Below are 60,948 nucleotides of genomic sequence, written 5' to 3' on the forward strand. Positions count from 1 at the left end.
TCTGCGAGCGCTTTCGACAGCTGGTCGTGCTGTCATCTTCTAGGCACTCTAGACTGTTGAATTTATGGATGTTCACGTTTTCCCAAATGTCCATGCGGTAACCTGATTTTTACCTAACTTTGTAATTAATTAAATAACTTGAGCTTATGCCCCAGTATCCACATTTGAAAAAACTATTCAGTAACGGAGGGTTGTTGAATTCTAATTGATCATTCAGTAAATTACCTGAATTCCTAAATCTATTGATGTCTAAATATTCTATAAGATTGAGTTTCAAAGTCTTCTCTTCTAAATGTTACACGTCGCATTCATGATTGCACTCATGTCCTTCTGCTGAAAGGTGGTTTGCAAATGTGGTTTCTGTTTGCAAATGTGGTTTCTATTTGCAAAACTACTTCTATGGTCTTTAATTCTTTGGAAACATGTTCTCCATGCTTTGCCAATATACAGTTTTCGGCAAGAGACACAAGTCAGCTTATACACTTCTGATGTATCCGATACCGAAGATACGCGAATTCTATGAAGAGAATGGTATGTATCGCATTGTTATTTGATTTTTCACCCACTTTCTGCCTAGAGTGGATTGGAAAAATATCTGCGTACTGTAAATGATTGGAATTTCTACTGAGATTATTCGACTATAATTGTGGCAACATAAGGCAACATGTAAAATTGGTTTAAGACAATTGAGACGCAAGTACCTAGCAGAGGTATCTATGGTATGAATAAGGACAATACTGTATCTAATTTAGTTCAATCTTCATTTTGATAATGTAACTAGATAATCGATAAAGGTATTAACCTGTTTCTGAAACTGAGTCTTTACAATAATCGGTATCAGACATTCTGCGTTGAAGTAATGATACGTTCAAAATTCACAGAAAAATAAACCTCTTCCTACAGGATACCCACAAATACAACTTCATTCAAGGACGCCACTATTCATGAGCAGCTGCATAGATACATACTTCCTATGAGCGATTAATTCAGCCTTTCAAATTCTGATATTTTGCATATCCCTTCGGACGAAATCATCGTGCAATACGAATGTTACTAACAGGTTCATTATTTTGAGACAAAAGTATTCCAGACAAAAGTGTAACTCGATACAAAAGGTTTTATTTTCACTAACAACTTCTTTCGAATAATTGGTACAACTGTGGAAGACAAATACACCATAATGGGAAACAGTTGATGAACTCAATGCTGCGAATAATGGGAAAGAACTTATTCTGAAACCGTCGTTAGCGGTAACAAAAATGGAAATTTTTCAGAATGGCTTTAAAGTAAGGATCAGTAATTACCATTGTCTTCGAAGCCGAATTTTATATCAAAGGATAAATATTATTATACGATGAATTATTTAAAGTTATATTCTGGAATATCAAGCTTTGTTATGCTTTCTCTAAGGAGCTGAAGCTCCCTTTGAAAACTTCCCTTCATTTAAAACTTATTTTATAGAATATTCATTATTCTGTTCGGTCTGTATCTACAGTATCTTTCAGAATTTTTGACGTGATTGTCCTTCAAAAAGTGTTTGTATTCAATTTTCATCTCAGCATTACTGTTATACAAGGGTGGTCTAAAAAGTTTTCGACCTAAACATGAAGATGGCAGCACTAGTAAATAAAAGCTGGTGACATTCGTTGTTCATCATTCAATATTTTGCGGAGCAAAACCTGGGATCTATTTGGACGGGTAATAGAGATGGAAGCATCGCTGGGAGGAGTGTGTAGAGTTAAAGGGGACTATATTGAAAAAAAATCGAAAAAATGTCGTGGATCTCTGTTAGTTCGGAAACTTTTCAGTCCTTCCTCGTATTTCTTTCAAAAACAATTGAACAATAGACATTTTCCAAGAAAAGATTCATAGTAGTGGGCGGGGGCAGTGCAGTTTGAATGAGTTGGACCTTCAAAATGAAACAATGTAACTTGCGGTCTGCATCTAGTTAGCATCATCAGGAGATGACTAATGTGAGTTTTTGTAATGTGAGTTCTGCTAACTTAGGGAGACAATATTTTCGTTCTGGTGTTTGGAAAGGCTTTTAATATAGAATGAGCCTTTTTTCTGAGAGTACTACAGCGAACGTGTCACGAGAGGCAGCACTAGAAGTAGGGACAAACATAAACTATTCACATGTAAAACAGTGTTATTTACGTAATAATAATTTATTATTCAAAAATATTATTCTGATTATTTTGTGCTAGTATAATGCCAATAAATCATTGCTGTTTTGCGAATTGTACGTCAGATAATCGATAACCGGAAGAGAACGTATTTTTTATACCATTTATAAAACCTCATATTGATGAGGATAGATGTAAGAAAGAAATGGATACATGCTTCGAGGAGAGTGGATTTTACAGTGCAAAAAATAAATAAATATTCATATGTATTACACAGCTCTACAAAAAAAAATGTGTTGCCCTGGATATTTTCACAAATTTTTATGTTTTCGAGTGCCAAAATCACGAATATATTTATGAAAGTAATGAATGTGCTCTATTTTTTATGATTTTTACGTATCTTGTATTTTTAATAATAATCGGCTTGTTAGTGAAAAAAAATTATTTTCTCAGTCATGATTAGGCTTCTGCGCAACTTCTTTGCGCGTACAAACATCACGTGATCCCCACTTCTCGGGCTCCTTGCTCTGCAAAACAGCTGAGAACTCAGTTATTTGATAATATTGAAGTACTACCACGGAAATCTGGATAAGTTGTTATATGTCAATATTTTGTTTCAACTGTTGAGTGTCCGTTCTAATATATTTATCTTTTTTTTTTTAAACATGAGTTTGTCACGAAGGAAGTGCAAATATAGTAGTGATTTATTCTGTTATATTTGTGGTATTTATATATCAAAAAAACAAAAAAGAAATATCACAGACTTTGTTAAGGACACTTGTGCTGAATATTTCGGTTTTCAAAATGGACAAATTAGATAAATCATGGGTTCCTAATAAAGTTTGTAAGTCTTGCGTTGAGTCTTTGCGGTTGTGGAAAAAAGGAGAACGTTCTGGATTAGACTTTGGTATTCCTATGATCTGGATGGAGCCTAAGAATCATACTTTTGCGTAGTAGATGCTGAAGGTTTTAATCGAAATCAAACGTGGAGATATCCAGACTTACATTCTACAAAATGTCCTGTTTTACACAGTGAAAATCTCCCTCGGCCTATTTATGTTTCAAAAGTGATTCGCATGCCCTCAGAAACAATGATGTTGCCAAATTCACAGAAATCGAATCAGTCTACCAGTGGAAGTGAATGGGAGGGTGAAACATCTACGCCAAAGTTGTTTTCTCAAAATGAACTCAGTGATTTAATACGTGATCTAAATTTATTAAAACAAGGATCAGAACTGTTAGTTTCAAGATTGAAAGAAAAATATTTATCGGCACCGACAGTTACAATTACAACGTACAGAATGCGAGAAAGTGAGCTATTACAATTTTTTGATGAAAATGAAGGATTGGTATACTGTAATAATATTCCGAAGCTGCTTCTAGACATGGGTTTGAAAGAATACAAACCTACTGAGTGATGTCTTTTTATTGATAGCTGTAAAACAAGTTTAAAATGCGTCTTACTGCATAATGGAAATAAATTTGCATCAATTCCAATTGTCCATTCTACAAAACTCAAAGAAGAATATGAAAATGTCGAATTAGTTTTAGAAAAAATCAATTACTCGGAGCATCAATGGTCGATCTGTGTGGTTTTAAAAATGGTTAATGTTTTACTTGGTCAACAAAGTGGATACACGAAATACCCTTGCTTCATTTGTATGTGGGACAGTAAAGCAAAGCAACGTCATTGGGAACAAGATGTTTGGCCTGAAAGAAATTGTCGGTAAAGCTAATGTAATAAGAGAGCCGTTGGTGAGCAGAGACAAAATTATACTTCCACCATTGCATATTAAGTTAGAAATGAAAAGCAATTCGTAAAAGCTTTGGACAAGGAAGGAGATTGTTTTAAATATATTTGTAGAAAATTTCCAAAACTCAGTATGGAAAAGTTGAAAGGTGGAATATTTGATGGAAATACGGCAATTGATGAAAGACACTGATTTTATTGAAGTTATGACTGTTCCGGAAAGTAAAGCTTGGAAAAGTTTTGTGTTGGTAGTCGAAATTTCCTAGGTAACTATAAAGCACCAAATTATGAAGAAATTGTACAAAATATGCTGACAAACTTTCAGATTCTAGGAGCAAATATGAGTATCAAGTTAGACTATCTTCGCAACCATTTGGATAAATTTCCAGATAATTTAGGGAGCAGGGAGAGCGGTTCCACCAGGATCTAAAAGTAATGGAAGAAAGATATCAGGGTCGATGGGATTGTCACATGATGGCCGATTACTGCTGGTCTTTAAAAAGAGATTGTCCTCTGAAAAATCATAAAAGAAAAGCTCTTAAAAGGCGTTTCATGGAAATATAACATGTTTTCGAAATTTCCCTCTCTAGTTACTTCAAAGTATCATATTTTTTTCCATATAAAACTGATATTATAAATATATCTGTTATTTTGTTTCTTGTTTTCGAATTTTTGTAATGTAAAATGAAAATAAATATTTAAAAGAAAACAAGAGCAAATCTTACAGAACCATTGATAATTTCATGAATTGTGAGTATAAATACACCCAAAATCAATCTTTTATCTAGGGCAACAAAACCACTGTAGACCAGTGTTATGTATGCTCTAAACATGAAATGAATAGTAAATTTTTCATAGTTAATTACTATTGATTAAAATGAGATATAACCTCAATGGTTTATTGAATTATATTCATTTATTATATTTAATTAAATTACCATCTATATTCAATTCATAATTGTTTTGAATTTCTTTTATTACAGTTTGAATCTACCGCTACTCTTTTACTAGAGTCTGCAGGTATACTAACCTGTTTATTAATTCACTTTTTTTTTCCAGTCTCTTTCAAATTACGGCATGCAAGCCAACGTTTTAATGTCACAACATTGTTATCCTTTACATTTGCAAATTTTAGTTTTGGTTCAGGAACATCTTCTTCTGTTAAAAACATTGTTTTCTAATTGTACTTTACCATATGTTTATATGAGGATTATACAGTGTTTGTCCCTACCGAACTACTAGCGCTGCTAGTGAGTGATTTTTCGTACTTCAGGAAAAAGGATCATTGGGTGTGATATTTTTTGTGATTGATTAATTTTTTTGTCTTCAGTAAGTTTCCTAGCATTTTTTTGACACAAAAGATTGGCATATTTATATAAATAAAGATTTTTCTTCCTGAGTAAGAATTCAGTCTAGCTTATGATTCAATGATAGAAAAAAAAGGAGAATTATCTCAGAATTCGTCTTCTATTTGGAATTGATCCTCCTTGTATATACAGCAGATGAACGTCAGTAATCAATTTCAATTAAAAAATCTCTATTGCAGATAATCCCCAGATGGATAATCAAACTTCACACAGAAAAATTAATAGATTCAATCTGAATTCAGGAGCAAGTTTAATTTCCTTTTCATAATTGGATTTTCCTCCAACGGATTATTATACTTTTTTCAAACCTTTCATGATTATTCTGGAATATGATGGATGACCAACCCATAAAGATAATGTACTCCACAAAAAAATTAGATTGGTGAATGATAAGTGTGGTAGAACTACGTCAAAATATTAAACTCGAAGGAGAATCTAACCGGAAATTATGCTTATCGCGCCCTACTTGGAATGACGAGGTGGAAAAATTAATTTTGTTGGTTTCGCGGCGCCAGCTCATAATTGATCATAGTTGTATGGTCTATACGAAGTCAGTCAGAACAGCTGAATGAAAGAGTAATGCACCGAGTCTGATAAATTCACTTGTTAATACCATATAAAACCTCCCACATAAAAATTATGATTAGAAAAAATTCATACCACGCTGCCCATGTTATACAAAGAAACTGCCGACGTTCGGTAACTATTTAGTTTTCATGACTTCTGATGTAATAAACGGAAAATCGTTTCGAATTTTTTGTGGGTTTTTAGAATCCCTCTGGATATCGTCAAGTGGGAAATGCCAGACAATTTGAACATTAAATTCAACAGTTTTCGACTGCGTTCACAGCTTCACTATACTATGACAATTTTTAATTGAAGGTTACTCATATACAAATTGAACTGAGAGTTAACGGCAACAATGTTGAATGTTAGAACTAAATTCTTACCGGGGTCATTTTTATTGTCTATGCATCGCCATTGTAAATAATTGAAAAGTAAGATGATTCCATAAAATTTGCCCCCCGTAACAAGATAGCTTCTGCATATCGATAGGATGTACGAGTGAATAGGTGAACCAGTTCGTTGGATACAATGAAACATCGGTAAACTGATCAACACTTCGCAGGTCTATTATATTTGCGTCCTTAAAATGCCACCATAACTAGTCATTCGGTTTCTTCATTATCAAGCGTCCTCATCTGCATAGGCGTAGTGTGTTCTGTTGAAGGTGACTTTGTTTTATATTTATTAAATATATTTTATTATATTTATTGAATAGACTGTTATATTTATTAACTTCAAAATATAAGATACAGTTGGCCGATACTTGTTTTTCAAAATACATTATCATAGATTTTCATCACATTTACACTCAATTGCAGAAAATTAGTTGACCTAGTCATTGAACTCAGGTATGAATGTTCGTTAAACTCAGGTATAACTGTCCGTAATTAATTCCTAGAATATTATTAGTTTCTAGGTAGATAGTAATATTTCAAAACGTATATATAAATCACAATGTATGTAGAATTCAGTTTGTTAGTGAAAAAAATACTGTGCAGCGAAACACGTGTTGCGGATTTGTTAATCTGTTCTAGTGTTTTTCAAAATATATCAACTCCAATGTAGTTTTTGAGATAAATAAACAACTGACAAATAGCTGAATAATTTTGAATTTTATTATTTTTATAGTATTAAGATGGATGCAATAGCAGTAATGTACAAAGAAAGCGGAAGTTATTGTCGTCAGAAGAAAAACAGATTGACTGAAGAGTGTACGAAAATTTAAAAAATACACTCCGTACAGTGGAAGCTGTAGCCCAGTGTTCATTTTCAAGGGGAATATCCGTGTCAACAATTGAACGCATTGTACGTGAAAAAAAGGTGACTGGGATTGTGCAAGCTCCAAAAGTACATTGTCGTGGTAGAAAAAAAATTGAATTGGACGAGTAACAGAAAAATTTTGTACCCTATACCATTCATTCTTTCTTTTTTGAGAATGAAGCGCCAACCCTCGAATCCATTAGGACAAAGGTAATGGATAATGATCTTATTCCAAAAATGAGCAAAGAGAAGTTAAGGAAAATAATAAAAGAAGATTTGAAATTTATATATGTCAAACGATCCCGTAAATCTGTCTTAATAGAAAGAGAAGATATAGTCTCATGGCAACGGAGATATCTTCGCTCTATTAGAGAAATGCGTCTGCTCACAAAAATATTTATTATTTGGACGAAACATGGGTGAATGCTGGTCACACAGTATCAGAGATCTGGCAAGATACTTCTGTAACTAGTTATTGTCAAGCATTTGTGGACGGTTCATTAACAGGGTTACGCGGACCAACGGGTAAAGGGCAACGACTAATTGTTGCCCATATAGGTAGCGAGAGTGGCTTTTTAGACGATAGTTCACTAATTTTTTTATCCAAAAAAAACGGGGGATTATCACGAAGACATGGACGCCCAACGCTTTGAAGGATGGTTGAGGCCGAGCTTATGAGTGTCATTAAACAGCATCGTGACAGATATCGTCAGCATGTGGTGGATACAATAGCTCGTGCTGAAGGCATCTCCATTTTGAGACTTCCTCCTTACCATTGCGAGTTAAACCCGATAGAATCAATCTGGGATCAAATTAAGGGTTACATTGCTCGTGAAAACGTGACATATAAAATTTCTGATGTCCAAACTTTACTAGAACTCGCAATGGAACGGATACGGAAAGAAGATTGGGCTAATGCTGTAGCCCATGTGATCAAGGAAGAAGAGAAAATGTGAAGAATGGACGGGATGGTAGACACTGTTTTCGACCAAATAATAATAGATTTATGTGTGACTGGGGATTCCTCTTCGGAAGAGTCAATGGATTCTGAAACTTCATAAGCATAACATAAGTAATTATTTCTTGCTTTGTACTTGTCTTTCTATATAAAAGGAACATAATGATTATTTTGTGAATTTTTCTGTTTTTTTGAAGTACTACTGTATGAGGCATAATAAGAAAATGTGATCAGTTTTACCATTGACACCAGGTAGCGCCACCTACTATAAGAATTTTTACGTAATTACCTATGTGTTTGAATAAATAAAAATATTATTTTGGTACGCCTCTGCAGAGTTGGTAAAAGGATTATCCGTTGGTCACTTCAAGTGCGACGTTGCTAATGAATCACCTTCAATTGAAAATTGTTATAGTATAGGAATGAAGTATTACCCAATGTCACCTAAAGCTATCTCAACGATACTGAGAGTAATATTCAAATTCCTCATTCCCTTTGTTTTTCAAATAATAATAATAATGTTTATTCACCCAATTCAAAAAACCTTAAGAAAAAAGATATATACAAAATTACAGAACTACAATATAGATAAAACTTTCAATACATTATTAAGGTAGGAAGACTTTGGTGAAATGAACGTAGGAAACCTCAAAAAAGCTCGAGAAAGCTTATTTTTGAAGAGTTTTAGCTCACTGTTTGCGATGACTTCGAAAGGAGACATCAAAAAAAGCTCGAGAAAGCTTGTCTTTGAGAAGTTTTAGGTTTTTATTCAGAATAATTTCTAGCTTTCTGTGACTGGGTAAAAGGTCAATGACCAAGCACCAACGAAGTGAAGAATAGGGTGTGTATTACATCGTTAGTTCTTGTCCGTATTTACACATACAGTGTGTCTCACTTCTCATGCAAACACCCCCGTATCTTCCGTAATATTCGAGGTAGAACGATGAAACTCTCAGGACTGATGGAAATGCTCCTACCACCTGAATGGGGTTGGCCAAAGTGATATATACTGTCCGCCACTTGCGATGGAACACCCCATTTTTACGGTAAAACATATTAGGGGGCAAAATAGGCCCAAAATTTCTTCAGATTCGTGATCAAGGACTATCAACTTACTACAGATACACTTTTTTCCTGAAAAAATTTCAGTCCTGAAAAATCCGAATTTGTCTCACTTCTTATGGAAACACCCCCGTATCTTCCGTAATATTCGAGGTGAAACGATGAAACTCTCAGGACTGATGAAAATGCTCAAATTGCACCTACCACCTGAATGGGGTTGGCCAAACTGATATACACTGTCCGCAACTCGCGATGGAACACCCCATTTTTACTGTGGACGGACAGTGTATATCACTTTGGCCAAGCCCATTAAGGTGTTAGGTGCATTTTGAGAAGTGAGACACAATGTATATTCACACGCATACACATATATATTCACAAAACCAATCTTGAATTCATACACATATATACTCTAATATTTACCCATTGATTTTAGATAATTTCTGGAAAAATAATGGCATAAATTGTGTGTCTCTCAGAAGAAATCAACCATTCCGTTGAATATCTTTTTTATGATGCCTAGTCCGATTATGATACCTACCTTCGTATTACAGAGCACAGACTACTAGAGTCTTGGTAATTCTTCTTTAGGTGCTTGGAATCGTGATTCAGATACTGTCCTGTGTGAGTTGGTTTCGGTATACATATGTTTCTCACTCAGTGTCGGTCCTTTTTACCAATACGTCTGAGAATGACAATTCGTTGTGGACTCTCTTCTCCATTGTGAAGGTGATGGAAGGTCTTACGCTGTTGATGTGCTTCAGAAATGTGTCTAGTTCTGTATTTCCATGGTTTCATATTATGGATGTGTCATCAATATATCGTCAACGTGTCGTCAGATCTGGGTCTTCTCGTGGGCTTCTTCAATGACCAGAGTTTCAAATGAAAAACCCGAATTCATGCATCAGTATGTGATATTGTGATACGCTTCCACCGTATTTTCCATATCTGACCCCCAGCGACTTTTTCGTGTTCTCAGACCTCAAGAGAATGCTTGCTGGAAAGAGGTAGTCGTTGGGACTAGGGCCTATTTTGAGGCTGAAGACAAATCCTACTATGAAAATGGTATCGAAAAATTTCATCAATTTTTTTTCTATGTAAGACTACGAACTTTCGAGCCCAAAGATAGTGTTATACAAGTTTCTTGCTTACCGCCTATCCCAAAAATTTTTCAAAATTCGTATCCCAACTGTCCTGTATACAGAAAATATTCATATAATATATTTTGTAAGAAATCAGTTTATACCAACCTTCACGTGAGCAGCTTATATCAGTTTCTACCAGTTTTATTGTTCCGTATCGTTCGAATTTAGTAAATACAGGTACAAATTATACAGTTTGGCAATCGCACATTTTCAAAAGGAAAACGAACTGTATTGGTACGTGAAAGGAGTATGTTTCTTGAGTTAATGAAAGACGAAGCTCATGATATGTTATTATTATTCATTTCATCGGTTCGTGATACTTGGAAATTTAGTTATTTGTTTGTTTCGGAACAATTTTCGGAAGATCTTTCGATTAGAGTACATATTTCCTTTATTTTCCTACGTTACCTTCCTATTTTCCCTAAATGCCAACGTATTGGGTGGAATAAAGGAACTAGCGACATTTTTTGAAGTAAGTTTTGAATTTTTCAGGTCATATTTACAACATTTATTATTGGTTATTAATATTGGCTTTCCCTACACCCCCTTCCACAAGTTAGTAGTGGATTTTGCTCACTAATTTCTTGAGGACAATTTCTGGAGACTATGATATATCGGAAATTGATAATAATCATCAACTTCGATATTGAAGATCGTGAAAGTTGCGAGTCTAAGAAACTCCCTGAACTCCTGATGGCCATCAAACTTAAATGATGGATCCGCAGCTCAGGTCTCGGTGAGTTTGATGGAAAATTATTTCAGTCGTTCATCAATTAATTACGGTTCTCAATAATATTTAGGGAGAATGTCTTTATACCTGTAGCGAAAGTAATATATCAATACGAAGTGGGAATTTCTGTTTGAGGAAAAGATGCTTTCGAAATTTATTTTTAGGACTGGAGAGCAACCGATCGCCGGTTAGAGTGATCCTGTAGGTTTTATTGTTTGTTATTTTACATGAAGTGAAATATTCTGCATATTAACTCATTTAAATGTTTTTCTAAAAAGCCTCTTGGCTTTTTGGTGACAGTTTGAAACCAAATTTGTTGATGGACAGTTTATTTGTGGAACACTACAAACTCTTCTGTCGTTTTGACCCTGTTCTTGTGAATGCTTCCGCTATTGAACATAGCGGAAGTAAAAAAGTATCTGAGGGGAAACAAAAATTTCAACCACGGGGGCAATTTTTTTGAAATTATTCAGAAAGTATCGAAATTTTGGAGAAACGTTGAACACCAGTTTTGTGTTTGTCCAAGAATTACTATAATATAATAATGTTCATTCATGAAAGCTCGAAATTTGAAGTATATATATATATATATATATATATATATATATAATTTTCCTTTATTTTCAGTATTTTAATATTAAATTTCACAAAAAGAATATGAAGCTTTATATCTTCTATTAATTATCTGCGAGCGCAGGGCATACTACGATATTTTTTCTTTATTAGCGATTTTTTTATTGAAAAAATCACTACGCCACTGGATTCAGAGTGCCTCTAAATAGGTGTGACCAAAATTTCATGAAAAAATATTCATTATTAACAAAGTTATGACAACTCAAAAACTCGAAAATTCACATAGCCAACAGTCACAATATATCATTTTTTTTATGATTTCAACAATAAAGTGCCGTCAGATGAAAAAAAAAAACAAATAGCGTAAATATTTTTAATGAAAATAATGGAATTACATTCACACAATTCAACTAACAATGAAGCAAAAAATTTTAATGAACGTAACTAATAACTAATTATTGAAATGTTTCGATGCAGTGCAACAATTAATTCTAACTCATATTCTAGTAGCCTCTACTAATCCACCAAGTATTTTGATACATGTGTCGTAGCGCTTACGAATGTTTCTGATTACGTTCCTTAGTTCTGGACGGCTAAAATCTGCACATACCTGTCGAATTCTCGCACAAAGTTCATTTCTATCTCTTGAGCGGTTTTTGTAAACCTTTTGTGTGAGAAGTCCCCCAGAGAAAAATGTCCAAAACTGTGAGGTCTGGAGATCTGGGTGGCCACTCTATAAACGGACTACCACGGCCTTTCCATCGGTTTGAAAAATGTTCGTTAAGCCATTGCCTCACAGCTCTGGCAAAATGAACTGAACACCCATCTAACTGGACAATTAAATTTGATCGTTCATTGATTGGCAGCTCGTGAATAACATTCCAAAACGCTGTGTTTAAAAATTATAGAAACCTCTGCGCATTAATGTTTTCCTCAAAAAAGGAAGGACCAATAATGCGTTCGTTCAATATCCCACACCAAACGTTGATTTTTTGGGAATACTGGCTTTTACAGTTTATTACCCAGTTAGGATTATCCGCTGCCCAATAGCGACAATTTTGTGACGACACTACTCCATTTGTAGTGAAAGTGGCTTCGTCGGTATATAAAATATTTTTTAGGAAATTTCTATTGTTAAAATATTCCCCGTGGGCCCATAAACAATATTCCAGGCGTCTTGCTTCGTCGCCTTCTTGAAGTGTGTGTGAACATTTTGGCTTGAAAGGTTTAATATTCTTCGCTTTGAGACATCTCCGAATAGTTTCTCGTGGAATATTCAAATCTAAAGTGGCATTCCTTATACTGGCATTAGAATTATTTCCGAAATAATCTAAAATGATTTGATCATTCACATTTTTGATACTTGTAACTGTTAGCTGTGTGACTTTTCGAGTTTTTGAGTTGTCATAACTTTGTTAATAATGAATATTTTTTCATGAAATTTTGGTCACACCTGTTTAGAGGCACTCTGAATGCAGATTTTTTCAATGATAAAAATGAAAAATTTCGATTTTCGACTAAGAAAAAATATCGTAGTATGCCCTGAAACTCCAATAAACATTCCAAATTTTGTCCCAAGGTAGACCTTTCAGTACTTGACATTTGAAAAAAATTATCAAAATCGGTTTACAACTACAAATTTTAGGGGAGTGTTTCCATTGAAAATGAGTCACACTGTATATATTTATATATATATATATATATATATATATATATATATATATATATATATATATATATAATAAGTGAATAAACATGAAAAAATCACGAAGCTTCAGTATAAAACTAACGCTTGTATGTGATATTAAACTTAAAACTAAAAAACCACCCATTGTGAAGAGCTGTGCCATTTATTGATAGAAGATAATGAATTAATGGATAAATTATCGATTGTTGAAATTACAAATACAAAAACGAAAATAAGTCGTTCTTTTTGTTGGAAAACATTAACTATTTTAATAAATATGTTGCATTACGTCTTTCTGTTATCAATCATCTACGTTTTTTATGAAATACTCAAATTATAAATGCAGTGCCAACCCAGTTGGTATGAACACGTTTGGGAAATTGCCCTCTACCATTGCTGAGTTTCTGAACCTCACGGAATCAAAGGAATATGCAGGTCACTGTTTCAGAAGGCCTTCTGCTTTTTTGCTAGCAGAATCAGGAGCAAATTTAACGGATATTAAGAAGCACGGAGGATGGAAGTCTACAACAGTAGCAGAGGGTTACATCAACCAATCTATTTCTTATAAAAAGGCTATTGCTGAAAGAATAATCCCAACAGCTAGCTCCAGCATTATAGTATCGTCCTCTTCAATTCACGAACTTAATGTTAATGCCCATAAAATTGTCGACTCAGATGGTTCAAATATATTACAAGGTTCTTCAACATCGCAAGGTATCAATGTCAGCAGTTGTTTCAATTGTACTTTTCATATTCTCTGTTTGAAAATCGTGTTCAAGTTGCAAAGAAAGAAGAAAATACACAAAGTCTCTATCGATCCATAAGTTTCCCCCCGTATTTTATTCATTCATTTTGAAAGATTTTCTCAAACAAAAAGACTTAGAGGCAAGTTAAATGTTGCCATCGAATTTCCTCTAAATGGATTAGACATGAACAATTATGCAGCAGAAAATGTGACTCCTTGTCGTTATAATCTATATGCACTTTCGAATCACACTGGATCTACCTACAGCGGACATTATACAGCATTCTGCAGACATCCTCATACTGGCACGTGGCACGAATACAATGATTCACACGTGTCACCAATTTCACCAAATTCGCTTGTGAGTGGAGATGCATACACCCTCTTTTATGAAAAGGAGGAAACAAGTTCCCACCTTTGAGCGTTTTGAAATGTTATTTTTGTACTGTTGTTTTGGTGTTATGATGAATTAGTTATGTAAGAAAAAAATGCTTTAGGTAAATTATGATATTTGGAAATTCAAAAAGAAAAAAATTAAAAATCTCCATAATATGTCTCCAAATGTCCATAATAAAACTTCCTGAAAAAAGAATAATTATGTTTCGTTTATTGCTATTCGGTCGAAAAAAATTGTGATATACTTTCAACACTAGTGTTGTAAACATCATCTTTCAATACTCTTGACAACCATCAAAAATGTTACTTTCAATGACAGTTGTACAAAATAAATTTACTGAGATATTGATTGATAAATCAGAAAAACTTTTAAAACAACACAATTGAAGAAACATGACTAACTTTCAGCGGTATATCTTGTCTGGGTGCTCTTTGAACAAGAGATTCGCAAGATTTTCTGTAACTTTGTGAGTTTTCTCAATCAATACAATAAGTGGTGCAGTCACACAATGAATCATTTTTTGTGATCATCAATAATAAAACTGTGAAAAATCAATTGCAGCATTATGCTAATTTTTTTTAGTTGAAAATTACTTGTATAACTGTGTTATGACTATAACATATGTTGTCGCAAACGATATCATAGATAAAATGGCTGTTCTGTTGACGCGTAATAAACCTCCTGCGATGAATTTCGGAGACAGATTCTCCAGATGTTTCGCAAGGTACACCAGCTCGTTTCCAACAAATGACTTGTCGATATTCTCTTGCAGAAAATAGCAGCTCATCACAACGTCATCCCCACAACGTTCCACATGGTCGCAGGAGAATATTATGATGCCAGTTAGGGCCTGCAAATAATAATAGTCATTACTGAGTGCAAATGAAGAAATTCATGAATGAATCAAAATAGTCACAGGGAAACAGGGAGTCAGATCATTGAGGTTGCAATATGTTGATGAGAATTACTGAAGAAAATCTAGTTGGTGACAATTTTATCCCAATGGACGATAATACACGACCAATCGTTGCGAGATCGGTTAAACAGTTCCTGCAAGGTGATGAAATAAGCGTATTACCAGGGCCTGCACAATCACCAGATCTTAACCCAATAGAGCATGTTTGAGATATGATCCAGAGGGAGGTATTGAGAAACCGTGGCAACTTACACAATCGCCTAGAGCTGTTCGGGGCCCTCCAAGCCGTCTGGCAGGTGATATCACAATTCAATTTTAAGTAAGCCCAGAAGATGTCGAGCTCATTGTATAAGTTTGAAAATGTCCGCATAGGACGAAACTGCAGTAACGTTAGTTACAAATAAAAGTGGTAAAAAACATAGAAAGTTTCATTTCCATTTTCTTCAATATGATTTCCTACCACGTACTAACGGCTACATCCATCAATTTACATATATTATCATTCATAATTCGTCAACCCACCCGTATCAGCACAAAGTAGCAGCTTTCAACAGTATGATCTACAGACTGATAAATGTGCCCTTGTCAGAGACGAATTTCAATAAAGAACTGAACATAATGAAATAAATAGCCGTCAACAATGATTACGATATCAGCCTAATACATTTTTCATTGTCAAAAAAGTTATACAGTCAAGCTTTGAAGGAAGTTTATCCAATTCAAAGAGAAGAGGATACAATTTATAGAACTTCAACTTACTTAGGCCAACCCACTACAAATATTTCAGATTTTCTGCACAACAAAGGTGTAAATATTGCTTCCAAAAACAACAACAACTCAGGCATGCACATTGAGAAAAACAAAGATGGAAGTTCAGTTTCAGAAAAATTCGGGAGTGTATAAATTATCATGTGAGTTGTGTCCGATGTTTTATATAGGTCAAACTGGAAGAACGCTCAAAGCTCGTATAAAGAAACCTAAAAATAGTTTCCAGACTGGATAAATAAATTCCACATATGCCACTTATTTAATCACAGAGGAACATGAGTACAACCATGGATACTAGCCCCTCCATTTCCAGAAAAAAGGTTTGAAACTCAACTTGTTGGAGAGTAAGGAAATGAACAAGTATCAAATGTGGATGCAACTGAACCCTGAATACTGTTTTTTCCATCCCAAACTGTCGTTTCAACAATATTATATGATTATCTAAAAATTTGTTGAAAAGTACCAATACTCTGAGACTAAAAACATTCATAAGAAAATTCGTGGGTCGAAAAATGACGATCTAATATCTGTATCCTGAGTCAAATTAACGAATGTGATCAAGGGATTATTTATAACCTCGTTTAACGCCAGAGGTTTCGCTTTTATATCTATTAAAGAAATACAAAATATAATATAACTTACCGAGATTAGCATAAGTTGAATCAAAAAACTCCGGACATTATGTACAAAGTGTGTGTCGGTTGTCAAAATCAAACACCAAGCACACAGAAACTGCATGGTTGTTATACATATTATCAAAAAGATTGCAGTTCCAAAAACTGTATTGAATTCCTCAACTGATTTATTCTGTTTATCCCAAGTTAATCTGATTGTTTTCACTTCCATTTGGAATCGGCTCTTATTAGTGTGTTTCTTGGAGAAAACTTCTATTATTTTGGCTCTTATTTGATCCAATCGAATTTCCATCATTTGGGTTGAATGACGGATCAAATTTGAGATTATAAAATGCCTATAAAGTTTCATGGCAGAATATATCCAGATATACCATTTTTCCATTATATTTCCTCCGGTATATATCAACCACACTGAATTAGGAATTGCTACAGAAAGCACCACCAAACTGATGAAAGCAACTTTGACCAGAATCGACTTGAAATCTTTGAAGTCAGTAAAGGAGTTTTCAAACTCGGGTAAAATTTTCTCACTTATCGCATTTGACCGAAAATTATTTATTTGTAGTGACACCATGAACATCATTCCCGACATATACTCGAAAAAAGATGTTAGAACAATGACGGTTGAGCTAGTTCTGCCATTTTCTATCGTCATAAACACCCGAATTGGACAAAATATGACTAAAGAAAACCACATCAAGGTGTGCACGTTCCAAATAAATGTTTTGCAAGGTGCAATTCCGAAAAGTTTTGCAATGGTCAGATATACGTTGAAAAAACAAGAGATCCGATTGATATGATTTTCACTGGGAGTTTCCATGTTCCACTTTTTTGTTTCCATGTTCAACTTTCTTGTTTCAGATACACCAGCTGCAACTATAGCTGAACTCAACATGTCGCAAACAAACAAGGAATGAATCCCCTGATTCAATTCAAAGGTCATTTGACTGAAAGCGTTTTATGATGAATGAACATAATTCACCCCTATCAAATATTTTTTTTCAATTGAGCTTATGATATATGATGAGTAATTACTATATGGGCACGTCAATTTCATTAATGTTACCTATAACATTGATATTCAGGAAGATTTATGTCACAAATAACATAGTCTCTAACGTCAGAGAAGATTATTATGTCTAGATGTTTACCTAAAGAGCCCCACATATAATGGATAATTTATATACCGCTGATCGGGTCAGAAAATACATTCATAAATAAATCAACCACTGGAATTCTCATTCGACTTACACTCTATTCTGAGATTTTCACCGAACAGATTTCAAAGCCGCACCATAAGGTTCGCTAGACAATAGCTTACTCAGATGTATCCATACTAACTTAGTTCTAGTTGAAGTTGTAAGTCGAATTTAATATTTTTTTTTAAATGTCAAGTACTGAAAGGTCTACCTTGGGACAAAATTTGAAATGTTTATTAAAGTTTCAGGGCATACTACGATATTTTTTCCTGGTCGAAAGTCGGGATTTTTTATTAGCGATATTTTATTAAAAAAATCACTACGCCACTGGATTCAGAGTGCCTCTAAACAGGTGTGACCAAAATTTCATGAAAAAATATTCATTATTATCAAAGTTATGACAACTCAAAAATTCGAAAACTCACACAGCTAACAGTTACAAAAAACACCCTATATCAACAGATATAGCCATGAGAATATTTTTTTTATGATTTCAACAATAAAGTGCCGCCAGATGAAAAAAAAAAAAAACAAATAGCGTAAATATTTTTAATGGGAATAACGGAATTACATTCAAGTTTTCACGCAAATTAACTAAAACTAAGACCTAATATTTCAATTTAAATTTTAGTTGCCATGGAAATGATATTACAGTTTGACACTTGTGAAAGATTTAAGTGTATTATTGTCAACAATATTCACCTTACAGTTCTTCGAATTATTTTGTGTCATGGCTGCAAGATTGAGCGTAAGAGAGAAAATTGAAATTGTACGCCTTTCGGGAGATGACGTCAGAAGTGCTAGAGAGGTTTGTAGAGTATTCAATGAGAGATATTCAGATCGTCCTCGTATTAGCTGCGGTACGGTAAATGGAATAAATAAAATATTCAATGAAACTGGTGCAGTATCAAAAATTATGTTAAAAAGTAATCCTGTAAAAAGACGAAACGGGAATGACAGGAATGATCAAATCATTTTAAATTATTTCGGAAATAATCCTAATGCCAGTATAAGGAATGCCACTTTAGATTTGAATATTCCACGAGAAACTATTCGGAGATGTCTCAAGGCAAAGAATATTAAAATTTTCAAGCCAAAATTTGTACACACACTTCAAGAAGGCGACGAAGCAAGACGCCTGGAATATTGTTTATTGGCCCAAGGGAAATATTTAAACAATAGAAATTTCCTAAAAAATATTTTATATTCCGACGAAGCCACTTTCACTACAAATGGAGTAGTGTCATCACAGAATTGTCGCTATTGGGCAGCGGATAATCCTAACTGGGTAATACACTGTAAAAGCCAGTATTCCCAAAAAATCAACGTCTGGTGTGGGATATTGAATGAACGAATTATTGGTCCTTTCTTTTTTCAGGAAAACATTAATGCGCAGAGGTTTCTGGAATTTTTAAAAACACAGTTTTGGGATGCTATTCACGAGCTGCCAATCAATGAACTATCAAATTTAATTGTCCAGTTAGATGGGTGTTCAGTTCATTATGCCAGAGCTGTGAGGCAATGGCTTAACGAACATTTTTCAAACCGATGGATAGGCCGTGGTAGTCCGTTTATACAGTGGCCACCCAGATCTCCAGACCTCACAGTTTTGGACTTTTTTCTCTGGGGACTTCTCACGCGAAAGGTTAACAAAAACCGCTCAAGAGATAGCTCAAGAGATAGAAATGAACTTTGTGCAAGAATTCGACAGATATGTGCAGATATTAGTCCTCAAGAACTAAGAAACGTAATCAGAAATATTTGTAAGCGCTACGACATATGTATCGAAATACGTGGTGGATTAGTAGAGGCTACTAGAATATGAGTTAGAATCAATTGTTGCCCTGAATCGAAACATTTCATTAATTAGTTATTAGTTACGTTTATCAAAAATTTTTGCTTCATTGTTAGTTGAATTGTGTGAATGTAATTCCGTTATTTTCATTAAAAATATTTACGCTATTTGTTTTTTTTTTCATCTGGCGGCACTTCATTGTTGAAATCATAAAACAATGATTATTGTGACTGTTAGCTGTGCGAGTTTTCGAATTTTTGAGTTGTCATCACTTTGTTATTAATGAATATTTTCTCATGAAATTTTGGTCACACCTATTTAGAGGCACTCTGAATCCAGTGGCGAAGTGATTTTTCCAATAAAAAAAATCGCTAATGAAAAATCCCGATTTTCGACTAAGAAAAAATATCGTAGTATGCCCTGAAACTTCAATAAACATTTAAAATTTTGTCCCAAGGTAGACCTTTTAGTACATGACATTTCGAAAAAAAAAATTATTGAAATCGATTCACAACTTCAAATTTTAGGGGGGTGTTTCCATTAAAAATGGGTCACATTGTATTTGACACTGCAACCATTGAAAACAAACTCTGTACCAAATTTCTTGGTATTGAAATTGGTAACCTAACATTTCATATCTACATTCAAAGTATCAAAAGGAAACTGGCATCGGGCTGCTTATCAGTGAGAGTTGTGTTTAAGGAACTATAGCAAATTCAAAGCCAAGATAGAGTGGATGTAAACATTGACATGCCCTACGCACGTGATATTGAAAATCCCAAGAATTGACCAGGGTCGTATTCAGAACCAACATCTTGTTGATCCCAAATGCTATATGATACTTAGGAAAACTTTTTTATAATAACGAGTGGAATGCACAAGTTTTGCAGTTTAACAGGAAAAATGCAGATAATATGTGTAATATAAAAAGATTTTCATTGGATTTTTCACAGCGCACTCAAGCATTATATGAAAAAAGACGTGATTATTTCTTTATTGATAATTTTTATTTTATGTAATTTTTTTATTTCGTGTATATTGATCAAAATTATTCAACTGGATGAATTTGTCTCTTCATCAGTAGTGTCATCCCCACCAATCTGAATTATCAGTGGCTCGATTTGTGCCTATATTATGTTATCAAGCTTCCACATCTTTGTCTCGACTTCCGATATCACATGCCGAACACACTTCTTCCATTTCTCCGCTGTGACTCTTTTCAAAGCCTCATCAAAAAGTACGTTGAGATCTGCAAATTTGAACGTGGTGTTATGCTGAGCTACAAAATTCTTCACATCAGCCCATATTATGGAATTGAGCTCGCAGTGGTATGGAGGCAGGAGAAGGACAATATATTTTTGGTATTCAAGCTTGCGCTCCTTGACAATTTTTAGTAGCTGTACTCTTAGCATTGAGTCTTTAAAGCTAATATTCTTTGATCGCAGCCAATTTTGGATTTCAACCTTCTTTGAAGACGTTGTCGGAATCTTCTTTAACCGTCGCGAATGATAAGGTGCATTGTCCATTACAATCACAGCATTATCCTCCAGATTGGGTAGAACTTCCGAAAGATTCACCGTTCATTTCTTTGTGATAATCTCCAGTTTTCTTTGACTCGAAACACCACAGCCCTTCAGCAACAAACCCATTCTCATTACCGATGTGACAAATGATAAACCGTTTTCCTTTACCTGAAATTATGAAGAGGTATGTAAGTGAATAAAACAAATACGAGGGTTACTTTTTATATATTGAGATTGAGGCAGTTCTTAATATAACAAATCCATCAGTTCACCTGATGGATTTGTTATTCCGGTGGATAGTCCATCTAGAAAGGCCCTCCTAGATGAGGTCACAGTTTCATCGACCCATACTTTATGGGTAGTATGACCTATAATATTTAATTTTGGTCAAATACTCTCTCCTCCATAACACAATTTCCTCTCTATCCAATAATAAACTATTGCGCCCTCGTTTTTTCCATACAGAATTCAAATATTTCAATACTTTATGAAATGTTGACCGCTTACAACTTGGTAATGAAACATCTTCATTTATTTCTGTGAGTACTTTGTCTATCGTGTGTATTCCATTTCTGAAAAAGTACTGATGCACTTCCCTCCTGATTGCATGTTCATCAGCATCATCTATTGATTTTATAATGGTTTGAAAATTCTGATTTGTATTCGGAAACTTTCGATACGACTTCGTCGACAGTCGATGTCTCAATTTGTTCTATCTCTTTCTTGAACACATTTAAAATCACTTCTTTCATCTCAACACTCGAATGTCTTTTTTTGGATCGTTTCCTGGCTGGACTCAGAGGATAGCTCACAGTGTCATCAGCAGTGTCTGTACTGGACATTCCGGAAAACAATTTTAAACAATATACTATAACGCACGCCACACAAACACGCAAACGACTGATTACAACCTTGTGCTGGTATCGAACTCGTATCAAGAAGGCGAATTCACCAATGAACGCTGCCCTTTCCATCTGACACTGGGCGATCACGTGAACATCACGCTTCGGTTTTGTTTTGTTTTACTCTATCATGGATTTGGATAGACTTCAGGTCTGTCAATGAGTAAGGTGACATATTTTTCTCTAATCGAATCACACCGGCGATATGGTATTGCATTTTGGGGTTATTGCAGCAAGTAATTGTTCGATTCTGTTTTCGTCCTGCAGAAACGAGCAGTCAGATTCATGTCCAGAGCTAAATAAACCGTTATTTATAAAACACAGAATTTTGACATTAACTTCCATTTTTATACTTGAAACTCTATGTTTGGAGCATAAGCACAAGTCCAACGTCTCCGATACTGAACGCACTCGAACAAGCCATAATACTCGTCAAGTAATGAGAAGAAACTTACCTCTCTCCATCCTCCAGTTAACGTAAAAATCAATAATGTATCAGAGTAAAAAGATATATAACAATTTGCCAACCTGTTTGAGAGAAATCTCCAAACACCATATTTTTGGAAAACACTCAAAAAACTACTTTTTCTCAAACCCTACTATACCCTACAGGAGTTTTACGATGATGGTCACTTTCTTGTATTGTGATAAAATTTTGCCTTTGTCAACTCATTTTATGTACTATTTACATATGTGATTATACATATAGAAGGTTTACACGATGACGTTATTAGGATTATTGAGAACCTAAACCGACGTTAACGGAAATTAACGAAAAATTGAGCGACAGCGGAAAAGATTTTCTCTGACAGAAAGATTTGGAGGAAAGTTATATGTCACCATCGAATTTTCTCTAGATGGGATAGATATGAACAATTATGCAGCAGACAATTTGACTCCTTGTCCTTATAATCTATATGCACTTTTTAATCATAATTGGTCTCCATACAGCGGACATTATACAGCATTCTGCAGACATCCTTATACTGGCACGTGGCACGAATACAATGATTCACACGTGTCACCAATTTCACCAAAATCGCTTGTGAGCGGAGATGCATACATCCTCTTTTATGAAAAGGAGGAAACGAGTTCGCACCTTCGAGCGTTTTGAAAAGTTATTTTTGAACTTTTGATTTCAATGTTATAATGAATTATATGTTATTGAAATAAAAAAAAATACATATATTCATTTAAGATTATAATAAGCTATGTCAATATTTTTTTTAAGATGATGCTCACTTTTTGTGTTGTGAACATTTTTTTTTGTCGACTTGTGGTATATAGAATACTATTTGTTAAATTTATTTATGTACCGTATTAGGAATCACACGTTAAAAGGTAAGACCTCGTTAGTCCTTAGCTTGCACAAGTTTCTCAACTTCGGAGAGTTGTCGTTCGTATGGGGGTGGCAGCTGATTAACGGTAAAACAGATTTTAAACAGATTTTTTTCAAACTGACTTTAAATTATAGAAAGCTTTGTCAATAAGAATATCTTTTCTTGTTCAATAAAGTATATTGATTGATTGATTGACTGATTGATTGAAAGGTATGAACTAATTGGAAATTCAAACATTATGAAAGAAATTTTACCAACTTATCAAATGTACACATGTAATAAACTACTACATGGGATGAAAATTTTCGGGCCTAATACATAGGACTTCTCTCCATCAGACACAATGATAAATTGGTTTGCTAACTTCAAAAGTGGTCGTAGAGACACCGATGATAGAGTGTGAGTGGACGTCCAAGTGAGGCAGAGGAAGATATTTCTCTTGAAGATGATCACTTGGTGATCGAAACACGTGTTGAGGTGTTAAAATAACGGTTTGGTGTTGAAAATAAACTCCAGTAATATGTATTACTACACCAAAGGTTCCAAACAGTGCATCATAAGCACATTCTGTGCAATGTTTGACCATGTTCAAACATAAGAAGCCGATATTTTTGCATTGATATGTGACAATGAATGAAACATGGATCACTTCACTGAGGAATCAAAACGATCGTCATCTGAGTGGAGAGCAACTGGTGAACTTCATCCAAAGCGCCCGAAAGTACAACAATCGGCTGGAAAGTTTATGGCCCCGGTATTTTGGGATGTGCGTGGTTGAATATTCAACGACTATCTTGAGAAAAGAAATACCATTTACATATATTGCTATTGGAACATTTGGAGGCACAAATTGCAAAGAAACGACCGAATATAGCAAAGAAAAAAATTGTTTCATCAAAGTAATATGAGTTCTGAGCCATTTCTTATGGAAAAATATGTGCAAATTTGAGCAAGTCTATTCTGGACCCTTTTGGACACGGAAGGAACAAATGTCCGCGTCTTGTCTCCGCCAGACGTCCACTCTGTGTGAATTGGGCCTAATTCAGTCAACCAATCAGAAGCTACCGCGCGTACAGCGGAGAATTCAAACCACCAGTATATTTATTTTTCACTTTTAAGTCCGATTTATTGTCAAAAATATGTTTTTTTTCGAATTCTAGTCACTAGTATTATAAATCTTTAACAGACGTCGCACGAATGTAAAATTCCTCTCAAACAACATAATAAAGTTTGAGATCTCAAAGTCTATAGTAATACTGAGATGCAGTAAGTCTCCAACAGAGGTCGGACAGTAAAATTTGTTTCGAAGTAAAGAGAACATTTGCAGTAACAATTTCAACGAACAATTCAGTCTTCATGTTTTGATTTGAAGTTTCATTCAAAATATTAATGGACTAAAAATATTTTTTCACCGAATAATTTTGTTTTTCAAATCAATCTTTCGATTTGATATGTATGTCAAGCACTTCGATTCTAATTTTTCGATTTTTTGAAATATTAGTGTAACTGAATTTTTTAGGTGTACAATTTACGATAAAGTTTTCATTGCTGAAATCCATATTCTGGTTTGCTTTCAGATAATCGAGTTGGATTTCAAAATGTATCTTCCGTTTAGTTCAAAACTTTTTTCTGTACTGAATCACGGGTAAATATTTCAATATTTCATCTGTAGCACAAAATTTCGTTAACACTTATAATTCTTGAAATATGTTTTTTATTTTGATTTTCTTTTGAACAACCTATCAAGGAGGTTACGTATAGCGGCATCTGCCCGTGAATAGCTCAAGCAATAATTGATAGTTACGTACAGCGCCATCTGCCCGCAAACAGATTGAGCAATAATTGAAAAATTCAAACAATAATTGATAGTTACGTACAGCGCCATCTGCCCGCGAATAGATCATTGCCCGCGAATAGATCAAACAATAATGCCGATAATTCTGTTAATACAGATCCCGAGCTTGAGAGTTACAAACAAACATACAAACATAAATACATACATGCATATAAACATACAGGTGAAGCTAATATAAAGCGTGTAAAAACGCATTTTTTTCTCAGGCCCTGGATTTTTAGCCCATGTAAACAATAATAAAAAAATTTGAACACTCATTTCATACTAGCTGTCCAAATTGCTATCAATACATTACTTCCAAACTGATATTTTATTGTTGATATCGAGAAAGTTTGTTACATTCAGTTCGAAGAGTCAGCGGTCAATCTTCCCAATTTTGCCGATGTTATTGCCAACATAAAAACTGCAGAGTATATTTAGTGTCAGAGGACCGCTCAGTTGATAAAAATAATGAAAAATCGATAAGGCACAAGTTGTCTGGTCGCCGGAGGCGATAACGTTTATAGTGCCACCCTAAAATTATATGGCTTTCATTTTATTGAAGACCCAGATGTTGGCAGTAAATCTGGTTTCTGACTCGAAGACTATGAACAGTGGAAATCATAAAGCATCAATTTGACAATCGTTGTGGAAGAAATGGAAAAGAAAGGTACATTGAATACAAGAGTAAACGATGGGAGTGTGCAATTCATTTCTGAAATGTCTCATTATAATTTTCATGAGCTCAATATCATTCGACATATAATATCGTTGAGTTCTATTATCTATCAATAGAAGTATTAGGTTTTGTCCGTTCCTATGAGTCTACTTCAAACGGTAATATCTCAGTGGATATTTATTCATTTCAATAGAAATGAGGGCCATTTGAATCAGTGCACTTCTGCCAATGTCACACGAGTCAATTAACTCAACATAAAAATTGGATGCTCGAATCGATGAATTCGACGAAGACCGTTCCAGCCATTGTTAAGTTTGTTTACCCATCTTTTCGAGTCTGGAAATCAAAAATTCCAAACTTCCAGGGATTGTACCTCTTCTGTTGACCAGTGCTGGCTACTACTGACGCAATTATTGGTACATTTTGTTTATTTTCTCAGAATAATTCTCTGCTGTCATGGTTTAGCCCAGTTACAAAAAGTTATAGTAAGCCGCTGATCATCATACAGTGACCATGGTTTCTTTGGTGGATTTTCTTTTTAGGGTCTTCAACCATTGTCCTGAACTTCTCCTGTTATCGTAGAGGAACTACTTTCCATCACACGTGACGATTCTATCAAAAAAAGGGTCGTTTTGGTTGCGTAAAAGCGAAGAAGAACAGACTTCGAAACGTAACAATTTTTGAAGACCGGCAGAAACAAATCTAAAGAAAAAAACTTCAGATGTTCAAGCCAGTTTGGGATATACCGACACAGTAGGTTGAATGGATTAGACTACTTGAAACAATTACTCCCCTGGCTAATACCACGAAGGGCGTTGGATTATATTTGACAGGCGTCAGTGCAGGAATCTTCTCAGAGAATTTTCTGCATATGCAATTGGCAATACAACTGAAAGAGTCACCCTCAATTTTGGAACGGGCACACTTGCACACCGGTTTCGGGCTTATTAGCCACTCGTCAGAGCAAGATAGTGGCCATCATCGACCTAAAGTCAATGATATTCCATAATTGAAAATCGGGATTCTTTCCCATATGGTGTGCACTTCAATTGTGACACTGTATGTCCGCTCATTCGTAACCAAAAAGAAAAAGGAGAATTATCACCTAGACTTGGCAACAGTGCACGCCACAGCCTCCGATAGACTCAGCGTAGGAGTGGTGGCCACATTCCATTATCCAAAGTCGAAGGAAATGCAATTCCCCGTGAATATTGATGGAACTTCTAGACACTGAAAACTCGTCATGAATGCTAAATTTCCAGCAGTCCTTTATTTTATTTACGGCTTCTTCGGTGTCTTTTCTTGAAGGACTCCTGTGGCTGAATTATTATTACATCATGCGTGACAGGGTCTCGTCCCGGAAAAGGTCTTCCTTTTTCTTTCGAGGATAGACAGGTTGCCGAGGATGTTATTCTGTTATTCAATGTTTCGGTAAAAGGGTTGGTGCAAGCTCGTTTCTTTCATTTCATGAAAATGGATAAAATGGATGAGGATGGAATTTTGTATCATCGGATGAGGATAATAAGAAATTACATTTTCTATTTCTGGTTTGATCTGGTCATGAATGGTACATTTGAAGGTGGTTGACAGTGCTTCATGGTGAATTTCATTAGTTCCGATGATAGAAAATGATTTGGAATCCCTGAAATGAATAGCTGAAAATAACATTTGTATGTCCACTTTGCTTTATCTTTCAGATACAAACAATATACAGAAGTTACAGGAACTGCAAAATCGAGGTTTAAGAATCATCTTAAAATGTAATAGATGAACTACCATTCGATGCATGCTGACGTGGTATGATGTGGCAGACATACTGTATTACTCAAGTATGATATTTTTGTATTAAATAAGCAGAAATGTATTACCAAAATATTTTGATTCCTTCATTAGGTACAATAATCAAATTCATGACTACAACACAAGAACCACCAATCAATTCCACATTTCTAGGACAAGAATAAAGCAATCTTTGATATCGTTGTTTTTCAGAGGTAAATGCAATTCTTAGAATCGCAGTCCGCGTTTGGTGGCTTGGTTTTCGTGGGGCTGCTACGGATAGTCTACCCAGATCTGAAGCAGGTCCTGATGTTATACTTGGACTCGATGCTTCTTATCCTTTCTGATATACGTCTGATGTAGGGAAGTACAAGTACTGGTTGTGGCAGCTTCGCTTCCTTGTGGAGCTCTTGCTGTCTTCTAGCTGAAGCCTGTTCTAACATCACTCTGGAGTAACCATTCCGTTGAAGGTAATTTTTGATGACGCCTAGTTCCTTCTCGAGACCTTCCTTTGTATTACAGAGCCCGAAAGCACAGTCTAGTAGTCTTGATGATTCCTCTCTCAGTTGATTTATGGTCGTTGGATTTATGTTCCAGATACTATCCTGTGTGAGTGGGTTTTCGATATACAGATGTTTCCCATTTAGTGTCGGTCCTCTTCACCAAAACGTCTAAGAAAGGCAATTCATTGTGGACTTCCTTCTCTATTGTGAAAGTGATGAAAAGACTTACGTTATTGATGTGCTTCAGGAAAGTGTCTAGTTCTGCATTCCGATAGTTCCATATCATGAAGGTGTCGTCTACGTATCTCAACCAGATTCGGGGCTTCTTGTGGGCTTCTTCAATGGCCAGAGTTCCAAACCACTCCATATATATATTTGCTATAACCGGCGGAAGTGGCGATCCCATTGGCAGTCCCTCATCTTGCGTAAAGAATTCGTCCTTCAGTTGGAACTAGCAGTTTCGTACACAGCATCCTAGTAAGTTTGTTCTATCTTTCAGGTCCCTATTTTCGGATAGCTTCTTCTGTATGATTTGAAATGCTTCTTCGACAGGAACGTTGATGTAGAGGCTCTCCACGTCGAAACTGATCAGTTGATCCTGCTTTTCGACTTCAATTTCCCCTAGTAGTTCAACAAAATGCCTTGTATGTGTCACAAAAGATGATGTTTTCTTTGCAGTGGTTCAATTATTGGTAGTGAAAATCTGGACAAGTTCTGAGTGGCTGAATCTCTGGAACTAATGATCCATCTGAGTGGAACAGCGAGAAGAAACCAGCAAATCCGGAATAGCAGAGCATGTTTGGACTCATCAACATAACATCAAGTGGGCTCAAGCTGAAATCATCTACAAGGAAGAACACTGGTTAAGGAGAAAATTCAAGGAAGCCGCGTATATGTTGTCCAACAACGCATTTAGCCAAGCTATCGTAGAGATACGTAACATATAGGGAAACCTCTAATCAGGCGGAAAACGACCAACTCCGTCAAACGGTCATCCCCCGCTAAAACCAATTGAGCGGAGAGAGGAAAGAGGGGATAGGTGAAAGCACCCGAATTACCTATAAATAGTCAGATTTCGGAAGTCCAGTTATCACCCTAAGACGATTGTGGATACCAACAATCAAAACGTAGTGACGTAACTTGGTTTGGAATCTTTTAATTTTTAATTTTAATTTTTTGTTAGTGATATTTTTGATTTTTTAATTTTCAGCTTGTATTAATATTTCAATTTTTCATTTTTCTGGTTGTTGCTTGTATGTTATTTCTTTGTAATTTAGGTTTTTGGTTGATAAAATTGTTATTTTTTCGGTTGATCTTTTTAATTTTTTACAGATTCTTTGAAGGATTTCAAATCAATTTATATCATATTAGACAATGGAAGTCCAAACTGTTGAAATATATTCATCTAACTTTCCGTTGGACTGTCTCATCCCTCTCATAGAGCGCCTCAAGGGGTTTCCTGTAGTGCTTGTGTTTTGTCCTTGAAAAAAGTATGTGAAAATCTTCAATTCCATCTCTAGAACTGACCAAAAACCAATTTGAACATAACACACCAATCCGTTGGAATATCTCTCAAGTATCACGAGAATTCAGACTCCATTATCCAATAGGATATTCTATTCCCACGAGAGTAACAGTGGTATACGTCAGTGAACATATCTTACTAGAACATTGCGCTACGGTGACTTATACGCAAATTTGCTACAGGATTATTCCATTACGGGCAGTCTCGATGGTCAACTCTTCAACAGAAATTAACCAACAGCCGGAATTGACAGAAATTGTATGCAAGATATCAAGTGACGTGAATTATTACGCAACTTTCGAATAGTGCTTGCAATCAGTTTATAATTGAAGAAAGGTTATTACAGAAATATGTTTGATACTTTTGCATATTGACTTTGAAAACTTAGAACGTTTCAATTCGTGGAAAATCACAGGGTGGAGACTGCATAATCTTCATCAGCATGTGATCCCTACTTCCCTACTCCCCTATCCCTACTGATATTATAAATGCGAATGTAAGTTTGTTTGTTATGGTGTCACGCGAAAACTACTTAACCGATCATCATGAAATTTTGTACACATGTTTTTGGAGGTATTAGAAGTAACATAGGATACTATTTTTTTTTGTAAGATAAAAAAATTGTTTGTCAAAACAGTCTCAAAATCCAGCTATTTTAGCATTCCGGTAATGAAGTTCCAACGTTTAGTACTGTAATACCGTCGCACTATATTATTCACAGTCACGACAATATCCAATCCAATCCAACTGACTACAGTTTCAGCTTTTTCTTATGTTTATTACAAAATTTTATTAAAGCAACGATGAAAATGAAAACAACAATAAAAATTAATTGGCGCTTCGGGGCGACTTCATTGATTCCAGTGGCGCATTTGCTTTTTCAGCTGCAGGGAAATCCGGAAAAACCTGCAGAACTACATCATCTGAAGATCTTAATCTGCCAATGTTCTCTTTTTTATAAAACAAAATGTAGGGTGTCTCTAGTTTCAATGCATCGCCAGAACACTTCGTGACACGACTATCGCCAAACTTAAACCAGAGCGTTTCGTCTTTGACCAAGGCGTAATAATGACCAAATTCAACGCCAGAACCACAGTGAACAATGACTGCATGAATATTATAATAGTGGTCTGCTAGATTGAAATGTTCATCTATTTCGAACCTTCCAAAGAGTCTCTTGCTTCCTTCAGAGGTTGAGTCTTGTTTGAAGATCATCAGTGTTATTATTAGATTGACTGGTGCCTCAGCTATACTTGTCAGTCAGTCAGTTAGTTTGACGCATGTTTGGCAATACAGTCGATCATCACCTGTTAAAAATTCCATTTTCAGATGAATTAACAATAAGCTTTGCACGGACTGGTTATTAGTCATATTAGGAAAACTGAAAAGTTCCAGTTTTCACTACCTCTTGAACATTTACTACAAAGTTAACAAGTGAGGATTTTTCCAGCAAAAGATTTACAAACACAAGATGAGATGGACTGTACGGAATCATTCAATCCAGAGTGGTCAGGAGTATTGATTTTGCTTTCGTTTTGCTCACGAAGAGTATTCAACAAGAACCGGAAGAATTCGGAACGATCCTCTTGTTCTCCTAATGAGTATCTAGTGGACTTCAAAGACTCCAGGAAATCGGTTGGTGGGAAAGATGATACATTCATGATACTTTGAGTTGTTTAGAATATTGCTATATTCTTGGGGAAGAAATTTTTTGGCTTTCTACTACTCCATCTTGATGTAAAAACAGGATGAGGGAATCTTCCAAAGAAAGGAAGGAAGTAATCAATTTGAAAATACGTAACTCTATACATGGATGTGTAGATCATGCAAAGAAGTAACTTTCAGACACAAACCAAAAATTAATCACTCCTAAAAATATAACCCCTTCAATTCTTTTCTATATTCATCGTTACTTTTTTCTGTCATTTTTATTTTTAGGTTAGGTTAGGGTATTTTTGTTACAGTGAAATATTTTTCAACATTTGTTGTTGCAACTCAATAAAGCATATTTTAAATTTTCGAAACTTCATCGTATGTAATAATTTTTAAAAATTGATAATCCCAGCTCAGCATTAAAATAGAATTCTCACATTGATTCATTTCTATTGTACTGACACTTATTCAATGGCATAAATGTGAGCGAAGCCGCGAGTAAAAGCTATTAGTATCAAATAAAAAAGTCCTTTATAACTCCTCTGGAAACTTTAAGATTTTTTTTCACTAAGGATACACTATAAAAACACACTTTTGTCTATTTTCCGCGATAGGTTTATATTTGCTGACTAGTTTCGGTCATTACACTATTTTCAAACATTTGGACATCCACCGTATTCTCCAGATCTGCCGCCAGTGAATTTTTCCTGTTGTCAGACCTCAATAGAATGCTCGCTGGGAAGAAACTTAGCTTCGATGATGACGTAATCGTCGAATCTGAGGCCCATTTCGAAGCTAGACACATCGTATGACCGCTATAATCGTTTGTTTGAAGTGCATTTCATTCATCAGTTCTGACTTCCATTGTCTAATATGATATAAATTGACTTGAAATCCCTGCAATAATCTGTAAAAAATTAAAAAGATTAGCTGAAAAAACAATTTCATTGAGCAAAAAACTGAAATTACAATGAAATAACATACAAGCAACAACGGAAAAAAAAACAAAAAGTTGTATCATTAACACGAGCTGAAAAATTAAAAAAATATTATCAAGAAATGAAAATTGAAAATATAAAATTGAAAGATTCCAAACCAAGTTACTTCAAGACATTTCGATTGTTAGTATCCACAATTTTCTTCGGGTGATAACTGGACTTATTCCCCCCCATGCCCCCTCCCGGTTGGAGTGCTCTGAAGTGAAAGCTTCGCCCCACAACTAATTTGCGAGGAAAACCTAATACTCCACTCCATCCACCCCCGCTCTCAGAGCGGTCCTCAACTTACTGATGGGCATTTCAGCAAGATTGTCCTCTTCTGGTCGAAAGTCAGCCTTTAGGTGCTTATACTTTCTGATCGGTTATTTGTTTTTATCATTACTATTCCTGACTGAATTTTTGCATGGGGGCCTCCAAAAACTAACCGGCGGCTATTGCTCAGTAATCTAAGGAAAAGTGAAGCACGGTCGTGGTCGAATTGTTCTGCGTTGAACCTACTTGAAGCTACCTGGACTTCCTTCGAGATCTGAGTATTTATAGGCCATTCGAGTGCTTTCACCTTTCCCCTCTTCCCTCTCTCCGTTTCATCGGTTTTAGCGGAAGCTGACCGTTTGGCGAGAGTTGGTCGTGTTCCGCTTGATTAGAGGTATCCATGTGTTATGTATCTCTACGCTAGCTTGTCTAAATGCGTTGTTGATCAACATATATGCGGCTTCTATGAATTTTTTGCTGAACCAGTGTTCCTTCTTGTGGATGATTTCAGCTTGAGCCCACTTGATATTATGATGATGAGTCCAAATATGTTCTGCTATTTCGGATTTGGTGGTTTCTCCTCGATTTGAGTGTTTTTTGTGCTCGGCAATGCGAACTTTCAATGGCCTCCTAGTTTCACCGATGTATGATTCTCCGCTCTCGCAGGGTATCTGGGAAATGCAATTCTTGGAATCGCAGTCCGCGTTTGGTGGGCTGGTTTTCGTGAGACTGCTACGGATAGTGTTCCTAGATCTGAAGCAGTTTCTAATGTTATACTTTGACCCAATCCTTCTTATCCTTTCTGATAATCTTCTGATGTAGGGAAGTACAAGTACTGGTTGTGGCGGCTTCTCTTCCTTGTGGAGCTCTTGCTGTCTTCTTGCTAAAGCCTGTTCCACCACCACTTTGGAGTAACCATTCCGTTGAAGGTCATTTTTGATGATGCTTAGTTCCTTTTCGAGACCTTCCTTTGTATTGCAGAGCCCGAAAGCACGGTCTAGTAGAGTCTTGATGATTCCTTTCTCAGTCGATTGATGGTGGTTGGATTCCTGGTTCAGATACTGTCCCGTGTGGGTGGGTTTTCGATATACAGATGTTTCCCATTTATTGTCGGTCCTATTCACCAATACGTCCAAGAATGGAAATTCGTTATGGACTTCCTTCTCCATTGTGGAAGTGATGTTGATGTGCTTCAGAAAAGAATCTAGTTCTGCATTCCCATGGTTCCATATTATGAAGGTGTCGTCCACGTATCTCAACCAGACTCGGGGCTTCTTGTGGGCTTCTTCAATGGACAATTTATATCATATTAGACAATGGAAGTCCGAACTAATGAAATTCATCGCTATAATCGTTGTATTGCTTCCGAAGGCAACTAACCATATTTAATAATATAATCAAATTTTATCAACAAAATTAATTTTTCTATGTTAGCCTACAAACTTTCAGATTCATTAATATGTCTACACAGTTCAGGTTTCCATAATTAAGTAAATCTCACTCAAGATGAGCATCATTTCATCAAAAGATTCGTGAATATTATTCCGTGTTCCTATGCAAACCATAATTCCACTAATAACCGAGATATCTTCCGATTCGTTATTGCCAGCTTAATTTCCCAAAACAAGAAATTATCTCCCTTGGCATTTAATTCGAATCATAAAGCGCACATTAAGTGAAAATTACGAGTCGAGTATAATGACGGTACTTATAAAGTGTTAAACCTCTTATACTGCCGGTTCCGTTTTTATCGACAGTGACTTATCAGACTTGATTTATGCTGAAAGTCGTCTCGAAAATGGTTATTGTTTATCTATCGAACGACGATCCCGATAAGAAAGCCAAGGAGAGGCATAATGAACGTAAATTCCGAATACTCTCCGCAGGGATGGACTCAACATAGGTTGAAAATTATATTGTTTTCTGTTTCAGTTTCAAAATGGGTGTTGAATTCAATAACTGATATTGAGGATATTTTCGAGTAAATGTATCATGCTGGCTGGCTCAAAATCCAATGCTTTTTCTCATGATGCTTCGTACGATCGCTAGCACGAACTATACGGGGTGAGATCAGTAATTCGGACCATAGGGTGGGTCAAATGGGAATCGGATACAGGGTGAGATCATGAAAATGGCAGCATACCAAAGCTGTATCTTTGTGTATCACGTGTATCAATCAACATCCAGTTACACTGAGATATTCATTGAACAGACTCTGAACTTCTGCTCGGGGAATTTTGTCTTCCAACAGTCTCCAACACTGTCTTCCGACAGTCCAAGTCTCTACATATGATGATTCAAATGACAGTGACCTGTAAGAAGGCCTGTTAGATATCGTAGATCATCCCTACTGTAGTCCAACAAGTGTTTGGTATCAAGCTTCGGCAAAGCCTGAAGCGATGCTAATTCTTTTCAAGGGAGTCAACAGCCTAAATGCCTTCCAGGCCAGTATAGCCAGGAATCCAGACCAGAGACAATCTGTTGAGTCTTCATATCGAGTAGAGTTGTTTTTGTCAATTTGCTAACAATTTAGACGTTGCTCGGTAGGAGCCAAAAGTTTCCAACACCGCTTGACTGTCCGAGAATATTTTCATTGACTTGTTTTCTTCATGGGGTTTTCTTCAATGGGTTTGAATATAATTGCATTTGTATGTAGGAAAAAAAATCATGGAGTCAGTCAGAAACACAAAATATACATCATGAACCATCGAACTCAACAAAACATCAATAACTTAAAAACGATTATAGATATAAAAAAAAACTGAATATCTGAAGATTCTCATGCGAATGGGGGGTGTCTAAATATTCTGCAATAGTGTAGTTCGAGTATTATTCAGAATTTTCCCACTTGACATATATATATATATATATATATATATATATATATATATATATATATATATATATATATATATAAGGAGGATAATGTCATAATACCATATTTTTGGAAAAGTGGCCTACAATGGCCTTTGTAACCTGCAAACGCAATAGTTCGAACAGCCTTTTTTTGGAGTTTGAAGACTTTTATTTAATTGGTGGAACTGCCCCACAATATTGTACCATATGCTATATGGAAGTGAAAAAGTGCGTGATAGGTATTTAACAAAACATCTTCACTCACCACTTTCCTCAGTTGTCTTAAAATAAAGACCACACTAGACAATTTAGAGCAAATTGATTCAGTATGTTTCGACCAATTTGAAGTATCATCGAGTATAACACCCAGAAGTTTGGCATATTCACCCATGTAATTATTTGTTGAGAAGTTCAGACGATTTGTTTTAGCCTCATCCAGCTTCAAGTAATTAGCAGAGAACCAGTTTTTCGCTTTCCTCTCTACTGTCGCGATGGAAACATTTGGGCACACATCTGAAGGGGTTGAATGTATCAATGTTGAATCGTCAGCAAATAGTATGCACGTAATTGGTTGCATGTGGTGAAAGAAATCATTGATATATACAATGAACAAAAGTGGACCCAGAACGGAGCCCTGAGTAACACCGTGAGTTAGAAATACTTCCATTTGAGCTAACACATTGCTTTCTATTTTGTAGATAGGATTCAATGAGTTTCAAAGGTACCCCTCTGATATCATAGCGCTGAAGCTTTTTGATCAGCAGTTCATGTTTGACACAGTCAAAGGCCTTGCTAAGATCGCACAGGCTTATGGATGTCCGGCGACCGCTTTCAAGGCCCTGGACTATGACCTCCACCACTCTGGAGACAGCTTGTATGGTTGATCGATTCTTTCGAAATCCATAGTGGTTCTCATGCAGTAAATTGAACTTTTCGAAGTAGAGAGATAATCGAGATTTCAGTATTTTTTCGAATATTTTTCCAATAAACGGAATTATTGAGACGGGACGAAAATTGTCAGGTGTATTGAGATTACCAGATTTGTGGATTAGGATAACTATGTTACGTTATATGATGAACTTTGGATCTGAGAGAATGTAACTCTAGTGATTTCGATTCACAAGAATGAATTATTCAAAAGCAGCTTAACCTTTACATTTTAGACTGCCACATCAATTCTAATCAGTATAAATTGTATGACATGTAAATTGAAGTATACTGTGTACGTTCTATGAAACTTATATAATGATTTCGTGGGAGTATCAACAAATGTAATGAGTTTAGGCATTTGAACATTTTTTTTTATGAAACGAAGTAGACTCACATGCGAGAAAATCGATGGAAAATATGGGATCCACGAAACATATTACCTACATACACGTATTCAATTGCAAATGACATCTCATTATCAACTGACATTTCATTAGATCAATAAAGGGTCTAATTTCCTAGAATTTCAATAACCATCAACCACAATCTCCCGTTCGCCGTAATGATTACAACGAACTGTGGTGAGTCGATCGAATATGAGCGACATCAATTTTAATTTACCAAAACAATATATTATATATAATTTACATTTCCATACATTTCGAAATAACAACTATCATCTCCGGAAATTAACTGGCGTAACCAGTTGTATAGACCGGTATATAATAGACAATATCCCCGAAAGCAGAAAAGAGTAGTTTCGGATAGTTGTTGGAAATATTATAACAGCGATGAAAAAGTTTTTCAGTGTTTATAAGAGAAAGGAAGAAATTCGTAACATTTGAAGAAATGTAGCAGAGATATTCGAATGTTGGAACTTAGTATCGCGTTTATAGATAAAAACATTACACATATCATCAACTAAGGACCCACCTAGGCTCCGCACGGTGCAATGTTGATAATAAGTAAGTAAATTCATTTTATGAGCGCGCCTCATTGAACATAATGAAACGAAATTTTTGCGTCGATATGTGACAATGGATGGAGATCAACTGGGAACCACTCAGCTGAAGCCATTAATGGAAAAAGAAGAAGAGTAATTGGACAAACTGGTGCGGTGGACCGTGTGCGATTACTGTAGTCAAAATTATGGATTATGAAAGAGAGCAGAAAAGGCTGTTGCGTCTTTTTGAGGAAGTCCAACCAGAAGATGGATTCGATGACGAAGAGGAATTAGAAGAGGAAGATAACATTGAAGAAAGGTCAGAGGGAAGCGAAACAGAGGAAGAGGTTGAGGAATTAGAAGTTAGGGAAGAATCATCTTTCATTGGTGGACCGTACTTTATTGGAAAAGACCACAAAACAAAATGGGCCAAACATAGAGGACCTAAAAATGTTAGAACTCGAAGAGAAAATATTGTTTTGCAACTTCCAGGATCAAAACCATGTGTTAGAAATATAACCAATATCCAAGATATTTGAAATAATTTATTCGATTCGAACATGTTACAAATGATCGTTGATAACACGACCACTAAAATTGAGGCAGAGAGGCACAAGTTTAGCCGTGAACGAGATAAATATCCAACAAACATTGACGAAATTCGTGCATTGATAGGCCTGTTATATCTTGCAGGTGTGAGAAAAGCAAGTCATTTGAACACCCTTGACTTATGGAAAACAGATGGCACTGGTATAGAGGTGTTTCGTTTGACAATGAACATTACCAGGTTCAGATATTTATTGAGATATATAAGGTTTGACGACATCACAACTAGGGACCATCGACGTTTTCTAGATAAATTAGTTCCAGTGAGATGTCTGATAACAAAGTGGAATGATAATCAGAAAAAATGCTTTTCCCATTCGCAATATGTAACGGTGGATGAGAAACTAGGAGCATTCAGAGGTAGATGCTCCTTCCGTCAGTACATTCCCAGCAAACCTAACAAATATGGAATAAAAATATTTGCCCTATGCGATGCAAAATTATTCTATACCAGCAATATGGAAGTATACGTCGGAAAAAATCAAGGCCTCTATTATCAAGACACTAGTACCAAAGCTGTGACTGAACGAGCCTGCCAACATCTTTATGGTTATAATAGAAATGTAACCACTGACAATTGGTTTACTAGCACTGCGCTTGGTTTGACTTTGAAACAGAATGGTTTGACCCTTTTGGGAACGATAAAAGGCAGAAGAGAAGAATACCAATTTTTTTCTCACAAAATTCAGGACGATCTATCGGTTCTAGTACGTTTGGGTTTGGTTGCTGAGGAACTTTGGTATCATATATTCCAAAAAAAAACATTTTACTGTATTCGACTATGCCTTATGAAGACAATGTTGATGCAGAAACTGGAAAACCGGAAATGATTTTGACGTATAATAGTACAAAAAGCAGGGTCGATGTTGTAGATCAGTTATGTGCACAGTATAATGTGGCACGTTGTAGTAGAAGATGGCCAATGGTTATTTTTTATAGTATACTGGATGTAACAGGAATCATTTCTTTCGTAATATATAACAGTAATCTGACAAACTCTACAAAAACAAGAAGACAGTTTCTGATAGAGTTGTCTTTCAGTCTCATGTATAACCATCAGAAATGCCGAAGTATGAATGCAAATATCCCAAGGACAATAAGGATGCGCTTGGAAGAGATATGCCATTTGGACGATGATTCAGTACCCGTTCAAAGAAATCCAGGAGAAATTGGGAAATGTAGCTATTGTAGTTGGAAAAAAAATCGTAAAACAAAATATTTCTGTGCGTTATGTAAAAAATATTTATGTTTAGAGCATGTCATCCCGATATGTGAGGATTGCCACAAATAAAATATATAAGTAAATTTAACATGTAATTTCACCCCCTTCCTCTAGCTTTATATGTATAATGCAGTTGAATCATTTTCTATTGGTGTCGATTTCAGTATATTTCAGAATTATATGTTCGTTTTTTTTCTGAAAATTATGTCGTAGGAATAAAATAAATAGTGATCAAAAAGTCGTTTTCTTTTCTACTTTTGCAGAAAATCAATATCTAAATGACCTGTTGAATAGTAACAAAAAATGTTGTGGAAAAAATGATGATAAAACAATATTAATTGAAAAATTCGACAAAATTATTCAATAAATACATATTATTCAACTGGTCTTGTGGACCGTGTGCGACTATTGCTGTGTAAAATGTTACTGCGTCTACCGAAGGGTTAAAACAATGGCAAAACTACATGAATTGAACTTTGAATTGTTTCTACCTCCACCGTATTCGCCAGATTTGGCTCCTAGCGACTACTGGCTGTTCGCAGACCTCAAAAAATGCTCACCAGTAGAAAATTCTACTCGAATGAACAGGTTATTGCTGAAACTGGGGCCTATATTGAGCCAAAAGATAAATCGTTCTATAAAAGTGATATTGAAATGTTAGAATAATATTGTGTGGCTCTCGATGGAGATTGCCTTGATGAATGTAGCCAATTTTGACAAAAAAGCCGCGTTTTCTTTTTTGGACAAGGAATTTTTCAGCCCATGTGTTATGCGTATGATCATCCAACGATTTTGAATGTCAGCAAGTAGATCTGGCAGGGTTACGCCCACCCCAGGTGCATTCTACGGATACTCAAAATATTTGAGAAGTGTTCCTTCATTTCTTTCTACTATGTGGTCATTTTCATCTTTCACTTCGATTTTATTTTCCTCGTTCCACAATATTTACATCTCACGTTGCATTGATCTTTTAGCTATTGGTATTTAGCTTAGTAATCACATGTTAAAAGGTAAGACCTCATTATTCCTCAGCTCGTACAAGTTTCTCAACTTCTGAGAGTTGTCGATCGTATGGGGGCGACAGCTGATTAACGGAAAACAGATTTTAAACAGATTTTTTTTGATATTTCATAGATTTCGAATCATATTAGGCAATGGAAGTCCAAACTGGTAGAATTCACCATGGAAAAATTGTCAACCCCTTTTAAACTAAAGTAGTCTGTAACTGTTCATCTGAAAGTACAAGAAATGATGTCAATGACTCAATATAGCTTGTCAGAGGGTGTGTTTCACCTCCGCCACCTCCAATATTTCACGCTATCGTGCAGAGCGGAGTAACCATTTGTAAAAAGCCTAGCCGAGCTTTTTAATCACTCAAACCGTCCGCCGGACACGGTCAATAATTGATTTTCGATTCCTTTAATCTGATGCGTTTTCCATAAATTTTCATTTCTCCCTTTTCCACTCTACTTTACCTAACATCGGACACACAAATTAGTTTTGATTGATCATGATCGATGAGTAAATACTTCTTCATGCTTGGAGGGTTTATTGAAAGAGTTGACCGACTTTAGGGTGAATCGGGAAAACGGTTGGGGCGAGCTGGTCGTACGAAAACCACGATATTCTTTATAATAAAAATGATTTCTTGCTGGTATTTGATTCTGGTTCAATATTATTCGTAAGAAAGTTGCTCTGTTTTCCTATAATTGGATTACTTGACCTTGTTTGTGTACCTGTAGCTGTTTGTGTTCCTGAAAAGACAGGTAGCCAGATTTCAGTGATGTTCATCGCCCCTTTTATCACGTGATGGGTTGAGGGTTTTTGCTTTACGGTTTCGATCACATATTTTTCAGATGGGCATGGGATTTTTTTAACGAACCATCTGACTTGTTCATTTTTCCCAAATCTCCGAATAAAACTGCAGCTTCTTGGGATTATTGAGATTTTTTTTCAAACTTTCATCACTAGCAATTTTGTTTCCTATAGTAACTTATACAGCATGTTTGTCATACTGAATGTACATAAAATTTTCGCCTCCTATGATTTGAGGCTTTGCATTATATGTTACTTTGACCCCTTCCTTCGAAATCAATTTTTCGACGCAAGTTAGCATTGTCAGGAGACATGAGGAAAAACTCCGTTTTTTGGCTGTTTTGATGATGCATCTTGGGTAGCCTGATGATGCCTTTGTGTTATGATTGTGAATGCTGGAGCCACTATTATATTCATTTCCATTTTTATGAACATACAGTATTGCTTCTAGAATATGAATGGAAGGTTATGTAAATATGACCCGTTTTGTTCACCATTTGATTTACCATGGGTTCTGGAATCAACTTTTTCTAAATCTCTCATTATCTTCTTTTGAAGAATCAATACTTCACTTGCATATGAGGAAGCACCCCATATCAGTATTCCATAGTTTATGTGGCAGTGAGCCATACCAAAATATGCCATTCTCCGCACACCATTCGAAACTAAACTCCTCAGCCCTCCAATGCGTAGCGACACCTTGAGAGCTTTTTACATAACGTTATCGTATGTCCATTCCAATTGATTTTGTTGTCCAAGTGGAATCCCAGTAAACACACCTCTTTGTCACCGTCAGACATTTGGGATCTATTTGCGACAGTTATTTCCTGAGTTTCATTTGCGTTGAAGCATAGAACATTGAGGCTGAAGTATGTTTCGTTTTTTTTTAGTCTTTCACATGACAACTGATCTGGCTGCTCCACTTGTTGGTTACTTATTTCAAAGGTTGCATCATCGGCATATGAAAAAACATCTGCTGTATCAATATATGTGGGAAGAACATTTATATAGAATATAAATGAAAGGGGACCAAGTACGGATCCCTGAGGTACTCCATGCTTGACAATTATGGTATCAGATGCTTTTTAGATAGATCGCAAAGAAGTAAGCGAGTGCAGATACTCAAATCTTCATTATGGGCATTGGTGTCAACAATCTCCGTCATTCAAGGAAATCAAGAAGTCTGTTGTTGACTAGAATTTCAATGATCTTCAATATAATGGGAGTTATGGTGATAAATCTATAGTAAATGTATTCATTAGGATCTCTCTTTTTTAGGATTGGTTTTCTCGACATCATTTGAGGTTCACTGGAAACATTTCACATGAGCAGCAAATACTTGCTAATTGTGCTATAGGCCTACTAAAATCTGTCATCTTCACTATAACGGAACTGATGCTATTGGCATCTGAACTATTTGAATTTTTCAATGAAGCAATTATAGTTTGCATATTACTGGAGTTTTTTCCCAACAATAAACCGTTATTTCTATACCCCCAAAACACTGCCTCAAAGTCACCTTGCCTGCGTTGTGTGACGTTGATCAAGGTCGTTCAAGGTCAAACTCAAAACACCTTCTCAAAAGTAAATTTAACTACTTTGTGTGACGCATGTGAAGGTCATTTGAAGGGGGGGTGAATAAAGGTCATTCAAAGTTGAACCCGGAACACCTTGCCTGCATTGCCGTGTTACGTAGGTCGAAGTCGTTCAAGGTCAAACTCGAAACACCTCCTCAAAGTCACTTTGGCTGCTTCGTGTGATGTAGAGGTCATTTCAAGGTTAAAAGTGGCGAAGGGAAGTTCTGAAATCGTCTTAAACTGACTACTTACAATAGCGTTTTCAAGCATAAACTTTCAGTTGATACAGGTGACACTTTGGGAACATCTTCATTCTATAGGAAGATCAAACTAACTGTTAGCTTGATTTTTCTCTTGAAGATAATCACTTGATGATCGAAACACGTGTCGAGGTGTTGAAATAACGATTTGGTGTTAGGAAAAAACTTCACTAATATTCATTACTACAACAAAGTTTCCAAACAGTGAGCCTTTCAGTAAAATCTTCATCAGATCTGCACCATCAGCACCTGAGACAGTAGTATTTGTAAACAGGTCATCAATTACAGAAGTTGAATGATCATTGAGTGTTAAAGAACACCCTGTATATCGACTGTTTGAATCAGAAAAAATGTTGAACTCAACACTAGGAGAAAAATTAAAGTCTCGTGTGAAGTTGTAATATTGCATGTGGATGTTCAATAAATCATTCAGGATCCCAAGTTTCAGGAACAGTCATCATCGAGAATATCTTATATTAACAGTAAGAGTGGCGTGTAATGCCAAAAACTAATTAAGAAAAGTATTCATTTAATTGCTTTTTCCATGTTATAATATCTCGCCTTCCGAAGTTTTCAGCGCGGGGCGTGTTGAATTAATGGAATTGTCGACGGTTCTGCTCTGCGAAATCTCTTGCGGAGGCTTATCGGCCACCAAAGGGCCGGATTCGATGATAATCAGGGTTGGACTGGATGTGCAAAAACAGAATTCTGGAGTATCCGATTCCTGGATAATGGATTTCAGTTGAATCGCGTTTTCAGGCAGCATGCACTGATTACGGACTAGTAACTCTAAAATAGAGTAGTTCCACTACTGATGATGAATTACGCTGATGAAGATACAGGGTAATCTGCGTCTTACAGAAACAGTGAGAGTCTACCTGGTTACCAGTGCATCAGCGACAGTATTAACGACATTTCCTAGAAGAAATACAGAATGCTTCAATTTCATTTCAAGAAATTGCTCAATTGTTGATCAAAATTCATGTCATTCATAACACATTAGTTTTTCAGGAATTGATTTCGAATTCAACGTTTCCTAAAGAAAATGATTTATTGAACGGAAGTAATTTTTTGTTATCGACCTTTCTGTCGATTTCTTTCACTTTCTACAATGTCAAAATATAAAAATTGTAATAAGGAACTTCCTGTAGTTGTAGAAAGAGCAAACTTTCAACTCCACCACGATGAGTTACTGCGTAAACTCAAAGTATTTTTCACAAAGAAAATTGTTCTATTCATCAGTAGCCTGTCGTATTTAATCATTTTGTATATAAAAAGAGCTGAGAAATTTCAAAGATACTTATCTTAACGTTCCGGAAGCATCCCATACGAGTGAATGCAATTTTTGTTGGGCTAGTATAGATCTCAGCGCATTCGTTTTTTGTGAGAAGTTCTGAAATATTATCTATCTCCAATTCGTCAATTAGTGATGCTGTTTGTGAGGTTGTTTGGTTTTGAATTAAATGTTTATTTCATAATGCATTTATTTTGTATCTAAGAAAGAATCTGAGTATGTATTCATTATTACTCGTTTTTCAAAAAATTTCAGCTGTATTGCTCTGCTATAGAGATAATTTACCATACTTTTTTCAACTTTCGTAGTAGATGTATCTAATCCCATATGTTTCATTTTCATAAACATTTGTATCAAAATAATCTGACTTTTTCAACATTACGTCAGGGATATGAAGTTGAACATCGTGTTCAATCACTGTTGTAAATTAATCGGTAATTTGAGGAAGATTTCAGATCATAATGCACCTGAAATGTCTTCGTCGAATAAAGAACGAACAAAACAGAAATGTGAGTAGAATCAGCCTCAATATCAACCTTCAAATTATGTCCGTGAAATAGATATGGAAATCCAAGGTGGTTTTGCTAGCTCAACTGATATGAAATTGGAACCCTCCTCAATTTTGAAAAGGCTATTGAATAATTGAATTCAAAATTATAGGATGTTGACACTTGTTGCTGATGGCCTGCTCAGATTGATGTGATAGGGGTGTGAGTAAGTTTGACACATGATTGATCAATATATTATTGCACTATTAATCGAATAAACCATGAGTTTATTTGGCTGATTCAAATAGTGGGGCGCAGGTTACAAAAGAAAAATCCGAAGAGAAAGGAAACAGATCTCAACTATCTTTATCTATAGAGTAGGGAGGGTGAGTGTAAGCTCACAGCACTTAGGCCACATGTGACCCATTGTAAATCCTCCCGAGGAGTTGTCCTCCTAGGTCATCGGCCATCATGTCCTTTCCAGGAAGGTGGACAGGTCACTAATAGACATCTCCTTTATATCGGCAGGTATAGGCCCAAGACTCGCCAAACACACACTCTCTTTGGCAACCTTGAGGTGTCTCTCGGTGGCCTCCGCGAAGGTTTTGGAAGGTGCAGCGATATTACTGCCGTGGCTTCTTCAACCTTCTTGGGATTCCCTCTGTGGAGGTGCACAAGTGAGGGAGCTTTCCTGTAAGGGCAGCCGGTTCCCTGCCTTTATTCAAGGCGGAGATCTCGGCGCCCGCCGCAGGAAGTGCCCTTGCTATTGGAGGTGATCTACTATGTTCAGCCTCATTCCAAGCGGTAGATTGGGGTGGAAATTTCTGTTCATCTCCACCCACCGCCTTAGATTGAGGTGAGCACTTCTGTCCAGCCTCGGGATTGGTTTTTGTTTTTGTTGTTTCTGTTTTTGTGTTATTTTATTCATGTGTGTTCCCACGAGCGGCCAGGGAAGAGTTGGTTACCTCTGGCAGAGCCCCGCATTACCAGCGGTGGGCTGATTACAATGAGGTTTCGCCCAGTTCAAGGGGATCATTCGTGACCGCATCTCACCCTGCGGCCATTCAGCTATCGGCACGATTCCTTACACCTTAGCTTCGGTAGGCTGGTTCACGGTGGCATGTTTTGCAAAGGCTTTTAGGGGGTTTTAGTTCCCCTCACCCTACTTATTTCTGCCACTGACCAGGAGTCCGGCGACCCCATCCGTAAGGCCACATTGGCTTTCAGATACAGCTGACAGTGGCTATTATCCCGTGTTATACAGTTTGCAGATGATCGACATTGTGATGAATGGAACGAACTATTCGTTACAGAATATCGTAGATCCAGAAAAAGAACCTACTGAGGAAGCTACGGCATTAGCGAAACGCATCTAGAAATAAAAAAATGTTAAAATTGTTTGATCACAATCTAGGGTAGTGTTAATAATTTCCATTGAGTAACGGGTCAGTCCATTAATTCAATGAAAAATATTCACATGATGATTTTCAGGATGATTCGTTGATGGAATGAAGAAACGGTATGAGGAATATTTTATTTCACCTATTAGATGCATTTTTTTTCATAATACTGAATGACTAAAATATTTGGAGTATTCTGAAATGTGATTTTTGAAAAATCTATTCGAGGAATTTAAAAAAAATATCAGTCCCCAGTCTCTACCAGATTTTTTCAACCAGTGTTACTTCTTTTTATTCTCCTTTTCCTTTTGCCTAGCTTCAAGCTCTCTCTGACCATCTGCCCATTTATTGAATGCCGCCCTCTGTTTGCCTAGCGGAGTCGACTTATACCATTTCAAAAACTTTTTATATTCTTTATCGGAAATGGGCTCGATACCTTCAGCTACGAATATCTCATACACTTCCTGTGGAGTCAAGGGATTATATTTGAGTTGAATGATCCTCCTTGGTGTCATGATTTTCCTTAAAGCTTCTCTAATAACCGAGAAAGGGTAGTTCACGGTAACGCTAGCCAACGCAGTTACGTTGAAGTTTCTATCAACTCCATGATAAGGCATGAGAAGGTCCCGCCAGTAGAGATAGATACTGCCGTAGTCTGGTCTAGGGATTAGGATGTTCCTCTCGAACGTTTTTTTCATCTTTGCCGCCTGTCCCGCCCAAGGTTTACCGGTGATTCCTGCAATCGAAATAATGATATAAATAACTGATACCACTTTAGCGGACTCGCTTCACCATAACATCCGGTCAGGATAGAGTCCAAACAGGATGGGTCACTTTAAGAAGGGATGTATTCCAGGGCTATTTCCTCACTCTCCCTGTATATCACTATTACATCCTTGTGGCACCCTTGGAAACCGGGAGCACAAGGTCATCCATTTGTTTTATATGGATGACAGACTATTGAGGACAGAATATTGTTGTAAATCATGCCCGAAAGGAAATAACGCCGTTCGCCATTGGAAACCAAACGTGACGTAGCTAGAACGTGAGAATATCCAATGTTACCTGCCCCTCGAGAAAAAGCAAGAAACATGCTACCGATGTTCATAGAACTTCAGCGAAATTGTACGCTGTTTCATTGCGATATTTAAACGCTGACTGCAAGCGTATTCGGACAGACACGTACACAGTGAGGAGGACGTAACAGTGCGGTACGCGAAGTAATCTAGTAAGGCGATAGATACTGAAAGGATAGTTGAAATTTTTAGTTGAAGTGTTTGTTGTTTTTAAAGTGGAATAAAGTTTAAGTTCGATTATTCAGTGTAGTCAATTATTGGTGATCCCACGGAGGGAAACGTAACATTTGGTGTCAGAAGTGGGATAATTGACTATAAAAAAACTGTTTCATGGTGAAAACAAGGAGTGTCGATTACGACAAGATGGAAGAACTTAAAAAAAATGTTTGACGCTTTGTAAGCGAGCCCGGCGGAGAATGAAAAACGTAGGAGGGAGGAAGAACGATTACGCCGAAAGGAAGATCGTGAATTATCACTGAATATTGTGGAAAAACGAGAAAGAAACAGGGAGGAATATCGTAAATCACTGGTAAATATTCAGTAGAAACAAAAAAAAGACAATCAGATGTACATTCATTTATTTGAAGATTTTGAAACTTCCCAAGAAACAAAGGAGGGATGGGAAAAATTTGTCGATGAGAAGCTTGATGCGGTTGAAAGAAAATTTGAAGAGGAGCTTGAAGGAGTCGGAAAAAAATTTGAAAGAGAGCTTGAAAAAAGCTTAAAATAGTCGACAAAAAGTTTTGAGAGGTTTTCCGGGAACTTCGGAAAGAATCGCCGGACCCGAAAAGGATTACTGAGGATGCCTAGTTAACAGAAAAAGTACTTTTCACCAGACGTGATAAGGTAGCAGGCAGATACTCCTTTATGGACAGCTCTGATAGGGAGATAAGCTCCCCTACCTATCACCGCTTCGGGTTCCCTTTGACCCGAAGGGTAGCAACCTGTAAGGGTCCCTTGTCCAGGGATACGGACAGACAAGTTGAGGAATCACCTGACCATGGAGTGTTAGGGTCGTTAACAGCCTCTGAGGGTGACACTACCTTCCTGACGAGGTGAGACATCATTGTAGCGCCGAAGGAGGATCCCGCCTTGAAAACTGTTTGAGAATGGATTGCCAAAGGAGAGAAGCCGGAATGGCAAGAGATTTCCAAGCACGGCCAGTAGGAAAAGGGTTACTGGCTCCAATGGGACTCCATGAGCATTCGAGATGAACTACTCACTCGGAAATGGGATGGTAAAACCCACATATTCCAGATGACCCTTCCTAAGATGTGTATCTCGAGAATCCTCGAACAGCTTCACGATGGTCGTACGATGACGCGACGGTTTATATACCATACATGTTGTTAACTGGTAGGGAACTGAAGTTTCCGATAGATGTATTGTATGTCAGTCCTTTCGATGAATCTCAAGAAGTCGGAAGTCCAACGTCGGAAAGGTTTGTGTCTCAAGTTGCAGAGACCATGGCAAGGATCTTGGTAGCCAAAAAGATGAAGGATCTGGTGTACAGAATCCAATTGTCACCCAGAAGCAAGCCTGAAGTTATCCACATAGAGAGGCTGAGTCCTTTCGTAGGTCGTGATGTTCCTCTTGGAATGTTGTTCGGGGCGAACAACCTCAGGGAAGGGGGTAGTATTGTAAATCATGCCCGCCACTGGAAACCAAACGTGACGTAGCTGAGAGCGTGGGAATATCCAATGTTACCTGCCCCTCGGGAAAGAGCAAGAAACATGCTACCGATGTTCATAGCACTTCGGCGAAATTCTACGCTGTTCCATTGCGATATTTAAACGCTGGCTGCAAGCGTATTCGGACAATCACGTAGACAGTGAGGTGGACGTAACAGTGCGGTACGCGAAGTAATCTAGGAAGGCGATATACATTGAAATAATAGTTTAAATTTTTAGTTGGAGTGTTTGTTGTTTTTAAAGTCAAATGAAGTTGAGCTTGATTATTCAGTGTAGTCAATTATTGGTCAACCCATGGGGGAAAACGTAACAATATCCATCAGTGCTTGAGGGTGGTACACGCTTGAGGAGGTACACGCTTGCTATCGGTTTGAAATTGGAATCTGTTTTTCCGTTAACCAGCTGTCGCACTCCTATAAACGGCAACTCTCAAAGGTCGAAACATGTACGAGCTGAGGAATAAAGAGGTATTACCTTTTAAGTTGTGAAAATTGATAGTCCGGACTTGCGGTTCGAACTTCCCGTTCACACAGCAGTTGATTGAGTGAATGGAGCAAATCACCCACGTCAACCCAACCGGCTACCGTCCCCACCGTCGGGATAGATAAATGTGCAATGGTCTATCTCAAATGAGATGGGAGGAATACGGAGAGGGGTTGTAAATTACACTCGAAAGGAGCTCAGCAACTCGACGTAAAGACACAAAAGTTCGTATGGAAATTTCAAATTTAGAGGTGCTCCAAGTCAGACGATATTCCATATAATAATTCTATGATTTCATTCTCATAATAAAATTGGAGTTGATATGGAAAAATGTGAATGGGTTTTGAATATTTCTGCAAATGGAGAAGATACAGCAAAAAAAAGCGGAACTGAAGAAGTTGAATTCGATACTTTGTATCTCCCAATAATAAATCTACTTTCTATATCTTACCGTTTCCTAGATTATACTCGAGTCTGGGTAGCCATGTATATGATAGACTATTGAAATGAAATTTCAACTACGTGAGAAGTTTTCAATTTTCAGTTGGACTTTTAGAAATTTCGGGAGGAAATACTAGTGTCTTCAACTCCCCATCGACAACTTTTTGGTAACTTTCCAAATACTGGTCAGTTTGACAGCCAAAAGAATATCGTTTTTCGAAAACGGAATATTTTTTTGATGACGGTTCATTTCTGAAATATAATTCTATTTTGAATAAAAGTAGTTTTTTGTGGAGAAAATCATAGTTTTCATTAAGGGGTTGCCAAAAGTTCTCTAGATCAACATAGGAAAGAAAAGTTTTTCTCTTGACCAGCCTGGCTGGGGTAACTTTAGGGTTCTTTCTCCTGGGTCGCATGTCCCGCTAGAATTCTCCTTCGCTATGACTATTATTTTTGAAGGCGTTCTTAAGGTGATTGAGTTCCTCAGGAACACTCTCAGATCTATAGAAATGTCGTAGGGAGGGTGAGTGTAGGCCCACAAGAGATAGGCCACATGCGACCCGTTGTACATCCTTCCAAGGAGTTGTTCTCCTAGGTCATCGTCCATTCCAGGAAGGTGGACATGTCTCTGGGAGACATCTCCTTCATATCGGCAGGTGTAGGCCAAGACTCGATTGACGATAACTCCGGACATTCGCATAGGACGTGCCTGACAGTTCCATCTTCCTGTTCACACATCCTGCATAGAAGTGTGTCCACTAGCCCTATATTGCGGGGGTGTCAGAAATCCTACTGTTAAGCGTAGATTTTTCCTGGCCATCGCCAGATATTTCTTCGGCGCCAGCTTCACAGGGTCGCCCAGGGTAATCTTGACAAGATTGCATCCTTCACTTTCACCCCATCTCTTTGGAATTGAGCATGGGTGTGACGTTTGGCTTGTTTGGCAATTGTCGAAGTCATCAGGCCGTAGATGTCACTGAGTCCTCTTATATGGGGACGGGTCTTGTTGAAACTAAATAAATACATTAAAAGTTTCCATTATTTCCACAATTTTTTTTTCAATAAAACGATGGGTAAACATTCGTTATCGAAGTGATATTTGTAACACTTTTATACGGAATTAGGTGTTTTGCTAGTTTTGCTAGCAGCAAGATTATGTGTATGGAAAATACGAAATGGGAAACCTTTTACACGAGAATCATTATAGATCCAAGGTAAGACAGATATCAATGATGTCAAAAGGCGATTCAAAATTGATATTATCTATTGTATCCATTGAAAATCACGGAAATAAATCGTTTTTTTGTGATATTGTTTTTATACAGGCCAACGATGAAAAAACTTTTTTACTCAAAACACCTCATTATTCCGTTTAGGGTGCTTAATTCAAATATGACACTTCTTCCACTTACCATTTCTTCACATTTATATTAAATTCTTTGATTAATTACAGAATTTATCAGCTTTTATATACTACAAATAAAATTATAAATTAATTTGTGCTGGATGTAGAAGAGTTGGCAGCACTGCTGAAACACATTCACTGTCCAAAAAGAGGGGAATTATATTATTCTGTCTGTTCACAGCTGATGTTTTGTTTACTGTAAACCTAACCTTACTTTCTGATTTCCATTACATGTGCTCATTGAAATTTCTAATCGCGAGTGTGAAAACTCTGCTGATAGTTTTTGTTATATTTGTGGTGAGTTTGTAATTAAAAATATCGAAGAAACACTGCAGACTTTGTAAAAAAGTTCATTTCTTATATTTTGGAATTAAACTTGGTGATCAGGATAAATCTTGGGCCTTGCATAAGGTATGTTATGTTTGTATTGAAGATCTTAGAAAATGGTCAAAAAAGGAGAAAAAAGCCTTTAAGCACGCTGTTTCTATGGTGTGGAGGGAACCTAGAAACCACACTGATGATTGCTACTTTTGTAGTATTGATATTACTGGCCATAACTCGAAAAACAAGAAGGTAATCAGCTATCCTAACCTAATTTCCGCCATCCGAGCAGTAGGGCACGATGTAGATTTGCCGGCCGCAGAACCTCCAGATGATTTGAATTCTGTTCAAACTGAAATGTTTTCTGATGTACTGTCAGATATAGATGAGCAAGATGATGAAGAGTTCCAATGTGCTTCAGCAAATATAGAGCCTAAACTGTTTACTAAGATTGAGCTTAACGACTAGGTTAGGGATCTTTGGTTAACAAAAGAATAAGCTGAATTGCTTGGTTCTATACTAAAAGAAAAGAACTTGTTGCCAGTTGGAACTAGCATATATGTGTATAGGAAGAGAGAGCAGCAGTTTTCGAAATTCTTCTCAGTCCAGCCGTTTCCTTGGATAAAGAGTCGGCATGAAGAGTCAACCCACCTTAGGATAATGTTATTATCTACCGAAGCTTTGGCTGAATCTTGGTGGCACTCTAGTACTAGCCGTGAGGTAACACGTTGTCTGTTCAAGGCTAATAGGGCTTGTCTGCTCTCAGTGCAGATTGTTATGTTTTTGCCAGAAATTCCTTTCCTGGTTATTCCTTTTGTGGCGATTGAGATACCAGTTGGTAGTTATAATTGAAAGATCTGTGAACAATTACGCAGCCCTCACTCAGTTTTAAGATATGGAATAATATCCTGGGGCAGTGCATCAAAATGTCATCTTGAAAAAGTGTTTATCCTGCAGAAATCCGCTGTAAGTATAACTTCTGCCAGGTGGGATGAAACTTGCCGTCCAATATTCAAAAATCTCAAAATAATGTACACTGTATTCAGGCTATTGTTCATAAAAATCTACTACATATTCGACTGAATACAAATAATTATATCTCTCTTACAGACATACACCATCATGATACTATAAGTGAATCAGATCTTGTCATGCAAGCAAATAGACTGAAAAGGGTGGATGATATTGACCTTAAGCTATACAACACCCTGCCACTAGACTTCCGCAATTTCTCATTTAGAAAACTCAAGTACTTACTGAAGTTTTTTTAACTGAAAATCCTCTGTATAACATCAATGAATTTTATGGAATTGTCCAAATGAATGAAGATGCCTTCAAGGTGGACTCCTGAATAATATGTTCTCCGTTGTTTAATTTTGTATGTGTATTGAAATGTAAATCACACGTAAATCTCGATGTAATAATTCAACCTTATGATCACCGTCTAATTCCCAAACTCTACCATGTTTGTAATCTAAAAATTCAGATGTGTTAATTTATTTTAATGAGTATGTCTTCATATTTTTTACTCCTCAATTTATGACTACCATTGATTGTGAAATCTTAAGATCTTTGTAGCCTGGTTTCAATTGCGCCATTTGTTTTGACATGTCTTCAAACATTGTGTTTCTCAAGACGAATGAAGACATTATTTGTTCAGGTACCTTTCTACGTAAGTTGGTTTCCTGTACAATTCATGGCCCTTTCAAGAAGAATGGGTTTCTCGTACCATCGCGGATTTGATTTTTGGGTCTGTTGACCCAAAATATTATACATATACTTACTTTACCGTTTTACGAGCTAATTTATGTCTATGTCTTTCGAATACGAAAAAACCTGGGTATATTAGCGAATTCTCTTCGTCAATTCTCTCGATTTCTAAACTTCCCCGGCAGATGTCAGAAGAGTTTTAAAATTAATGTATATGACAAGTTATTGATGAATAAAAGATTTTTCTTGGCAAAAAATACTTCGAACTTAAGCAATAACTCGTCGTGGCGCATTGAAAATTTTGCCGTTTTCACACCTGTATTAATTTTCCATTACAATTTTTATATTTTTCAGATTGTGGAAGGTGAAATTACCGAAAGAAAGTCGACAAAATAATAATTCTTTATTGTTTAGAATTGGAGTACAAAAATATATTAAAACAAATTTGACGATTCAACAAAGATAAATAATGAAAGTGGGGTTCGATTTTAATCCCATTAATCTCATGAGACATAAAAAGAACAGAACCCGTTCACGTTTAACCCCATAGCAAACGTTTCACGAGTATCCCGATCATTATCCACTTACGTAAATATGGACGAAGCTTCGGCATCAGCAGTTTATCACGCAAAATCGAAACCTAATACCATATTTAATCGCTCGGTTCATCGAATAAAAACCGCCGAAAATCATGTACTAACGAAAGAGTAAATACTGCATATCATGAAAGCTATTTGCTCGTTTATTATTCATTAATGAATAATTGGTATGGATCACTGATCATTGTCAAGAATGAATGGAGACATATTGGATTCAGCAAATTAACCGTTATTCTCGTGGAGGTAATAGGAATGAAACAATGTTCGAATGCCCATTTATGTGATTCGAAAAGCGAGTTGTGAATATTCATAAAGAGAAAATTAATCAGTTGAGAACACTTTTTCCACATCAGTTTAGCGCCTTTCATCAGATCCGTTAGCATTATCAGGTGTATCGTTTTTTTCTGGTGTGGGAAAAGTTTATTCATTAACTTTTTCAAAGACAAAACACAACCACTACAGGAAAATCCTCAAGGCGCTCCAAGACCGGTGTCATTGGCATCGCTTTGGGCTTTGCCAAACACCTGGATGTCAAGAAGATTCATGCACTTCCGGCAGGATCTTCCAGGATTTGCTTACTTCAAGACGTTCATCAACCCTTCGAGGTTTGATACCAAACAGTTGTTGGACTACAGATGAGCTACGATGTCTAACAGGCCTTCTCACAGGTCACTGTCATTTGAATCATCATATGTAGAGACTCGGACTGTCGGAAGACAGTGTGTGTCGTCTCTGTTTGGAAAATGATGAAGCAATAGAGCACATACTTTGTGCCTGCCCCGCTGGAGACCGAATCAAGTTTTTAGAGTTCGGCAGAGCCGTACTCTTACCATCTGAAAAACCACTCACCATACAAAGTAATTGGCTTCGTTAAGAAGCTGGGTTTATTTGGTCGAGTGTGAGCCACAATAAACCCTTGCGGGTTGAGGTGGAGTGTCGAATAGACCCACTCACCTTGGACCTCACCTAACCTAACGTCTAAGAGTGGCATCTGTGCGAAAGTAGCGATTCAAGTTGGGTTTGAATGGTTGGAGACTGAATTAATTTGGAAAAACGTTCCCAGAAACTTCATTCCACATAAAAGCAGTTCTTCAAATGAAATAGTTCCTGAACAGTAAGTTCGAGGTCTGCTGGGTTCGACCTCAAAATGATGAGCAGTCACAGTCCGTGATTTTCGTGTCTCCAATCAGGTGGATGGCTCTTTTCTAGATGGAATCCAGCAGCTTCAGGGTATACTTAGTGGCGCAGCTCCTTACATATGAACAATACTCCAAAGAAATTCTGATCTGAGCTTCATAAAGCATCAAAACTTGTTGAGGTGTGTACAGTTTTCTGTTCTGAATCCCCTCAAGAAGTTCCGGGCATGTAATGAAGCCATTTAATGATTTGTAGATGTAGATAATGATGTAGTTCAGCATTCTCTCTTCTTCTGCTTAACGAATCAAGGTTAGGACTTTTTAAAAAGTTGCATAATCATGATTATGAAAGTGCATATTCATTTCATTTTAGCAAAAAATAGTCTCAGGAATTCATGTTGGACCCAGTCTAAAAAATGGTGATCAAATAATCGAGTCATATTCTAAGCGGGAGATTATTGGGACAAGATACACCTTCTTCACTGAACTGATTGATGATTGGTTGTAGTTTTGTAATATAAAGCCCGATAGCTTCAATGTATTGACAGCAATATGATTTAAATGATCTACAAATCGCAATTGCTTCTAGATCCTCTATTGCAGTGACACGTGTTTTGGTGGATGATCATTCAAGTAGTATGAGGTATAGAATTCACTATTTACTATGTGAACCCTGATAGAACTACATTTGGTGATGTTCTTATGTGAATTGTTTTCAATACACCACCTATCCAATCAATTTGAATCATGTTTTAACATAGTGACATCGTCTAATGATTCTTTTGGTCTGATAATTTTAAGATTATCTGCGAACATTAAAAATTTTGAATTTTCAAAACATCAAAATAGATGTTGAACACAAGAGGTGAAGTTGCTGAGATCAGCCAGTCAAGAAGCTTCCAAATCATGATTGGGACAGATCTGTGGAACCAAATAATCTCATCTTGGGTAATGATATGATGTGATCAACAGGTTCAAATCTGTATAGACTGCACCCATCTGACCTTTCCTTTCAGTACCTCTATGATAATTTGCTCGAACACCAATTGATTGGTGACTGTAGACTTTTCTATAGAAAAACCAGGTTGATTATTCATAAAACGATCTCGACTGATCAGTTATCAAGCCATCCAAAACGGTAAGGAAACCTACTTCTGTATCTGTATCTGTAGAGTAGAGAGGGTGAATGTAGGCCCACAGCACGTATGCCACATGTGACGCATTGTCCTTCTTCCCGAGCAGTTGTCCTCCTAGGTCATCGTCCATCCTGTCCCTTCCAGGAAGGTGGACATGGCTCTGGGAGACATCTCCTTTATACGATGATAACTCCGGACATTCGCATAGGACATGCCTGACAGTTTCTTTCTGTTCACACATCCTACATAGAGGTGTGTCCACTAGCCCCATATTGTGGAGGTTTTTCCTTAGTTGACAGTGGCCAGTCAGAAATCCTACTGTTGAGCTTAGATTTTTCTCCTGGTCCTTATTATTTGTCTCGAAATGGAAGGACTCCAATTCGAACATTTATTGCACAATTATTTTTTTGTGTATATAAATTACTTACTTCATTTCAATTTTCATTATGATCTGTAAAAAAAATCTGTTTGGAAATCTGTTTTTCCGTTAATCAGCTGTGGCCCCCATACGAACGACAACTCTCAGAAGTTGAGAAACTTGTGCGAGCTAAGGACTAACGAGGTCTTACCTTTCAATGTGTGATTCCTAATACGGTTGCAGAATCATTCCAGCTTCAACCAGATAAATTCTCTCGAAGAAAATATCTGGTCGAGGCGGGAATCGAACCCATGGTCTTCCGATCGTGAGTCGGGCGTACTACCACCGCGTCCAATTCCTCAATGAATATAGTGTTCAATTCGGATGTGACATATCAACATATATAATATATTTTTGTTGTAGATATGTTTCAGATGCTCATAAAAGGTTTTCGTATTCGAAGTTCATTGAAGAAAACGCTCAGAGCAATGGAAAAAATATGAATAGGTAGATACCTAAAAATGAAAAAAACTCTCGAAAAACTCTACAGTACATAGGGAGACGTGAAAGTTGCCATTGTGTTTTTATTCAACTCAGTCAACCAATTTCCAGGGCCGTAATTCAAAAGGGAATAATTCATACAATTATAATCGAATATTACCGAAAAATTCCGAAATATAAAATTGAATTTAATTTCTCAGTATGAAGTGAATGTCTACGATCCAAAAACTACAACAAAAAATACAGGTCCGTATTTAAAAATTCAAAGATGAGGTGGCCCAAGTCAGATGACACCCTGTATAAAAGATTCATGGATATATTCTGAGAGCCCACATCAAGTGCCAATATCGAAATAAGAACAGATTTTCAATATGTCTGCGAATGATAATAATAATAATGATAATAATAATAATAATAATGTTTATTTTGGAAAATGCCACAAATATTTGTATGAAAAATAATTACAACATGTAAAATGACGTCACACACAATTGGGTATATTTCAAAACTGATGTTTTGAAAAATCCTCAAAACAATACGGTTCTAGATCTACAAGTATATTTTTGATGTTTTTTTTTTTTAATTGATTGCTTCTAGCAGGATGTTTAACAAGTACTGGTAACTTGTTGTTAGAGAAGATACAGGCAAAAGATAATTTGGGATTTTTTGGTTTTTCCTGTATATCTCCAGAACCAAAAGAGCTATATTCGATTTCTTCACATCATTGAATAGGTTTCTAAAATAGGCAACTTTGCCATGATTTAACCGACACTCTATCTCTTATCGTTTACGAGATTCTCTTGTACAAATACGAATTTGAATAGCCCTTTATATTGATTGAGGTGTTATAAATTGATATTAGGGGATCTTTTTGAATATTCTGTCAAGAAATTTGAAAAACACACATCACCATAATACCTAGTATCGGGTTGGTCATTTAATGCAATAGTTTCCAAATTCTAGTTATTATACAAGAAATTATGAGGCCAATTAACCAATAGGTTTTCAAAATACGCAACTTTGCCATAATTCAACCGACATACTATCTCTTATCGTTTACGAGATCCCCATGTAGAGAAACGAATTCGAATAGCCCTGTATATTGATTGGGGTGTTATAATTGATATCAGGGAATCATTTTGAATATTCTGTTGAGAAATTTGAGAAACAATTTGCAATCCCATCACATCACCATAATACTTAGTATCGAGTTAGTCATTTTACGCCATAGTTTCCAGATTCTAGTTATTATACAAAAAATCATGAGACCAATTATACTAAGTTTCAGATTCACCAATGATTGTACTCGGCAATATGGAAACGAAAGTGAAATTTAAAAATTCTTACTCACCTAATACTAAAACCCTGTTTTCTGGGGTGATGGTTTTGATGATTCCTTTCATGAGTTTCTTTCCAATTCGTTTTGGATCCAGTTCCTTCTCTTCTTTAGGCACCTTCTTATAGAATATCCTCTCAGCTCCATCGAAATATAATATAGAGGGAGCTAATAATTTTGACATTTTATTGATCAGATGTATGAACATTTTCATTCCTTTTGGTCCAGGATATTTTCCTGCTGTTCTTTCTGGAGAAAGGTCGAATAGGACACACTTAGTTTCATTGAATATTGCATTAGCCAATAAGTGTTTTCCACTCTGTCTTGGTCCAGCAATCAAAACTGATCTAGGTCTTTTCATCACTTCGACGCCCAGAGGCGCGATACAATTCATAACAACAGCTTGCCTGACATCAAGGAGGGTAGCTGGTGGATCGAAATCCTTATTTCTGAGCTCCCAATTCGTGTAGCTGAAGTCTCCTCCAAACTGGTCTAGTCTGGTGGAAGGATAAGTTCTTATGATGCCGTTGTCGTAAAGCTCTTGAAATAAATCTTCTGTTGTTCTGTTGGCTGTTGGATCCTTCTTTCCTTTCTTACCCTTCTTTTTCTTCTTTCCCTTTTTCTTGTTTTTCTTTTTGCCCTTTTTACCCGTGAGTCGTATTTTGTCTTGTTCTAGAGCATCTTCTAGCATTTCCAACTCTATTCTCATCAGCTCGTCAATCTTCTTCCTGACTTCTAATTGAACCTCGTAGCATTTTTCTTCGGTTATCATATCCATATAGTGTTTCTCCAGGGGATTTTCAAAATCGTTGCGCTCATCCCATATTGTTTTGTGTTCTTTCATACCTTCATCATAAATAGCTTTCGCAGCAGTATCCGTGTACTCAAATTCAAATTCACCAGGATTCTTCTTCTTTTTCTTTTTGGCTTCCGCTTCTTTTTTCTTTTTTTCGGCTTCTTTCTTCTTCTCCGCCTCTGCCTTTTTCAGCTTCTCTAATTTTTCTTTCTCTTTCTGTTTATCAGCACCGCCTGCTTTCACTTTTTCTCTTCTTTTCCTTTCATATTCATCCAAATACTCTTTGGGGGTCATTGTTTCTCCCCTGACCACTAATATAGTACCACCTTTTTCTTCAGGAGGATACTTATCGAATAACCTAGCTTCAACGTACCAAATACGGAACCATTCCCTAATTTCATCTCCGATGTCTTCCATTAGGCCAGGAGCGACGACTCTAAGAATTCTCGCTTTTTCCTGATCGATTGATTGAATATACTCTCGAATTCGTTGGTCTCTGTATTCCCTCCGTTTGTTCAGGTTTTTCTCGAATATCTCGAATTCTTTCTTCGATCTCCAACTCGGTTCATACATTTTGATGAGCATTCTTCTTTCGAGTTCTTTGAATTTCATCAGTTCACGAGCACTGTGTCCCCGCCAAGCAGTCTGTATTTTTATCGGAGATGGAGGAGTCTTGGCTGCTTCTTCGATTTGAGGTGTTTTCTGTGACTGGGGTTGGAGTTGTGCAAGTTTTTTCGCTGCCTCGTTCCTTCTAAATATTTGGACTTTTATGAAGAAGTACATTCGTTCTTGTCTGGCTCTTTCAGCGGTCTGGATCATATTTATGCTGTTAGTGATGACTTGCTTACGTTTAATCTCCTCCATTTCTTCCTCTGATACCGCCAATTTGTCTTCCGTTACAATTATGGTCTTAGGACGTCTACTTTTCTTGTCTTTAGATTTTTTTCCCTCTTCGACAACTTCTTCTGGCTGTACTACCTTTTCAGACTCATCTGCATCATGCGTTGGTTCTTCAGATTCAGGGGAGACAAATATTTTTTCACCCTTTTGAAGTTTTTGCCACATATCTTCAATATATATAGGTCTTGAATGAAACATTGAAGGATGAAGAATTTCGACATCATACGGTATCAGTTTGAGCTCAACCAAGCTACCATCGATGTAGTGGAACTCGGAAAAGTCGATTGTTTTCAACTGGTCATTCAGTTCACTGAGCCTTATTATTGCTGCATCCAGAAGCTTCTTCACGGTTTTTCTCTTCTGGGGTTGAGCCATTTGGTCTAAACAACCATCGATTTCTTGCACTAGTAAGGAATACTTGGCGTACAGACCTCCCAAAAGCATATTTGCGAGATTTCTGTTTGGTATTGGCTTAGCTTTCTTCCGAAAGATTTCATCTCTCATATAAACGTCTTCAAGCTGCTTTTTATTTACTATCCACCAATTTGTATAGTATTCAAAAGACATGTTGAATTTAAGGAGGGTCAAATATTTGAACGTGAATTTTGGTATTCATAGGTTATCAATTTTTGACATATCTGTCACCGAATTTACAGCTATAAAGCGATGTTGGAAGTGGGACTGATTATGTTCGGAAAAATTTGATTCTGATTTCAGATAGAGGAGTTCAACATGAACATATTTATATCTGTATGAACAATAATTTCATCGTTCAACAACTATATTCCAACAAGTGAGTTTTCCATATAAAAGGTTAATTTTTCTCTCTGTTTTTTTTGCTGGAGTATGGAAGAGTATGGTATCGATTTCAATAATCTCGGTGGCCCTTGAACATCTGCACTCAGATACTTTTCATATTTGTTCATAGATATTATCAAGTACTATCAGCGTGTGTGGCATGACGGTTTTTTGGCCAAATTTCGATGCCATGGTTCGTCAG

The 60,948-nt window shown here is 36.5% G+C and overlaps 1 protein-coding gene across 4 annotated transcripts; it reads right to left on the reverse strand.

Annotated features, from left to right (window-relative positions):
• Window positions 1-15,021: 15,021 nt before the first annotated feature.
• On the reverse strand, window positions 15,022-60,591 carry LOC111513127 (dynein regulatory complex protein 11). Of its 4 annotated transcripts, none has more exons than XM_074183222.1 (2): window positions 58,268-60,591; window positions 15,022-15,217 (listed from the first exon to the last, which is right to left on the reverse strand). In XM_074183222.1, exons 1-2 carry the CDS (start codon window positions 60,513-60,515, stop codon window positions 15,162-15,164), a joined length of 2,304 nt encoding a protein of 767 aa, XP_074039323.1. In that variant the 5' UTR covers window positions 60,516-60,591; the 3' UTR covers window positions 15,022-15,161. The 4 variants fall into 4 exon arrangements, with proteins under 4 accessions (XP_074039323.1, XP_023025068.2, XP_023025061.2 ...); XM_023169300.2 differs by lacking the exon at window positions 15,022-15,217 and adding an exon at window positions 43,261-43,795; XM_023169293.2 differs by lacking the exon at window positions 15,022-15,217 and adding an exon at window positions 46,180-46,795.
• Window positions 60,592-60,948: the final 357 nt, after the last annotated feature.

This window comes from Leptinotarsa decemlineata, unplaced genomic scaffold (genome assembly GCF_025532065.1).
Source record: "Leptinotarsa decemlineata unplaced genomic scaffold, Ldec_3_MD MMD2_tig00026336_RagTag_RagTag, whole genome shotgun sequence".
Classification (NCBI taxonomy): Eukaryota; Metazoa; Arthropoda; class Insecta; order Coleoptera; family Chrysomelidae; genus Leptinotarsa; species Leptinotarsa decemlineata.

Excerpts from the sequence above, each read along its gene's own strand:
- LOC111513127 (XM_023169293.2), bottom strand. The coding sequence starts at position 60,515 with ATGTCTTTTGAATACTATACAAATTGGTGGATAGTAAATAAAAAGCAG. Across the intron at positions 46,796-58,267 it reads AAACAGGGTTTTAGTATTAG|GAATCACCGGTAAACCTTGG; the intron begins GTGAGTAAGAAT and ends TTTCGATTGCAG.